The sequence below is a fragment of the Bos javanicus genome, chromosome 10, assembly GCF_032452875.1.
Source record: "Bos javanicus breed banteng chromosome 10, ARS-OSU_banteng_1.0, whole genome shotgun sequence".
In the NCBI taxonomy this organism is placed as follows: Eukaryota; Metazoa; Chordata; class Mammalia; order Artiodactyla; family Bovidae; genus Bos; species Bos javanicus.
Genome location: NC_083877.1, coordinates 25,715,984 through 25,784,899, shown reverse-complemented (window position 1 = coordinate 25,784,899; position 68,916 = coordinate 25,715,984). Strand labels below are relative to the sequence as shown.

Below are 68,916 nucleotides of genomic sequence, written 5' to 3'. Positions count from 1 at the left end.
TGTGTATGGGCTTTATTGGTTTTCCACGTAGCCTGAGGGATATTGCTCTTTCTCTTTCTTTTCGTCGACTCCAGTCCCCAGGTCCCAGTCTGTAAAAGACTGCAACAAATGGCACCCGAAACGGACATGGTATTCACCCTTGGCAAACAGGACGGAGTGACTGGGACCTACGGAGGTTGGTAAGTGCGGGGTTATGGGACAAACAGCTGGAAAGCCTCACCATTTTTCTACTTTACTTCATCATTTAAAGTTCAAGGACTTCTGGGTTTGTGTCAACTTATAATTTGGCACCGGGTCAAAGAGAATGTTGGAACGAGCCACTAAATGGGGGAAAAATATTCCAATAGATTTCTGGCCCCTATGGACTCTCATTAAAGCTATGATTCTGCCATTTCAAGATAATTCTAGCCCTCCTGATATTCGACAATAAGCGGAACGCTTGTTACATGAATATGAATTAGATGATGAAACTTTTCAAAAGGCCCAATTAGAACATAAAATATTTCAGAATTTTCCTACTAGCCCTGTTCCGGCGGCCCCAAGTGCTCCTCCTCTCGCAATAGACACAAAACCGAAAGTCCCTTCAATTCAAGGACAAAATGACTCTGACAATGACTCTTCTGAGGCTCTCTTTGACACTAAAGCTGATAATGGTTTTTTGGATAACAACGATAAGCCTTTAGCACGCACTCGTATTTATGAGAAAAAACTATCTACTCATTCTCCTTCACGACGGAGGCTCTCTGAGTTGCTGGCTTTGCAATCTTGAGTCTCTGAGGCCAATACAGGCTTTTCCTATATTAAGAAATGTTAATGCCCAGGGGCAAATAATACCTCAATATGAAGGCTTTGATTTTTCTCACAGGCAACAAATGAAAAAGGCTGTAATTATGTATGGCCCTCATTCACCTTTTACTAAAGAACTTTTAAACACTATGGCATCTTCTATTGGAAATTTTGTTCCTTATGATTGGCAACTTTTGATAAGGGCTGTTCTTAAACCAGGAGAATATTTTCAGTGGACAATGTGGTTTCAGGATATGGCCCAAGATGGTGCCAATTCTAATGCTCAAGCTGGCACTCTCCAAAACCAAATTACTCTTGAAATGTTAACCAATACAAGGCAATATGATTCTATAGAAGCTCAGATACAAAGCCCTCCTTGGTGGAAAACTATCTTGACTATAATAATTGTAGTCATCTTATTCTTGCTGTTTGCTTTTTATATCAGTAACTGTATAATGAACTTTGTATCTAAGTGGCTTAGGCATTTAAGTTACAAATGATTGTTCATGCTCCTGCAGTTTCCACTGCCTCAGGGCCCCTGGATCAGAGACCCTCAATATGAGGATAAGGAGACTGTATTGCCTCAACAATTTAGGGTCTACACCCCTTCCCAGCAGGAAGAAGTTACAGAACAATTTCTTCACCCCTTTCCCTGGCAACCATATTCTCCTAAAAGCAGGACGAAATGAAAGAATTAAAGTTTAGGCAAGCAATCCAGGGCCTTTTAAGGAAGAGACAAGCATTCTCACTCATGTTTTCCTTAAGCCTTGTGCAACAATGTATGTTGCCAGAGAACTGACCTTTCTTTAGGTCCAGAGCTAATGATTACACAGCACAATGTCTTACTCATGGAAATGCTTTTCCTAGGCCCTATGTTAATGATTTGAATTATAACAAATCTTTCCTGGGAACCTATATCTCAAGACTTGTACCCCTGATTACACAGCAACAATATATCTTGCCCAGAGACTTTGTCTGGAATCTGTTCTCCCTGGCTAATCTTGTGCCAAAGTTATCTCAGGATATATGTCTTGCTGCTGCTGCTGCTGCTGCTGCTAAGTCACTTCAGTCGTGTCCGACTCTGTGCGACCCCAGAGACAGGAGCCCACCAGGCTCCTCCGTCCCTGGGATTCTCCAGGCGAGAACACTGGAGTGGGTTGCCATTTCCTTCTCCAGTGCATGAAAGTGAAAAGAGTGAAGTCGCTCAGTCGTGTCCGACTCTTAGCGACCCCATGGACTGCAGCCTACCAGGCTCCTCCGTCCTTGGGATTTTCCAGGCAAGAGTACTGGAGTGGGGTGCCACTGGGAAAGAGCCTAATAGAACTCTTACAATGTTGAGGTATTCTTTTCATCTATTATCAGCAGCTAGTTGAGAAATATACAAGGTCCCACTTAAACTAATGAGGCAGATACCCTTTCTACCCCCACAAACCTTCGACCTTTTACTTGGCCAATCTAGTTTGACTTCTAAAAGAATTACTGTTCACCCTAGAATAATTGATTTAGATTATAAGGGAGAAATTCAAATTATGATGTCATCTCAGATACTATGGCAATTCAAAAAGGGGGACAAAATTGCCCAGCTGCTTCTTTTACCTTGACAGATGGACTTGGCAATACAGATCAAAAATAATCCTTATGGACATCAATAATATCTGAATATGCACAACCAAATATAAAAATCAAAATTAATGGCAAAAGATTTTCTGGTCTTGATACTAGATCCAATATTACTGTTATTTTCAAATATTTATGGCCCAAATCTTGGCTGATGCAGAGAATTTCTTGCCAAATTACAGGAATTTCTCAAACCAAAATAACAAGAACTCTATCAAAATACTAAAATTTATCCTTGTGAGGGACTAGAAGGCCAACCGGCAACATTACAACCTTATGTGATAGATGCAACCCTTAATTTAATACAGATTTACTTATACAATGGCAAGCACAAATATATATTCCACATTTTTCCTAGGGGCCACTGCTCATTTAACAAACAATGCAATTATTAAAATAATTTGGAAGAATGATGACCCTATATGGACAGATTGAAATTAAAACATATTGAGGAATCTTATTCCCCTTGGAACTCTCTCACTTTTGTTATAAGAAAGAAATCTAACAAATGGCATATCTTAACAGACCTTAGAAAAGTTAATGCAATATGAAACCTATGGATGCATTACAACCAGGAATTGTATCACCTACCACTATTCCTCAAAACAGGCATATTATTATTACAGATTTATCAGATCAGATCAGTCGCTCAGTCATGTCCGACTCTTTGCGACCCCATGAATCGCAGCACGCCAGGCCTCCCTGTCCATCACCAACTCCCGGAGTTCACTCAGACTCATTTCCATCGAGTCAGTGATGCCATCCAGCCATCTCATCCTCTGTCGTCCCCTTCTCCTCTTGCCCCCAATCCCTCCCAGCATCAGTCTTTTCCAATGAGTCAACTCTTCGCATGAGGTAGCCAAAGTACTGGAGTTTCAGCTTTAGCATCATTCCTTCCAAAGAAATCCCAGGGCTGATCTCCTTCAGAATGGACTGGTTGGATCTCCTTTGCAGTCCAAGTGACTCTCAAGAGTCTCCTCCAACACCACAGTTCAAAAGCATCAATTCTATGGCACTCAGCCTTCACAGTCCAACTCACATCCATACGTGACCACAGGAAAAACCATAGCCTTGACTAGACGAACCTTTGTTGTCAAAGTAATGTCTCTGCTTTTGAATATGCTATCTAGGTTGGTCATAACTTTCCTTCCAAGGAGTAAGCGTCTTTTAATATCATGGCTGCAGTCACCATCTGCAGTGATTTTGGAGCCCAGAAAAATAAAGTCTGACACTGTTTCCACTGTTTCCCCATCTATTTCCCATGAAGTGATGGAACCGGATGCCATGATCTTCGTTTTCTGAATGTTGAGCTTTAAGCCACTTTTTCACTCTCCACTTTCACCTTCATCAAGAGGCTTTTGAGTTCCTCTTCACTTTCTGCCATAAGGGTGGTGTCATCTGCATATCTGAGGTTATTGATATTTCTCCCGGCAATCTTGATTCCAGCTTGTGTTCCTTCCAGTCCAGTTCAGCGTTTCTCATGATGTACTCTGCATATAAGTTAAATAAACAGGGTGACAATATACAGCCTTGACGTCCTCCTTTTCCTATTTGGAACCAGTCTGTTGTTCCATGTCCAGTTCTAACGGTTGCTTCCTGACCTGCATACAAATTTCTCAAGAGGCAGATCAGGTGGTCTGGTATTCCCATCTCTTGAAGAATTTTCCACAGTTTATTGTGATCCACACAGTCAAAGGCTTTGGCATAGTCAATAAAGCAGAAATAGATGTTTTTCTGGAACTCTCTTGCTTTTTCCATGATCCAGCGGATGTTGGCAATTTGATCTCTGGTTCCTCTGCCTTTTCTAAAACCAGCTTGAACATCAGGAAGTTCACAGTTCACATATTGCTGAAGCCTGGCTTGGAGAATTTGGAGCACTACTTTACTAGCGTGTGAGATGAGTGCAATCGTGTGGTAGTTTGAGCATTCTTTGGCATTGCCTTTCTTTGGGATTGGAATGAAAACTGACCTTTTCCGATCCTGTGGCCACTGCTGAGTTTTCCTAATTTGCTGGCATATTGAGTGCAGCACTTTGACAGCATCATCTTTCAGGATTTGAAATAGCTCAACTGGAATTCCATCACCTCCACTAGCTTTGTTCATAGTGATGCTTTCTAAGGCCCACTTGACTTCACATTCCAGGATGTCTGGCTCTAGGTCAGTGATCACACCATCGTGATTTTCTGGGTCGTGAAGCTCTTTTTTGTACAGTTCTTCTGTGTATTCTTGCCATCTCTTCTTAATATCTTCTGCTTCTGTTCAGTCCATACCATTTCTGTCCTTTATCGAGCCCATCTTTGCATGAAATGTTCCTTTGGTATCTCTGATTTTCTTGAGGAGATCTCTAGTCTTTCCCATTCTGTTGTTTTCCTCTATTTCTTTGCATTGATCACTGAAGAAGGCTTTCTTATCTCTTCTTGCTATTCTTTGGAACTCTGCATTCGGATTGCTTTTTTACTATACCTTAAACCCTCTAGACCAAGAGAGATGTACTTTCTCTCTTCCTTATCCTAATCACACCAGGCCTCATAAACGATACCAATGGACTGTATTGCCTTAGGAATGATGAATTCTCCCACCATGTGCCAATACTATGTAGCCAAAGCCCTTGAACCTACAAGAAAACAATTTCCTAACTTTCTTGTTATTCATTATATGGATGATGTATTGTTTTCAGCTCCATCTGTTTTAGAAACTCAACACATGTTCTATACAGCTCAACAATGCTTGAAAGACTGGATTAATCATTGCCCCTGAAAAAACAAACCTCTACACATTACCATTACTTAAGATTTGATATTAATACACAACATATTACTCCCCAACTAAAACAGATTCGTACTGATAAATTATCAACCTTGAGATTTTCAAAAACTTTTAGGTGATATAAATTGGATTAGACCCTCTTTCAGTTCAGTTCAGTTCAGTTCAATCACTCAGTCGTCTCCAACTCTTTGTGACCCCATGAATCGCAGCACGCCAGGCCTTCCTGTCCATCACCAACTCCCGGAGTTCACTCAGACTCACGTCCATCGAGTCAGTGATGCCATCCAGCCATCTCATCCTCTGTCGTCCCCTTCTCCTCTTGCCCCCAATCCCTCCCAGCATCAGAGTCTTTTCCAATGAGTCAACTCTTCGCATGAGGTGGCCAAAGTACTGGAGTTTCAGCTTTAGCATCATTCCTTCCAAAGAAATCCCAGGGCTGATCTCCTTCAGAATGGACTGGTTGGATCTCCTTGCAGTCCAAGGGACTCTCTAGAGTCTTCTCCAACACCACAGTTCATAAGCATCAATTCTTCGGTGCTCAGCCTTCTTCACAGTCCAACTCTCACATCCATACATGATCACGGGAAAAACCATAGCCTTGACTAGATGGACCTTTGTTGTCAAAGTAATGTCTCTGCTTTTGAATATGCTATCTAGGTTGGTCATAACTTTCCTTCCAAAGAGTAAGCGTCTTTTAATTTCATGGCTGCAGTCACCATCTGCAGTGATTTTGGAGCCCAGAAAAATAAAGTCTGACACTGTTTCCACTGTTTCCCCATCTATTTCCCATGAAGTGATGGAACCGGATGCCATGATCTTCGTTTTCTGAATGTTGAGCTTTAAGCCACTTTTTCACTCTCCACTTTCACCTTCATCAAGAGGCTTTTGAGTTCCTCTTCACTTTCTGCCATAAGGGTGGTGTCATCTGCATATCTGAGGTTATTGATATTTCTCCTGGCAATCTTGATTCCAGCTTGTGTTCCTTCCAGTCCAGTTCAGCGTTTCTCATGATGTACTCTGCATATAAGTTAAATAAACAGGGTGACAATATACAGCCTTGACGTCCTCCTTTTCCTATTTGGAACCAGTCTGTTGTTCCATGTCCAGTTCTAACGGTTGCTTCCTGACCTGCATACAAATTTCTCAAGAGGCAGATCAGGTGGTCTGGTATTCCCATCTCTTTCAGAATTTTCCACAGTTTATTGTGATCCACACAGCCAAACGCTTTGGCATAGTCAATAAAGCAGAAATAGATGTTTTTCTGGAACTCTCTTGCTTTTTCCATGATCCAGCGGATGTTGGCAATTTGACCTCTGGTTCCTCTGCCTTTTCTAAAACCAGCTTGAACATCAGGAAGTTCACAGTTCACATATTGCTGAAGCCTGGCTTGGAGAATTTGGAGCATTACTTTACTAGAGTGTGAGATGAGTGCAATCGTGTGGTAGTTTGAGCATTCTTTGGCATTGCCTTTCTTTGGGATTGGAATGAAAACTGACCTTTTCCGATCCTGTGGCCACTGCTGAGTTTTCCTAATTTGCTGGCATATTGAGTGCAGCACTTTGACAGCATCATCTTTCAGGATTTGAAATAGCTCAACTGGAATTCTATCACCTCCACTAGCTTTGTTCGTAGTGATGCTTTCTAAGGCCCACTTGACTTCCCATTCCAGGGTGTCTGGCTCTAGGTCAGTGATCACACCATCATGATTATCTGGGTCGTGAAGCTCTTTTTGGTACAGTTCTTCTGTGTATTCTTGCCATCTCTTCTTAATATCTTCTGCTTCTGTTCAGTCCATACCATTTCTGTCCTTTATTGAGCCCATCTTTGCATGAAATGTTCCTTTGGTATCTCTGATTTTCTTGAAGAGATCTCTAGTCTTTCCCATTCTGTTGTTTTCCTCTATTTCTTTGCATTGATCGCTGAAGAAGGCTTTCTTTTCTCTTCTTGCTATTTTTTGGAACTTTGCATTCAGATGTTTATATCTTTCCTTTTCTCCTTTGCTTTTCACTTCTCTTCTTTTCACAGCTATTTGTAAGCCCTCCCCAGACAGCTATTTTGCTTTTTTGCATTTCTTTTCCATGGGGATGGTCTTGATCCCTGTCTCCTGTACAATGTCACGAACCTCATTCCATAGCTCAGTAATGCTGAGGAAGCTGAACGGTTCTATGAAGACCTACAAGACCTTTTAGAACTAACACCCCAAAAATATGTCCTTTTCGTTATAGGGGACTGGAATGCAAAAGTAGGAAGTCTAGAAACACCTGGAGTAACAGGCAAATTTGGCCTTGGAATACAGAATGAAGCAGGGCAAAGACTAACAGAGTTTTACCAAGAAAATGCACTGGTCATAGCAAACACCCTCTTCCAACAACACAAGAGGAGACTGTACACATGGACATCACCATATGGTCAACACCGAAATCAGATTGATTATATTCTTTGCAGCCAAAGATGGAGAAGCTCTATACAGTCAGCAAAAACAAGACCAGGAGCTGACTGTGGCTCAGACCATGAACTCCTTATTGCCAAATTCAGACTGAAATTGAAGAAGGTAGGGAAAACCACTAGACCATTCAGGTATGACCTAAATCAAATCCCTTATGATTATACAGTGGAAGTGAGAAATAGATTTAAGGGCCTAGATCTGATAGATAGAGTGCCTGATGAACTATGGAATGAGAATTATTTATACTCCCCTCTTTTCATCCTCCCATGGGACTTCTTGCCCAACAAGAACACCCAATAGAATGAATCTATACCCATTTTAGAGGAATAAAGTCACTTACACCCTACCTTGATTTAATTGCTCTAATTATCAATGGAAGAAATAGACCTAAAACTCTAATTGGCTCTGATCCTCTTAAAATTATAATACCTATTAATAAATCTCAGTTTGAGAATGCATTACAAACCTACTGATTTCCAAATAGCTTTTCTGCAATATTTTGGAGAATTTTCATTTCATTATCCTTCTAACAAGCTCTGGAATTTCTTCAAAAATACTGAATTTATTATCTCTCACATTATCAGCTTGCAGCCTATACCTCAAGCTGATATTTTCTATATAGATGGGACTAAAAACTCCAAAGCTTCATTCTGGTCTCTCAAAGAACATAAAATTTTTTATACTAAATTTCATTCTGCTCAACAAAATGAATTATATGCTCTTATTCAAGTTATTCACCTTATCCCATTAATATAGTCTCTGACTCCTTATATTCAGCTTTTTTATTAAAAAATATAGAAACCTCCACTATAAACTCCAGTCAACCTATTATTCAACAACTTTTTTTCGAACTACAATCTATTATTAGAAACTGCACTTCTCCTATTTATATTTCCCATATTCAAACACATTCCTACCTTCCTGGCCCTATGACTCATGGTAATGAACAAGGTGATAAACTTATTTGTTTTGCTACTCCCGAGGAACAACGTGCTCTATTACACAATAATGCTGGCTCCTGGCACCAAATTTGGAAAATTCCATACCGACAAGCTAAAGAAATCATTAGTAATTGCTCTACTTGTAAACCCTTACATCTTCGACCCATTACACAGGGTGATAATCCTCGAGGATTACAACCCAAAGAATTATGGCAAATGGATGTAACTCATTGCCCTGAACTTTCTCCATCTTCTTTCCTATATATCTGTATCAACACAAATTCTTCTTTTATATAGGCCATACCTCTTCAAGGTCAGGCTACACAGCACGTTGTAACTCACCTTTTTTAGCTTGTTTTGCAGTAACGGGAACTCCTATAAAAACAGACAATGGCCCTGCCTATATTTCTAGGCAATTCAAACAATTTTTTACAATCATTTTCTATTAAGCACGTTACAGGTATTCCTTATAATCCACAAGCACAAGGCATAGTTGAACGAGCACATCACACACTGAAACTACAAATAAAAAAGTTTAAAAAGGGGGAATACACAAGAACACTTCTATCTTCCTTATCCAAAGCAGACTTTACTAGATTTCAATGTAAGATGTTATTTAAACCTATAACTATTGTTAATACAGCTTTATTTGTTTTAAATTTTTTATTTTTTTAATTTAAATTTATTTATTTTAATTGGAGGCTAACAACTTTACAATATTTTGTTGGTTTTGCCATACATCAACAGGCACGGGTGTACACATGTTCCCCATCCTGAAGCCCCTTCCCACCTCCCTCCCCGTACCATCCCTCTGGGTCATCCCAGTGCACCAGCCCCAAGGATCCTGTATCCTGCATCAAACCTGGACTGGAGATTCATTTCTTATATGATATTATACATGTTTCAATGCCATTCTCCCAAATCACCCCACCCTTTCCCTCTCCCACAGAGTCCAAAAGACTGTTCTATACATCTGTATCTCTTTTGCTGTCTCACATACAGGGTTATTGTTACCATCTTTCTAAATTCCATATATATGCATTAGTATACTGTATTGGTGTTTTTCTTTCTAGCTTACTTCACTCCGTATAATAGGCTCCAGTTTCATCCACCTCATTAGAACTGATTCAAATGTATTCTTTTTAATGGCTGAGTAATACTCCATTGTGTATATGTACCACAGCTTTCTTATCCATTATCCATTCATCTGCTGATGGACATCTAGGTTGCTTCCATGTCCTGGCTATTATAAACAGTGCTGCGATGAACGTTGGGGTACACGTGTCCCTTTCCCTTCTGGTTTCCTCAGTGTGTATGCCCAGCAGTGGGATTGCTGGGTCATAAGGCAGTTCTATTTCCAGTTTTTAAGGAATCTCCACACTGTTCTCCATAGTGGCTGTACTAGTTTGCATTCCCACCAACAGTGTAAGAGGGTTCCCTTTTCTCCACATCCTCTCCAGCATTTATTGCTTGTAGACTTTTGGATTGTAGCCATTCTTCACGCCATGTGAGACTGGCATGAAATGGTACCTCACTGTGGTTTTGATTTGCTTTTCTCTGATAATGAGTGATGTTGAGCATCTTTTCATGTGTTTGTTAGCCATCTGTATGTCTTCTTTGGAGAAATGTCTGTTTAGTTCTTTGACCCATTTTTTGATTGGGTCATTTATTTTTCTGGAATTGAGCTGCAGGAGTTCCTTGTATATTATTGAGATTAGTTCTTTGCCAGTTGCTTCATTTGCTATTATTTTCTCCCATTCTGAAGGCTGTCTTTTCACCTTGCTTATAGTTTCCCTTGTTGTGCAGAAGCTTTTAATTTTAATTAGGTCCCATTTGTTTATTTTTGCTTTTATTTCCAATATTCTGGGAGATGGGTCATAGAGGATCCTGCTATGATTTATGTCGGAGAGTGTTTTGCCTATGTTCTCCTCTAAGAGTTTTATAGTTTCTGGTCTTAAATTTAGATCTTTAATCCATTTTGAGTTTATTTTTGTGTATGGTGTTAGAAAGTGTTCTAGTTTCATTCTTTTACAAGTGGTTGACCAGTTTTCCCAGCACCACTTGTTAAAGAGATTGTCTTTTCTCCATTGTATATTCTTGCTTCCTAGTCAAAGATAAGGTGTCCATAGGTGCATGGATTTATCTCTGGGCTTTCTATTTTGTTCCATTGATCTATATTTCTGTTGTTGTGCCAGTACCATACTGTCTTCATGACTGTGGCTTTGTAGTAGAGCCTGAAGTCAGGCAGGTTGATTCCTCCAGTTCCATTCTTCTTTCTCAAGATTGCTTTGGCTATTCGAGGTTTTTTGTATTTCCATACAAATTGTGAAATTATTTGTTTTAGCTCTGTGAAAAATACCGTTGGTAGCTTGCTAGGGATTGCATTGAATCTATAGATGCTTTGAGTAGTATACACATTTTCACTATATTGATTCTTCCAATCCATGAACATGGTATATTTCTCCATCTATTAGTGTCCTCTTTGATTTCTTTCACCAGTGTTTTATAGTTTTATATATATAGGTCTTTAGTTTCTTTAGGTAAATATATTCCTAAGTAAGATGTCCTTTTCATTATAGGGGACTGGAATGCAAAAGTAGGAAGTCAAGAAACACCTGGAGTAACAGGCAAATTTGGCCTTGGAATACGGAATGAAGCAGGGCAAAGACTAACAGAGTTTTGCCAAGAAAATGCACTGGTCATAGCAAACACCCTCTTCCAACAACACAAGAGAAGACTGTACACATGGACATCACCAGATGGTCAACACTGAAATCAGATTGATTATATTCTTTGCAACCAAAGATGGAGAAGCTCTATACAGTCAGCAAAAACAAGACCAGGAGCTGACTGTGGCTCAGACCATGAACTCGTTATTGCCAAATTCAGACTGAAATTGAAGAAAGTAGGGAAAACCACTAGACCATTCAGGTATGACCTAAATCAAATCCCTTATGATTATACAGTGGAAGTGAGAAATAGATTTAAGGGACTAGATCTGATAGAATGCCTGATGAGCTATGGACGGAGGTTCGTGACATTGCACAGGAGACAGGGATCAAGACCATCCCCATGGAAAAGAAATGCAAAAAAGCAAAATGGCTGTCTGGGGAAGCCTTACAAATAGCTGTGAAAAGAAAAGAAGCGAAAAGCAAAGGAGAAAAGGAAAGATATAAACATCTGAATGCAGAGTTCCAAAGAATAGGAAGAAGAGATAAGAAAGCCTTCCTCAGCGATCAATGCAAAGAAATAGAGGAAAACAACAGAATGGGAAAGACTAGAGACCTCTTCAAGAAAATCAGAGATACTAAAGGAACATTTCATGCAAAGATGGGCTCAATAAAGGACAGAAATAGTATGGACTGAACAGAAGCAGAAGATATTAAGAAGAGATGGCGAGAATACACAGAAGAACTGTACAAAAAAGAGCTTCACGACCCAGATAATCACGATGGTGTGATCACTGACCTAGAGCCAGACATCCTGGAATGGAAAGTCAAGTGGGCCTTAGAAAGCATCACTACAAACAAAGCTAGTGGAGGTGATGGAATTCCAGTTGAGCTATTCCAAATCCTGAAAGATGATGCTGTGAAAGTGCTGCACTCAATATGCCAGCAAATTAGGAAAACTCAGCAGTGGCCACAGGACTGGAAAAGGTCAGTTTTCATTCCAATCCCAAAGAAAGGCAATGCCAAAGAATGCTCAAACTACCGCACAATTGCACTCATCTCATATGCTAGTAAAGTAATGCTCAAAATTCTCCAAGCCAGGCTTCAGCAATATGTGAACTGTGAACTTCCTGATGTTCAAGCTGGTTTTAGAAAAGGCAGAGGAACCAGAGGTCAAATTGCCAACATCCGAGGAAAAAGCAAGAGAGTTCCAGAAAAACATCTATTTCTGCCTTATTGACTATGCCAAAGCCTTTGACTGTGTGGATCACAATAAACTGTGGAAAATTCTTCAAGAGATGGGAATACCAGACCACCTGATCTGCCTCTTGAGAAATTTGTATGCAGGTCAGGAAGCAACCGTTAGAACTGGACATGGAACAACAGACTGGTTCCAAATAGGAAAAGGAGGACGTCAAGGTTGTATATTGTCACCCTGTTTATTTAACTTATATGCAGAGTACGTCATGAGAAACGCTGGACTGGACTGGAAGGAACACAAGCTGGAATCAGGATTGCTGGGAGAAATATCAATAACCTCAGATATGCAGATGACACCACCCTTATGGCAGAAAGTGAAGAGGAACTCAAAAGCCTCTTGATGAAGGTGAAAGTGGAGAGTGAAAAAATTGGCTTAAAGCTCAACATTCAGAAAATGAAGATTATGGCATCCGGTCCCATCACTTCATGGGAAATAGATGGGGAAACAGTGGAAACAGTGTCAGACTTTATTTTTCTGGGCTCCAAAATCACTGCAGATGATGACTGCAGCCATGAAATTAAAAGACGCTTACTCCTTGGAAGGAAAGTTATGACCAACCTAAATAGCATATTCAAAAGCAGAGACATTACTTTGACAACAAAGGTTCGTCTAGTCAAGGCTATGGTTTTTCCTGTGGTCATGTATGGATGTGAGAGTTGGACTGTGAAGAAGGCTGAGCGCCGAAGAATTGATGTTTTTGAACTGTGGTGTTGGAGAAGACTCTTGAGAGTCCCTTGGACTGCAAGGAGATCCAACCAGTCCATTCTAAAGGACATCAGCCCTGGGATTTCTTTGGAAGGAATGATGCTAAAGCTGAAACTCCAGTACTTTGGCCACCTCATGCGAAGAGTTGACTCATTGGAAAAGACTCTGATGCTGGGAGGGATTGGGGGCAAGAGGAGAAGGGGACGACAGAGGATGAGACGGCTGGATGGCATCACTGACTCGACGGACATGAGTCTGAGTGAACTCCGGGAGTTGGTGATGGACAGGGAGGCCTGGCTTGCTGTGATTCATGCGGTGGCAAAGAGTCGGACATGACTGAGTGACTGATCTGATCTGATCTGATCTGATTCCTAAGTATTTTATTCTTTTCATTGCATTGGTGAATGGAATTGTTTCTTTAATTTCTCTTTCTATTTTCTCATTATTAGTGTATAGGAATGCAAGGGATTTCTGTGTATTGATTTTATATCCTGCAACTTTACTATATTCATTGATTAGCTCTAGTAAATTTTTTAAACTTACCACAGGGAGATATCTTAACAAGAGCAGAAAAACATTTTGAAGGATTACAGGATACCTCTCCTCCTCTGCCCATTTGGTATCAAGACGGGCTGACTAAACAATGGAAATCTGGGAAATCTTACAGGGAAAGGGATATGCTTGTATTTCTCCAGATGGATCCAACAAACTCAATTGGCTTCCTCTTCGGAAAATCCGCCCCAGGGGAGCCTCCAGTATTCAAAATAAAGACAAAAAGACAAAACCCCCAGGAGGAAGAAATTCCAATACAGGCCATGGCTGCTCTAAAACTCTCCAAGAAGCACCGCCCTCGATGTCATCAACCTCATGATCTCCTGTCACTGCTCCTGCTAAGTCACTTCAGTCGTTTCCGACTCTGTGCTACCCCAGAAACGGCAGCCCACCAGGCTCCCCGTCCCTGGGATTCTCCAGGCAAGAACACTGGAGTGGGTTGCCATTTCCTTCTCCAATGCATGAAAGTGAAAAGTGAAAGTGAAGTTGTTCATTCGTGTCCAACTCTTAGTGATCCCATGGACTACGGCCCACCAGGCTCCTCCATCCATGGGATTTTCCAGGCATGATCTCCCTACTTGGGGACAAATAAAAACCCTTACTAATCAAGCTGAGAATCTGGTTTCTCAACAGGAAATGCCTCAGAATCCAGAAAATATTTTTATTGCTATGCTTGCTTTGCTTGCTTTTGCTTTCCCTGCTCACGCTGAATTAATTAATCATACTTACTGGGCCTATATACCCAACCCCCCTTTACTGCAGGTTATAAAATGGACAGATAAAGGACCAATCATATCCACTGATGACTCAGTACATATGCCTCCTCCTTGGAGCTTGGAGGGGCCTTCTCATCCTGAGAAAAAAGGAAGACTAATTAATATTTCTCTAGGGTATGAAGTCCTTCGTCTATGCATGGGTCCAAAAGAATTATGCATTAACCTTAGCCGACAAACATGGGCTTTCATTCTGCCTCCAAAGAAGAACTTTTGGACATTGCTTGGACAGTTTACTGCCCTTTCTTTCTATGAGAACCATGTCAACACTACTGAAACTCTAGGGAAAAAACAAAAATCATTATGTAAAGGATTTACATATAAAAACTTTAAATATACTCCTATTCATTGGGACAGATGTCAGGCTAAATCAGGAAAATTAATGTTTGTGGCCAATTACACCATTGATTGGATGCAATCTCAAAAATGACAGAATGATCTCTGTTCATTTCCAAGGCAAACCATTCAATATCACAGTAATCCAAGTCTATGCCCCAACCAGTAACGCTGAAGAAGATGAAGTTGAACTGTCCTATGAAGACCTACAAGACCTTCTAGAACTAACACCCAAAAAAGATATCCTTTTCATTATAGGGGACTGGAATGCAAAAGTAGGAAGTCAAGAAACACCTGAAGTAACAGGCAAATTTGGCCTTGGAATACGGAATGAAGCAGGGCAAACACTAATAGAGTTTTGCCAAGAAAATTCACTGGTCATAGCAAACACCCTCTTCCAACAACACAAGAGAAGACTGTACACATGGACATCACCAGATGGTCAACACCAAAATCAGATTGATTATATTCTTTGCAGCCAAAAATGGAGAAGCTCTATACAGTCAGCAAAAACAAGACCAGGAGCTGACTGTGGCTCAGACCATGAACTCGTTATTGCCAAATTCAGACTGAAATTGAAGAAAGTAGGGAAAACCACTAGACCATTCAGGTATGACCTAAATCAAATCCCTTATGATTATACAGTGGAAGTGAGAAATAGATTTAAGGGACTAGATATGATAGAGTGCCTGATGAACTATGGACAGAGGTTCGTGACATTGCACAGGAGACAGGGATCAAGACCATCCCCATGGAAAAGAAATGCAAAAAAGCAAAATGGCTGTCTGGGGAGGCCTTACAAATAGCTGTGAAAAGAAGAGAAGTGAAAAGCAAAGGAGAAAAGGAAAGATATAAGCATCTGAATGCAGAGTTCCAAAGAATAGCAAGAAGAGATAAGAAAGCCTTCCTCAGTGATCAATGCAAAGAAATAGAGGAAAACAACAGAATGGGAAAGACTAGAGATCTCTTCAAGAAAATTAGATATACCAAGGGACATTTCATGCAAAGATGGGCTCAATAAAGGACAGAAATGGTATGGACCTAACAGAAGCAGAAGATATTAAAAAGAGGTGGCAGGTATACACAGAACTATACAAAAAAGATCTTCATGACCCAGATAATCACGATGGTGTGATCACTCACCTAGGGCCAGACATCCTGGAATGGAAAGTCAAGTGGGCCTTAGAAAGCATCACTACAAACAAAGCTAGTGGAGATGATGGAATTCCAGTTGAGCTCTTTCAAATCCTGAAAGATGATGCTGTGAAAGTGCTGCACTCAATATACCAGCAAATTAGGAAAACTCAGCAGTGGCCACAGGACTGGAAAAGGTCAGTTTTCATTCCAATCCCAAAGAAAGGCAATGCCAAAGAATGCTCAAACTACCGCACAATTGCACTCATCTCACACGCTAGTAAAGTAATGCTCCAAATTCTCCAAGCCAGGCTTCAGCAATACGTGAACCGTGAACTTCCGGATGTTCAAGCTGGTTTTAGAAAAGGCAGAGGAACCAGAGGTCAAATTGCCAACATCCGCTGGATCATGGAAAAAGCAAGAAAGTTCCAGAAAAACATCTATTTCTGCCTTATTGACTATGCCAAAGCCTTTGACTGTGTGGATCACAATAAACTGTGGAAAATTCTTCAAGAGATGGGAATACCAGACCACCTGATCTGCCTCTTGAGAAATTTGTATGCAGGTCAGGAAGCAACCGTTAGAACTGGACATGGAACAACAGACTAGTTCCAAATAGGAAAAGGAGTACATCAAGGCTGTACATTGTCACCCTGCCTATTTAAATTATATGCAGAGTACATCATGAGAAACACTGGTCTGGAAGAAGCACAAGCTGGAATCAAGATTGCCAGGAGAATATCAATAACCTCAGATATGCAGATGACACCACCCTTATGGCAGAAAGTGAAGAGGAACTAAAAAGCCTCTTGATGAAAGTGAAAGAGGAGAGTGAAAAAGTTGGCTTAAAGCTCAACATTCAGAAAATGATCATGGCATCTGGTCCCATCACTTCATGGGAAATAGATGGGATAACAGTGAAAACAGTGTCAGACTTTATTTTTTGGGCTCCAAAATCACTACAGATGGTGACTGCAGCCATGAAATTAAAAGACGCTTACTGCTTGGAAGGAAAGTTATGACCAAATAGATAGCATAAAAGCAGAGACATTACTTTGCTAACAAAGGTCCGTCTAGTCAAGGCTATGGTTTTTCCAGTGGTCATGTATGGATGTGAGAGTTGGACTGTGAAGAAAGCTGAGCACCGAAGAATTGATGCTTTTGAACTGTGGTGTTGGAGAAGACTCTTGAGAGTCCCTTGGACTGCAAGGAGATCCAACCAGTCCATTCTAAAGGACATCAGCCCTGGGTGTTCTTTGGAAGGAATGATGCTAAAGCTGAAACTCCAGTACTTTGGCTACCTCATGCGAAGAGTTGACTCATTGGAAAAGACTCTGATGCTGGGAGGGACAGGGGGCAAGAGGAGAAGGGGACGACAGAGGATGAGACGGCTGTATGGCATCACTGACTCGATGGACGTGAGTCTGAGTGAACTCCGGGAGTTGGTGATGGACAGGGAGGCCTGGCATGCTGTGATTCATAGGGTTGCAAAGAGTCAGACATGACTGAGTAACTAAACTGAACTGAACTGAACACCATTGATTATTGGGGACCCCATGGTATGTAGTTGTCTAACTGCTCAGATGATATTAACACCACTGTATATGATTATACTACTCAAGTAGCATAAAAGGTTACTAATACTACAATGGACTTCATTGTATTAACAAAGGACCCTTGGGTGGCTTGACGGTGGAATGGCACCCCCTCAACCTCGAATCATCCTCAATAAACGGATTGGGCCTGAACAATGGGACATCTGGAAACTTGCCACAAGCACCAAAGAACTTGGAACTTGGACTGGATATTTTATGGGGACCAGTCATAGTCATAGTAACTATTCCTTTCATTATAATCATTCATATTTCATACAAGCTTGTGTTCCCCTTCCTTTTGTTATAGCTATAGGGAACTTGCAGTTTAATAAGACTTTATGTTTTGTGCCTTGTATAGATTGCAAATTATATGCTTGTTTTAATTCCTCTGTCTCTTTGAAAAATGAATCCCTTTTGATTCTTCATTTGTGACGTAATCTATGGTTGCCAATAGATCTCCAATGACCCTGGGAAGAGGGTCCCATGGCAGGATTTGCCTCCCAGCTACTTACTAAATCACTTCGATGATCTAAACAATTCATTGGATGGTTAATTCTTGGCATTTGGGGATTAATGGCCATTTGCACTACTGCCGCTGTTGCAGGCATTGCTTTACAAACCTCAATTCAAACACACAACTTTATTCAAAATTGGACCAAAGATGCTCATACTATGTGGACCATTCAGACTCAGGTAAATGAGGAAATTCAAGATGAAATACAAGAAATAAAAATAGCCATCCAATAGGTTGAAGATCAATTAATAGATTTGCAAAAACAAGCTATACTAAAATATAACTGAAATTCTACTCAATTTTGTATGACCCCTGTTCAGTTCAACTATAGTGCCTACAATTGGGAACAAATCAAATTTCATTTGCAAGACTTACATGATAATGCTTCCTTAAATGTACAATTATTACCAAAAGAAATCTTTGAAACTTTCTCTAACAGTCTACCCGCTTTCAAAAATCTGGAAACCTTAGCTGAACAGCTAGCTGATTAATTATCTGGGCTAGACCCTTGAGGATGATTTCAAAGCATTATACATAGTATTGGATCTGGAGCTATGACACTGATAATTATCCTGATGGTTATATTTGTAGTATACCAATGCCTTTCAACTAAAATTGTTCAAACTAAACAAACTCATTTCGTCAGGGTCTTTTTCACAAAAGTATCTACAGTCACCCCGAATTATGAAAAAATTTAAAAAGGAATTGTCAGGGGACGGTCAACTTTAAGGGATCCAATATGTTGCATTTTCTTCCTTTGTGTGCCGTTTCTCAAGGACTGTCTGTTCCTTATCAGTTCCTGGGATACAGGAACGAGTAGAGCTGCATGCAGTTCTCAGGACTGAGATCATGGGAAAGAGCACCTGCTTGGATTCCCTTCAAGTGACTCCCTTCAGTGACTCTCTTCAGCGACCTTGTACTTATTAGACTATCCTTCCAACTGGTGGAATTTCATTCTTTTTAATGGCTGAGTAATCATTTTACTGAAGATATATAAGCATGCATTTCTTATAAGCATGCTAATAAAATACCCTTGTTTCACTAGAGACTTGGGTCCCCTGCGTCCTTCTTTCTATCTCCGGCTACTTCTTCAGAGCATGGAAACCTACTGAGCTCACTTTCTCACCCGGGCTTTCTGACCTCCTTGAGAGGACGCCCTGTGCCTTCGTGAGTGGTACAAGTCCTGTGTATGGGCTTTATTGGTTTTCCACGTAACCCAAGGGATATTGCTCTTTCTCTCTTTTTCTCTCTTTCTTTTCGTCGACTCCAGTCCCCAGGTCCCGGTCTGTAAAAGACTGCAACACTCTCACAGCTGCTTTTCTTTCTTAATTGCACTTCTCAAATGATTGCCTTCTAGCCAGAATTGTGCTGTGCACCTGGTGTTTACTTCTCCAAGAAAACACTCCCTAAAACTCCCTTCCCTTGTGAGCATCATTCATTCCAGAAAGAAAGGTCATGCGTGGTGTGATCATCTCAAGGACCACCAGAATCAGTCCCAGGAGCACCTAACACCAACTGTGACAATTTTGAAAATTTCTGAAGTGAAGAATGCAAGCTTGATCTACCCTGATCCTTATCTATGGTCCTGGTTTCCACCCTCAAACTATAAGACCCCTTGCTGTTCTCTTTCGAGGGAAGGCACAGTCTGTAGGACATTAACCTGCAGTGGCCTCCTTTGCCTGGCACAATAAAAAAAACTACTCTTTTATACTTCACCCAAAACTGTCTTTATGTTTCTGTTCACTCTGGTGAACAGAGATGAGTTTCAGCAACAGTACCCCTATATACCTGTGTTCACTTGAAGCTTTAATAATAATAAAAAGTTTTCAAAGAATGGAAAGGAATCTTGCGATTTCTTAAAAGGTAGAGAGGTCTGTTGTCATGGCCTATCCTATAATGAAGAGAATCCTCAGATTTTCAGTGGTCCCCACATAAGTCTCCAGCTCATCCTGTCCTGGAAGAATCCTGCTGCTTCCACCAGATAATGGGGGGAGGGGGGATGGGGAAAGTCACCCCCAGCTTCCTGAGAACTGGCTTAACAGGTCTCAGGATTGTTAGGCAGTCCACCTGAACAGGGTAATCAACAGCTGCTTGGCTTCTATTTTTTTCTGCCTTCTCCCCTTTCAACTTTCTCAACTCACTCATAGTTAACCCCATACACATTTGCCTCAAGAGTCGGTTCCCCTCAGGCCTCAATGTTCCATCTCCATCTTTACATGTCCAGGCAGGAGCCTTCAGTATACCTGGTTCGTTTCTGTTTTCCTCTAAGCCTTGCTGTTTCAGAACTAGAGCAACTTTCTTCATCTTAAAACTCTCGTTCCCTTTTCTATAATTTATATCAGGAAAAAGGCATAGTCAAAAGTTGTAACAGTATCACTGTTGTAATACTAGAAATCTCAACTTCCTTCTAGACATTTCCATGCCTGGAGCTATTTCTCTAGAGTGACAGGATAGGGAAGTCCCCTCCTCTACTAGTTCTCACAGAGTGGTGGCAGCTCTACTTGCCAGCCCCACCTCTTTATTCCTGCTGCTGCTGCTGCTGCTAAGTCACTTCAGTCGTGTCCAACTCTGTGTGACCCCATAGACGGCAGCCCACCAGGCTCCTCCATCCCTGGGATTCTCCAAGCAAGAACACTGGAGTGGGTTGCCATTTCCTTCTCCAATGCATGAAAGTAAAAAGAGAAAGTGAAGTCGCTCAGTCGTGTCTGACTCTCAGCGACCCCATGGACTGTAGCCCACCAGGTTTCTCTCTCCATGGGATTTTCCAGGCAAGAGTACTGGAGTGGAGTGCCGTTTCCTTCTCTCCTTCTTATCCCAAGTGGCCCCAAATCCCCTTTGAAAGGATGCAGTTCAGGTATCAACAGAGCAACCTAAAGGACTTGAGGCGGAGTAGACAGGGTATGAAAGGCTTAGATCAAATGTCCTGAGTGAGGCAAGATCAGATTGTCCCCAGGACAAAACAGCTGGGGAGAGCTACTATACACACTCTGGATTAGAACAGCCCCAAGCCAGAACTAAGACTCGACAGCCCCTGGATTAGTCACAGCATTGAAGAGGAGGAGAAGACACTGCACCAGGCCATGCCTGGCAGAGAGTCTGGAGTTTCTGGTTTCTAAATTCAGGAAGGCGTCAGCCAGGGGAGGGGCCTGCATGTAGGGGAAGAGCGAGAAACCGGGGTTGGGCAAGCTTCCTATGTAAGGCTACACAAGAAGAGGCAACATAGACCAGAAAGAGGATTCCTGATAGCCTCCTGAAACTCAGGAGGGTGAACACTCCAGCTCTGACCACCCGAGACACCCCTCCTGCTCCAAAGACTATAACTCCACTTGTCTTTCTGAGCCTCTACTAACGCTGTACCACAAGGATGGAACCACTACTAGGAACAAAAATTGGCTGCCTATTTGCCCTGCTGGTGCTCACTCTGGTCTGTGGCCTTATTCCCATCTGCTTCAAGTGGTTCCAGACTACTACAGCCACAGGTACAGCCCTATCACATCTTTGTCCCCACAACCTAAGTCTGACTTCAGCCTTGTCACCCTGTCCTGATATCTTGCTCTGATTCTCTCATCATCCCCAGTCTTCGGACACTGAGTGCTGCCTGTGGCTCCTTAGTCACCTTCTTCTTATCTCCTCTTTGCCAACTGGATTGTAACTCCTGCTTTTAATTAGGTTGTCACCGCCGGGTTCTCAGTTTCCTGGGCTGCACGTCTGCTGGTGTTTTCCTGGGAGCAGGGTTCATGCACATGACTGCTGAAGCCTTGGAGGGGATTAAATCAGAGATCCAGAACTTGGTGATACAGGTGAGTGGCAGACCTCCAAGGCTGCGAGGCCAGAATGATGAACAGAACGAGGGGAAGAAAGAGGGGGAAGTGACAAGGTCAAGGACAGAAGGAACCACGAGGAAGATGATGACTATTGTGTGGAGTGATGGAAACAGGTCAGATTGGCCTTGAAGGAAAGTGGTAGAGCCAACGGCATAGAACAGGAAGCTGAGCTGCTTTCCCTCATCTAATTTGTGCTTTTTTCTCCCTAGAACAGGACAAAGAGTGAGGGGCATTCTGATGATGATGCTGATTCAGCTTATGTGAGTGTCTCCCACCAGCCCTTACCTGGACAGTAAGGAGAACCAGAGATTGCTTTCATGCCCAGACCTTTTTGAGAGGATTTGTGTGTGGAATTCTAAGAATTCCTCCTGCCCCTCAGCTCTAACATTGTTGTTGGCAAGGAAAGGTGGAGCCACTCAATCCTTCTGGGCTTATGAAACCCAGAGAGAACTCTTGTTTAACCTTCCATTCTTTCTCTGGACCCTTTGATACATGCTTCTTATCATTTCCCTGTATTTCTAACCCTATTGATATTCTTTCCCTTATTTCCTCAGGTTTTCTTGTGGTCAAACGTCCATGTCTCCTCTTGGCTTCATTCCCCTTTTTATGTTCTGTTACCACACTTCCCATTCTCTTCAGCCCAGTCCCTGCTGCTGCTGCTGCTGCTAAGTCGCTTCAGTCGTGTCCGACTCTGTGCGACCCCATAGACGGCAGCCCACCAGGCTCCCCCATCCCTGGGATTCTCCAGGCAAGAACACTGGAGTGGGTTGCCATTTCCTTCTCCAATGCATGAAAGTGAAAAGTGAAAGTGAAGTCGCTCAGTCGTGTCTGACTCTTCGTGACCCCATGGACTGCAGCCTACCAGGCTCCTCCATCCATGGGATTTTCCAGGCAAGAGTGCTGGAGTGGGTTGCCATTGCCTTCTCTGTCAGCCCAGTCCCAATCCTGTGCAATTTCTTCCCTTCCTTACTTCCCCCAGGGCTTAGCAGTAAAGAAACCACCATCAACGCAGGAGACTCGAATTCGATCCCTGGGTGGGGAAGAACCCCTGGAAAAGGAAATGGCAACCCACTCCAGTATCTTTGCCTGGAAAATCCCATGGAACCTGGCGGGCTACAATCCAGAGGATCACAAACAGTTGGATATGACTGAGCACAAGCACAGCACACTTTGCCATCTCACAACACCTCTTTCTGTTCCCACCAGATGGAGTATCCCTACGGAGAGCTCATCATCTCCCTGGGCTTCTTCCTTGTCTTCCTTTTGGAGTCGCTGGCATTGCAGTGCTGTCCTGGGACTGCTGAAACACCCAAAGTGCAGGAGCAGGAATTGGGTACAGCTCATGAGCTTGCACCTCACAGCCATGGACCTCTACCCTCACCCTCAGGGGGTCCCTTTCGAGCCCTCATCCTTTTGCTCTCGCTCTCCTTTCACTCCGTGTTTGAAGGTCTGGCTGTGGGGCTGCAGCTCACAGTCGCATCTACTGTGCAGCTCTGTCTTGCTGTCCTGGCTCACAAGGGGATCGTGGTGTTTGGTGTAGGACTGCGGCTGGTGCAGGTAGGCACTAAATCACATTGGGCCGTGCTCTCCATCCTGTCTTTAGCTCTCATGTCCCCCCTGGGCCTAGCCATAGGGCTGGCCGTGCCTCAAGGAGACTCTAAAGCTGGGCAAGGTTTGGCGCAGTCTGTGTTAGAAGGCATGGCAGCTGGTACATTCCTGTATGTCACCTTCCTGGAAATTCTGCCCCGGGAACTTGCAAGTCCTGAAGCCCCTCTGGCCAAGTGGAGCTGTGTAGCTGCTGGTTTTGCTTTTATGGCTGTCATTGCCTTGTGGGCATGAGAGATTCCTGACGTTTCTGGTGGACCCAAGATGACCTCCCTACCCCCAGGAAAAGCTGCTCAAATGACTTCGCCCTCTGACATTTCTTCCCTGAGACACAGTGACATTTACTAGGCATTGTGCCGTAACCTGGACCCCAACTTTTCACCACGTGAGATGCCATTTCTCATACAGGACTGAGAAAAAGTTGTTTTGGTTGAGTGCTTATAAATGAGAGTATTTGACTCTTGTCCCATTTGTGCTGTTATGTGTAATAAAATGTCATTTTGTCCTTCCTCTTCAGCTGTGCTGTGCTTCATTTCTCTGGGTTGCCTAGGAGGGTCAGGAGGTGGTGGAGTGGCGAGCGGGAAGGGTGAGTGTGGGATACAGTCTTGCTTTCTGGAATTGGGCCCCCAGTCATTCATTCTGTCAGTTGCAGGCCCAGCCCCTCCAATTACAGGAGCATTGCTGAAATTCCAACAACTCACTACCACCTTATGCACGTATGTGTGTCTGTGTGTAAGTCGCTTCAGTCATGTCCGACTCTTTGCAATGCTATGGACCATAGCCCACAAGGCTCCTCTGTCCATGGAGTTTCTCCAGGCAAGAATACAGGAGTAGTTTACCATGCCCTCCTCCAGGGGATCTTCCCAACCCAAGGATTGAACCTGCATCTCTTACATCTCCTGCATTGGCAGGAGTGTGGTTTACCACTGGCGCCACCTAGGAATCCTCCTTACACACAAATTTGAGAAACTGAGCCAGAGCTCCCACATTCAGAGGGAAGAGGTTTAGGGATCTAGATTTTTCTCCTATGCTATCCACACCCACCCTACTCCCTGTGCCTGTTATCAGCCTCCCACAAAGTATCCAACAGACTCTTGAGATAAAGCTAAATGGAAGCTATTTCCATATGCTTCCTCTGTTTCATGCTGAGCCCCATGTGGCTTCAGGGACATTCTTGCTCTTCTTGGAGTCTCTGTCTCCTCCCAGCAGCCTCGTGCTGAGGGATTAAGAAACAGTGTTTGGAGAGAGAGAGAGAGAGATGCCAGATAGATGTCCTGGGTGATTACTGGGCTCACCCCATGACTTAATGACTTTCTTTCTGCCTGTCTTACCTGCCACTATGGCTGCAGCCCCCCCCCCCCCTTTCTAGACCATTTGCCTTTCAGTTTGAGTAACTCTTACAGTGTATTGCTTCTCTTAAGAGCTGCTGAGGACATATACATTATCTAAAACCGAGGGGGAGCAGATGACCATTGCCCAGCCACTGACCCATGGGATGGAGGAATATATCAGACTTAGTGGAGAAATAGGGAAAGAGAAGGTGTGCCCTGTGCGCTCAACTGCTCACCAGCTTGCTCCTTCTCATATTTTTGGTATTTAACTGGCCTTAACACTGACAAGGTCTCCTGAGTTTCATTCTTGTCTCAGTCTATCTCCTGTCCATCCCATTACCCTTCCCGTAAATTAAGATACATAAACCTCCCCACCAACCCAGCTTACACTCATAGGGATCAGTGAGAAGGCAAGCCTCGGGCAAAGCTGAATAAAAATGTCTGACAAGGGAAATAATTTCCCTGAAGCATCATCCAATTTTGTCTTCCCTTTGGTACTAATTGCACTCACATGGAATACACTCTAATGTAGTAATGATAGAATTTCTATGCTGAGCATCTGGCACAGTTCTATTGCTTTCACGTATATTATCTCACCTTCCCAACTCTACCAGGTAAATATTATCCCTATGGTAAGTCAAGGGAAGTACTAGAAAAGTTAAATAACTTGGTAGCTAAGTGGGCTTCAAACCCATGTTTCTTCAAACCCATATAAGAAAAACTCAAGATGTAGCTTTTCTTCTCCTACCTTACCTTTCCCTCCCCATCTTCCACATTAGGGTTTCATAAGAAAGCAGAGAGCACATTGGATAAGTGAGGCAAGCTTAATAAAGGGAGTATATAGAAGGGTATTGGAGAAGACTCTTGAGAGTCCCTTAGACTGCAAGGAGATCCAAACAGTCCATTCTGAAGGAGATCAGCCCTGGGATTTCTTTGGAAGGAATGATGCTAAAGCTGAAACTCCAGTACTTTGGTCACCTCATGCAAAGAGTTGACTCATTGGAAAAGACTCTGATGCTGGGAGGAATTGGGGGCAGGAGGAGAAGGGTACGACAGAGGATGAGATGGCTGGATGACATCACTGACTGACTGGATGGACGTGAGTCTGAGTGAACTCCGGGAGTTGGTGATGGACAGGGAGGCCTGGCATGCTGCGATTCGTGGGGTCGCAAAGAGTCTGACACGACTGAGCGACTGAACTGAACTGAACTGATAGAAAGGTGTGGGCAGGGTTTAGACAGAACAACAAGGGATGGTGCAATTCCTTGGGGCTGAGTAATAACAATGCTGTTACCTGGGCTGAACAGAGGGAGTAGCAACCAGAAACTAGAGGGCTGTCCAATAAGAGCTGTGGCCTTGGTTCAAGGATACAACCAACCTGCAGGGACCAGGAGGAAGTCAGAGGAATATCCTCACTCTCCTTCTCCTCTGTGGTCTGCTGCCAGTGTCTCCTGTCGGCCATACACAAACAGGAACCAAGGACAAAAATGTCTACGGGTGATTGCGCATAGGTCAGCCTTGTGAGGCACAGGTCCTAAAGAACTCTGGAAGGGCAAATAGAAGACATTCCACACACCATCGATTCTCTGCTTCCTTCAACTCCAATGATCTTGCCAGGACTTTGGAAGGGACACGATTATATGGAAGTTAGCTATTTCTGGTACTGAGGATTTGTATGCCTATAGAAAGGAGGCTTGAGGAGTACATTAGAATACAGGGCTCTCCATATGTTTCTGGGTCACTGATGCTATCAGCATTTGACGACAATGAGCAGAGGCTGGAGATTTCAAGCGTGAGTGGTTCGTGCATTTTTTTGCTTCCTCCCAACCCACGGGCCTTTAGATTTCCCTTCTCCTCCTCTGCTTTCAGCCATCCTTCCAAAGTCCATTTCCTTTTCCTTTCTCAAGATTCTTATCAACCAGGAACCATCTTTGGTTTGAACCATATTGTATCAAGAGCTGGAATAGAGCTAGGGAATGCCACATGGAGAGAACACTGGGATGAAGAAAAGGAACAATCTTGATCATTTTCAAAAGTTCTGAATCCCCAGCCAGGAGCCAGAAAGGGCTCTAAGGGAGCAGAAGATGAGTGTGATTTCTGAATGAGCTAGAAATGAGGAAGAATGGAATAAGAACCATAGGACAGAAGGGAGAGCTCAGTTAACTGGGGCCTGGTGACTAGAAGCCAGATTCAGGAGTGAACCCTGATTCACACAGCCTTGAAAGATAGATTGTAACTGAAGAAAATTAGAATAATGAGAGTTGAAATATAAAAATCAGAGGGAAGATATACAGGTTGGAAGAGTGAATAATAGGAGAAACTAGTTGGAATAATCACAAGAGAATTTATACAAATAGTTTTTCAAATCTTCTCAAGTTTTCTTTCTGTGTCTCTTCCTCACCCGTCTTCTCCACGCCATCTATTTTTTACATATTTAAACAGGAAAAAAAAATCTGAAACAAAAGAATGAAACCTCCAACTTCCTTCCCACTTTGAGCCAGCTTTCCATTTTTGCACCAATAAATGATTCTCTGGGAGAGTTCCTTGGTGATCTAGTGGTTACTTGCACTGCCAAAGCCTGGGTTCAATCTCTGCTCAGGGAACAGATTCCACAAGTCTCGTGGAGTGACCAAAAAATAAATTAATTACAAATAAGAAAAACAAATAATTCTTTGAAGTAAAACTTGGGAGCTCCCCACCTTTCCTTTGCTTATGAGCTAAGGGTTGGGTTTGGATATTGCTGTTGTATGAAAAAAGGGAGATGGGGAACAGCATACTGAACAGTATTCAGTGAATACCTCAGAGTCAGGTGGGAGGCCAGGCAGAGAACAACACATGTGAACAAGATACACCCAGGACAAAAACCAAAGTGCTCTGAACTAATTCTTATGAGGCAATTCATGCCATTTCACCCCTCCCCTAAAGGACAGTTTTCCAATGTCTTGCCAGAGGAAATGGTCCCTTGCTCCTGGCTCTGGATGATAGAGTAAGAAACAGCTAATTGGGGTGGGTTGGTAACGTGAGTGTGCCAATCGGCCAGATACCCTCCCATTTCAACCCCCACACCCCAGCCCCGAACCTGAGGGAGAAGCCCATGGTTACTAAGCAAAGGTGAAGTAAAAAGGGGTACAGACAGGGGTGACACCCACCCCCACCCTCAGTCTGTGAAGATGCTAAAAACACCAGTTGTCAATTATTTCCTTTTTTATTTCAGTTTTGGTTGTGAGTTACTTTTTTATATAACTTTATTTAAATAAATAATTAATGTTTAAATAAATAAAATTATATTTAAAAAGTAACAACAAAAACTGAAATAAAAAAGGAAATAATTGACAACTGGTGTATTTAATAATCTCCACAGACTGGAAGTGGAGGTGGTAACTTTATTTATTTGGCCTTCCCTGGTGGCTCAGATGGTAAAGAGTCTGCCTGCAGTGCAGGAGGTCCAGGTTCAGTCCCTGGGTCGGGAAGATCCCCTGGAGAAGGAAATGGCAACCCACTCCAGTATCCTTGCCTAGGAAATCCCATGGACACAGGAGCCTGGAGGGCTGCAGTGTATGGGGTCTCAGAGTCGGACACAACTGAGCAGCTAACAGATTGATTTATTTGGCTGTGCAGGGTCTTCACTGCTGTGTGAAGGCTTTCTCTAACTCTATAACGGAGACTGCGGGGGGCTACTCTCTAGTTGCGGCGCATGGGCTTCTCATTGCGGTGGCTTCTCTTGTTTCGGAGCACAGGCTCTAGACTCGTGGGCTTCAGCAGTTGCAGCACAGAGGTTTATCAGTTGTGGCTCTCAGGCCGTAGAGCTCACTGGCTGCAAGAGTTGTGGTGCGTGGGCTTCAGCGGTTTCAGCTCCTGGGCTCTACGGACTCAGTACTTGTGGCGCACAGGCTTAGTTGCTTCACAGCAAGTAGGATCTTCCCAGACCAGGGATTGAACCCATGTTTCCCTGCATTGGCAGGCAGACTTTTATCCACTGTACCACCAGGAAAGTCCCTGAGTTACTTTCTTTAGATTCATTGAAAGTGAAAAAAACAGGAAGGAAGCATTCTATTTTTACTGTATTTATCCAGCTGGAGGAAAATTCTAATGTTGGTGAGAAGAGAAGGTTATGTGGTGTCTCTGGGCACTGTTTACCCTGACCACGCCCCTGGCCTGTGGTCAGAATTGACTCACACTTTCCACTTTAGTCCTAAAATCTCTGTAGAAAGGTGCTGTTCCCTGTTAGAGGAGTGCTCTCTAAAGCTTAACACCTATCCTCCCGCTGCAGTTTCACTGTTTTGTGTGTTCCTTCAGAGAATCAACCTTTCATCTCTTTAGTAGTTCCAGAATTTTTAAGGGCTCTCATCACTGTGTTCTAGTTTTAATCTCCTTCCCGTGGCACCCTTGCTTAGCTGTCTTGGGCTTCTGTCCCTAAAGTCAGGGAAACATTCCTTGAGAACAAGAGAAAGAGAGAAACAAGAGTCCTAAGCCTGAAGCCAAGACAAAAGAGAGGTAGTTTGTGGTTTGACATCTGTAAAGTCCCTTCACCTCTCCTCTAAGCTCTGATCTTGAGAATGGGCAAGAGCCACAGACCACTGCTGACCATGGTATCAGGCCTTCCCTCCAGAGCTACCACTAGAATCACAAAGAGCTATGGGAGACTTTGGAAGGGACCTGGGAGCTGGGAAAAGTTAGGAAGAACCATGCCAACCACAGGGGGGCACTGCATCCCTGGAGTGTGCAAGACCAACAAAGCAGAGAGGTCAGTCAAGGACAGCAAAGCCCCACTCCCTTGCTCCCAGCAGACAGCATCTCTCCCTCTACTTAATTCTTGGGTTTCCTAAAGATGCAGACACATCTGTAGGAGAGAGAGAGAGACAGTCAACACCCATTCACACCCACCTCCATGGCAGATACACTGTCTGATATGTATACACAAATGTAATTTACTCCCTCTTCTGAGGAGTACCCTGATAACAGTGTTATCTTTTCAGGTAAATGTACTGAGAAGACTGGCCTTCCCTTCCATAATGAACAACAGCAGGTATTGCTGGTCAAGGCTGTAAGTTCTCTGCCTTTTCTGCATGTTTATCTAGGAGCTGGTTGGTCCAATGTTCCAATTATGCTGTTTTGTTTCTTTAGCATGGCATTTAAGCCCTGCTTGCTGTCTACCCTGTGTGTGGTTGGTCAACACCCTCACCATCCATAGCCAGCTCTGTAACTTCTGTATTTCTGTGTGTGTGCACGCGTGCTGTCACTTCCGTCATGTCCAACTCTTTGCGACCCAATGGACTGCAGCCTGCCAGGCTTCTCTGTCCATGGGATTCTCCAGGCAAGAATACTGGAGTGGGTTGCCATTCCTTTCTCCAGGGTCTGTATCTCTGCTAGTCACCTAATACTGCCCCCTTCTGATCCTGGCCTACTGCATTTAAGATACAGTTCATCCTGTGTTAGACAGTGAGGAAATGCTCAAGATTCAAGCATACATTCCACACTCCACTTTGATGCCAACGTGTCAGCACCAGATCTCAAGCTACATTAGTCCTTAGCTCAGTTCCAGAGGAAAGTGCAATTGCCTATGGCGTTTCTATTATATGAAGTAATCTAACAAATGACCTTGTAACAATCCATCTACAATCCTCTTGCCAGTAACACTATATGGTGCCTTCTCATTTTCACTTCTTGTGTCCCAAGAGCATAAGAATCAGCCTGCAACAGCCACAGACTATCTGAAGTCCTCTTGATCATTGTTCTTACTTGAAAAGCTTCTCAGAGAACCACACGCATAGTCTAATTAACTCCCTGATTCACAGAAGAGGAGAAATTCCTGAGAGGAAGTCCTCTCTTTTGCTGTAACTCTCCTGAAGGAGTCTTCAGATTGGGATCGACTATGAGCAATCCAACCTTTCTAGCAACTGCATGAGGCCTTGTCTACTGACTGTATTGATCAATCGAAAATGAAATCTACAGAACCTTAGGGAGGATCCCCCCAGAAAATGAGTCAAAAGATGTCCTTGGACTCTTGCGTCAGTTTTCTATGCTTCCTTCTTTAAATCACGATCTTGGTGATGTCTCTAAAATCCTATGGCATTTCTCAGTGGGCCAGTCTCTTAAGATCTGAGTTCCTCCTCTGGTCCCCAACTGGGATACCCTATCAATATCAAGGGCAATACCATGCTATTGGAGTAGGGACCAGTGACCATGAGGTCACATTTTATAGTGTGTCTACGCTATACAGGGGCTTCCCTGGTGGCTTAGACAGTAAAGAATCTGCCTCAAGAGTCCGGGGTTCAATCCCTGTGTCAGGAAGATCCCCTGGAAGAGGGCATGGCAACCCACTCCAGTATCCTTGCCTGGAGAATTTCATGGACAGAGGAGCCTGGCGGGCTACACACAGTCCATGAGGTCCACAAAGAGTTGAACACGACTGCGCGACTAACACTTTTGCTATACAAGCCCTGTCCTGTGGTTTTGTCACCTTGAGAAGGGAAATGTAAGGGCTGAGCAGGGAGAGACAGAAAAGGGGCACGAGGCAGGCATATTCAGACCCAGAAGAATAATGGAGCTCAGATTCCTCTATAGTTTATTGTTACAGCAGAAGTTGTGGGAGACAGGAGGGCACCCCCCACATATAACACACTGTGGTCAGAGCCCCAAGGCAGCCCTTCCCACCCCCATGCCAAGCCCCAAGCAGCCATGCCCAGCTTGGCTCCCCCCCCACCCCCCTCTAGACACACGCTGTCTAGATAGCTACCAAAGTTAGAGCAGCCGGTGGCCCCAGTCCCCTTCCTACTGCCCAGCTCCAGCCCTTCCGTCACATTTGTTCACCGCCCACCACCTCCCATTCCAACTTCCATTTCCACACTGAACGTTTCTGGCATGTCCTGAGGACCACTAACCCACCAGCAGCTCTCCCCTGTCACACGTTCATTGAGGCCCATGCCCTTCAGAGGCACGAAGGATTAATGCGACACCATGCCAGCTTTGGTGAGAGGAGCCCCAGCCCAGAGCCCCTTACCCTTGCAATCTGGGATAAGGAGGGAGAGTCTGGGGGAGTCACCACGGACAACTTCCACAACCTCTTGTCCCTTAGCTACAGACACCCAGATTAGGGAGCAGGGATACATGCCTTCTCCGCCTAACACCAAGATGAAGGAGAGGGATCATTTAGGGGTCTGGGTCCCTAAGAGATATTAGGACATCTCTCCCAGGAGCTGAGGGAAATCACAGGTTAGAGGTCAAGGTTAGGGTAGCAATCAAAGATCAAGGTCATCTCCCCACATGATCTGCCCAGCTTCCTGTGCTCACTTGGGCCCAGTGCCCTGGGCACCTCCCAGGTTAGTACTGGGGGAGGTGAGGGCTGGGTCCCACACCAGGACAACAAGGATCATTCAACAGGAGACCTCCATGGTGTGCCCTGGGGGCCCTGAAGAGAGAGTCCCAGACTCGCTGCTCTGGGACAGGGTGCGAGAGCGGGACCGGTTGCCATCAATGGATGCTGCGCTGGTCAGGGAGGCCGTGCGAGATCGGGACAGGCGAGTCATGCAGGATGAAGCCACTGTGGAGACGGAAGGGAAAGCCAGCAGTCAGAGCGGAGGTGGGGAGAGAAGCAGGCAACTCAGAGTGGGGTGCTTGGGTGGAGACGAGAGTTACAAATGGGGCCAGGGGTCAATGAGCTTGATTTGACAGACGGCGGTAAATCCAGGAACTAGCCTGAAGTGGTTCCTGCCCCCCGTGGCCCTCCCTCCTCCTATGCCACAACCTCTTGTCTTCATGACAGCCTCTGACCCCCATACTCACTATAGCCCATGCCCTGCAGGAAGTACTTGAAGGCCTCGGTCAGCTTGCCTGGCTGTGAAAGTAAAATGAGGAAAGGGAGACAGCAAAGTGAGGTTAGAAACTGAGCTGGAGCCCATAGCCATGGCAGGTTAGAGATGGGGTGTGTAGCAAAGGGTATAGTTCAGGGCCACTAATATCCCACCCCACGAATGGCAGGGGCGCTCACCTGAGTCAGCTGGGGCTGCCCCCCAGAGTCAGCCATCTGTTCAGGAGAGAGTCATCCAGAAAAAGTGATATACATATACACCAATGAGCCATGCCGAGAGGTACGAGAGGGCTCTCTTCCCTAGGCTTCCCACTCCAGGCCGTTGGGGTGTTTTCTGTTTCTTTTACTCCACCCACCCACTTGCTCCCATGTAGGACCCTGGAAGCCAGCCTAGCAGCTGAATCTGGAGAAGATCTATGGCTCTGGACCGGGGGCCAAGAGTCAGGCTGAATGTGGAATAGGGTTACTGACCTTGAGGAAAGAAGTCTGGGTGGGGTCCAGTTTTGAGTTACATTCCACCTGGAGTAGGGAGAAGGTTGAATGAATGAAGTCACACTCCCAGTGGCCCCTCCCAACCAAAGAACCCAGAGGCCCAGACCCAATTCTTTTTTTTTTTTTTTTTTAATTTTATTTTGCCCATACCCACAACATATGGAATCTTAGTTCCCCGACCAGGGATCAAACCCATGCCCCCCGCATTGGGAGCATGCAGTCTTAACCACTGGACCACCAGAAGAGTCCTCCAAATTCCTTTCTTATCAAGCCTCTGCCCATTTCCTTCTTGTCAGGAATCAACCTCTTATGCCCCAAAGTTACTCTCCCCGTCCCCAAACAGAGCTTGCTTCTTGGCAAGATAGCCCTCTGACTGCCACCCTCCTTCACCCACCCCAAGACTCCCTACTGACCACTGCGTCTTCATGGGGTGCTTGGTCTCCTACCACCAGCATCACAGGGCACCTAGAGGCATAGTGTTGGGGAGCAGGTGGTGAGCCCCTGGCACTCCCTCCTCCGCCTCCTCCCAGAAGAACAGTTGGCTCCAAAGAGAAAATAACCTTCTGAACCCTGCTGACCCCTCCAACAGAGTTCAAAGGGGTAGGACCTAGAGGGTGGTGGTTTGCTAAACAGGATAGGGGAAGAGGTGACAAGAAAATTCCCTGGCAAAAGACTCTCCTTCTAAAGGGTATAAGCGTCTACTAGGGGAAGATCCAGGGAGAGAGGCAAAGCTTTATCCCTTAAAGTCTTACTTGAGGGTGGTATCGCCTCCACGCACAAAGTTCAGGTCTCGGCGACTAAAGAGGGTTTAAAAGAAGAGTAGAAATTTTAGGCAAGCAGTGCTACCCACCCAGATGTAAGCCAGCTTCCCCATGAGGAAGCAATCTTCCTCCCCTAAATTAGAGTTGAATATTGGTGATTACAAGTGAGAACCGAAGGAGAAGGTGGCAGACAGGCCTCAAGCACGAGCCCTATGGTCACTTGTGCCCAAGTCCCTGGTCAGAGGGCAGTGAAGGGGATGAAGGGCATGAGGACCAGAGATCACCTTACTTCAGGGAATCCAAAAATCCAAGGAGGTAACAAGAGAGAGATGGCCGGCTTCTCACAATTCTACCCCCCAAACCCCCGTCTGTCCTGCAGCTGCCCCCTACTGCCCAACAATCCCTGCCCACCTCGCACAGCCTGCTTCCCCTCCCCTTGGCCCCTCTGTGCCTCCCATGACCCCCATTCCCGCTTCTACATTTCTCATCCATGCCCACTTACTTGTTGTAGCTGTTCCAGTACAGTTCAATGTTATCCAGGTTGGGGGCATGTGCAATGATATTTCTATACTTTTGTATCAACTCAGAATTTCCGGACAGCTCTTCCTGAAGGAAAATAGAGGGAGAATAAATAGGGCTGGGAAGAGAACTCAAAAACAGTTACTAGATGCAAACTTCCCTCCCCAAATCAGTCCCAAGTAAGGAAATCACCCCACACATTCCAGTCCTTGCTGGTTCCCTCTACTTCTTCCATCTTCCACAACCACTTACCTGGCTGAAAAGATGTCCAAGGATCATCTCCGAAATGGAAGAGGTGAGACCTGTTAGCTATGAGGACAGGGCAGGTGAAAAAGCTCAGGACATTATGAGGAGTAGAGACCCAAGTTTCTTTCCTGCTCCTTCCCCCCTTCCTGCTCCTTCCCCCCTCCCTGAAGCTCACAGGCCAGCCAGTTATGTTGTTAGAGCCTAAATGGACCCACACAAGGGGAAGCCCCCTCAGATCTCAGTGCACAGGCCCCCCAAACCTTGTGGGCTGCCCAATCCATCCAGCCTTTGGCGTTGGGATCAATGTTGATGAGGACAAGACCCTCGACGGTATCAGGGTGGGTAAGCTGAGGGGCAGCAGAGGGAAGTTAGAGGCAGGCATGGACTTATCCCCTCCCCACTGAGCTCTGCCCACCCCAGGCTCCATGGGGCCTGCTTCCCACCCTCGTACGCACAGCCTCCCCCCAAGCACACACTGTTAACACTGCCTGGGCCTTGGACCCGCCTTTTGCTTATCTGGGATTTTTTTTAATTTCTTACAGCGTATCGCGACAGGACGTAGGCCCCAGCTCCAACACCAATTCCAATTATTGTGGAGAAACTGTGAAAGGTAAATGTAGGTCTAATGGGTCCGGGTATCCAAAACTTTGACTCTCCAAACTCCTCACCCTCCTTCCTAAGGCCATGGGCATAAAGGACAGAAAGGGACCTTCCTTTGGGGGGATGCTGAAAAAGAAGGTGCTAAGGAGCTAAAAAATGGACACTGTAGTCTTTTACCAGCTCCCTCCAGGGAGAGTGAGTGTCTTGAAACACCCACATGCCAACCAACCAGACACTGTTTCCTGTGTAGCTCTTTGTCCATTCTCAATTTTCAGGAGCTAGTTCAACTAGTTCTGTTTTCCTTCCTGGTTCCTCTAGAGGAACTGGGAAGGGGGGCACTTAAAGCAAGATATTAAAAAAGATACAACTTTGGTGAACAACAGGAAGTATCAGGAGAAAGAGCCCAAGAGGTGAACCACAGCTGCCCAGGGCCCTGATGCCCAGGAAAAGCCAAGTCAAGGACAGAGCCCAGGTGTCATCAGCACTAAGTATGCACCGAAGAGGCCACACCCGGCTTTCTTTTCCTTCTCTCACCCACTCTGCCTCGGTCTGGAGGAGGCACAGGGAGTGGGAGGGAAAGACAGGCTTGTCTGGTTCCTCAGGGACTGTGTCGCCCACTCCTCTTCTTCTCTAGCTTTCAGATCAGAGCAGACCCTCCTCAGCCTGAGGCAAGGCCAGGCACACAGCTCCCTTTTCTTCTCCTCCTCCCTTAGGGCTACTCTGCTGACTCAAGTCAGCTTTCCAAAGCCACCCACTTCCTCTCAACTGGAATAGACAACATCTAGTCCAGACAGAACTCGCTCAGGAGTTCTACGGGCCGCCTTGTACTGGAAAGAGAACTCTGGCTCGGAGAGGTCCCCAGGCCTCTCACTTTAAGTACTGCAGGATGCAAGGGATCATGTCCGCAAGCTGGTCCAGAGATGGGTACTGATACCTGGGGAAGAAAAGAACGTTAAGGAAAACACCAACCTGCCCCCATGGCCCCCACCTCCATGTCCTACTCATTCTCTCCCAGGGTCACCATTTGCCCTCCCCTTCCTCCTCCCTGATCCAATCTGCTCCATACCTGCCATGTGCCTCACAGCCTGATGAGGAGGGAAGGAGCTAATTCTCACCCCAAAGGGAACACGGGAGCCCCCTCTTCCATGCCAGGGGCATCCACATGAACCCGCACGAAGTTCTGAATGATTTCCTGCATATCCGCAAATTGAAACAGCGGCTGGAAGCAGGATTTATCTAAAGAGAATCCCCATCACCCCAACAGTAGAGTCAGACGGGGAAAATGTCCCCAGGTCAGAATCCACCCTCTTTCTTTCATGCCACATTCAGACGAGGAGAGAACTTCCCCTTGACATGCCACATGGCTCCTTTCCCATACTGGCCCTTCCCCTCACACTGGAGTCTTGCCCTTCCCTTCACAATGGAGTCTTACCCTCCCCCTGCCCCACCAGCCTCTTCCCAGAAAAAAATGGGAGAGGAAGTGAAGGTCCTTACAGTTGAGTCCCACATCATGGTAGGTGAGTATCGCTGGCCGTTTGGGTTTGGGGGTGCCATAGACAGTAAAAGTGACAGAGCCATAAGGTGTCTCCACAGAGTGAGTCTGCAGGAAAACAGGTCACCATCAGGCAGGAGTCAGGCTGAGAGGAAAAGAGGCACGAGAGGAGCCTCCATGAAAGTCAGGGCGTTGAAGGGGTAGGGGCAAAAGAGAGGAAACTGGAGCCAAAAAGTAGAAGTAGGATCAGCAAGAATTTAGGTAAAAATGACACTGGAAGATGATTTAGAGGGTGGGAAAGAATAATGAAAGATCGAAGAGCATCAGGGAACTCAGAAAAGAGGGAGGAGAAGGCAGGAAAGCAGGGAGATGGGGACAGGAAAGGACTGGAATAGAAGGAGAAAAAGCAGAGAGAAGAAAACCAGGCAGGGGCCCCTCCTTCCTGGGGCGAGAAGAGCCCCTCCTCCCACCTGGGGCTGCCCCAAACTGTTACCTGTCCCTGGTCCAGGAGGATTCGGGCAGCTAACTCAGCCTCCTGGAGAGATACACACAGACAGATACACACAGAAACACACAGTAGAGTCACAGAGAGAGAGACAGACACAGATAAAAGAAAGGTAGGCAAAGAGGCCAACGGAGACCAATGACAGAAAGAGATTGACGAAAAAGAGACACGGAGAGGATGAAGGTTAGCATAGTGACAGGAAAAAAGCCTGGACTCTGAGCCGTGGTGTTTGGGGAGAGATAACATGGGGAGACGTGGAGAGCGTAGTGGGGTGTGAGTGACAATGAGATCATGAGTCTAGGAGGGGAAGAAGTGAGGGCTATGCTTCGAGGTCTGGGATTCCGGACTGGGAGTCAGGGGTCTCTGATAACCTTGGCCACCTCGGGTGTCTGCCCTGGCAACAGCGGCTTCTCCTCCGTGATCTGCACTTCCCGCAGCTCTGCCATGGTGACCTGGCAGGGTGAGGAAACACAGAGACTGGGGAGGCTGCCCCTACACCGCACGCCTCCCCCAACCCCTGGCTTCCTCTCAATACTGGACATTGCTGAGTGCGGAGGGCCCCAGGAGCTGAAGACTACTCCAGGACACAGAGAGAGGTGGTCCGGCACCCCCAGCTGTAGGGCCAGGCCGCTAGGAAAGAGGGCTTGGGGAAGAGGACTCAGGACACCACTTCCTTTCAGCCTGGCCATCCCAACACCCCTCACAACCGACACCTTCCGTACCCCCTCCCCTATCCTGGATGGAAATATCAGGGTGGGGCAGCAGGGCAGCTCAGGTTTCCCAGGCTATATTTAGGGGCCACCCCACACTCCTAGTTAGGTAGGGGGTGAAACTCGTGGCTCAGCGACTGGGTGCTCTAAAGATACCAAGGGATGGGTATCGAGAGTTCACCACTGACTGTGACCTTCGACTAAAGCGCCAAGGTCAGCAGCGCAAAGAGAAAGGGGCTAAAAATGACCTGAGTAACATGACCAAGGGGGGGAGGGGGAAACCAGAAAAGAAGGACAAGGGACATCTGTGTCCAACAGACCCAATGCCTCCCTTCCTCCCAAGACTCCTGACTTGGAATAAAGTAGCATGTATTCAACCTTTGGGGCCAGTGAGGAGCAGAGCACCTGTGCAGACCAGCAGAGTAAAAGACCAGCAGCCCGGAGGTGGGGTCACTTACTTGGCTCCTATTGGCTGGATGAAGTAGGGTTAGGGGTCAGGGTTCTCACTCCTCCTGGCTCTGGGGTCTGAGAAAACAAGGCAATGAGGTCAATGACATGGGAGACAAATCCTGGATCTTTTAGAGACAAAAAACCTAAGCCAAGACCTGGACTATCTGGGTCACCAATCCCTGCCAGGTCACTAACCCTCCCAATCTGTACCCACGAGTCCAGTGAACAAGTCTTCTCCAGGCTTCAGCTAGAATCAATACAGGCTGGCGTGGTCTGCCGGGCAACACAGCAGGTATCAGTCCAGGCTTGGGAAGCGGGGCGGGGGGCCGGGGGCGGGGCGGGGAGAGGAGAGAAGGAAGTGCTGATGTGGAGGAAAGAGCGTGTCTTATGTCAGAACCTCTGGATTCTACCCCAGGCTCTGCTGCTCCCACTGTGACCTTGGCTCTGTCTGTCACTACTCTTGCGCTCAATTTCTTATTTGCAAATTAAAGTGGGGACTAAGGGATCCCCAAGATTTTTGACAGCTCTCGAGTGAGATGGGGTGGCAGAGCACGACTGTTTCCACCATTAAAAAAAAATTTTTTTAAGCCTCGTGCTTTCGCTTCTCTCCTCCACCCAGTTTCGGTGTGGGTCCCGAAAGTGGAGAAGGGGTGTGTAGGGGGCGTTTCCACAGTCTCTCCCCAGCGTGCCCGGACGACCCGCAAGGGCCGAGAGCCAGCTGGGAAGGGATGGGGAGGACAGATGGAACTGACTGGGCCCAGCCCCCGGAACCTGTCCCTCCGAGTCCCCTCGCTGCCATCCGCGTGGGGACTGACAATTCGCGCGGCTGGCGCGGAGAGCCCTGGACCCCGAACTCAACTTCGTGCACGCCCTAAACACGCCCTGCAGCCCGCGGAGCCTCCGCCTCTGTGCGCCGCGGCCTCGCGGCCCTGTGGGCCGGCTCCTGCCCACAAGCCGTACTCTCCGAGGCGTTGGGATCCAAGCGCCTCCCGGCACCCCCAGGTGCCAGCCTGGCCCCGCGGCCCCACTCCCGCCCTTCCCCCTACCTGCTGCCGCCGCCGCCGCTTCCACCTTCACTTGCCTTTGACTCCCCGGCCCGCCCCGGCTCGGGCTCCCCACAGACCCGCCCCCGGCCCGCCCCAGCCCGCCCACCGGCCGCCAGCTCCCCGCAGATCCGCCCCAGACCCCTGGTAAACACGCCCCCCTTCACCCCGCCCGGAGCCTCCCACTGCTCCGGGAGGGGCAGCGCTGGGGGCCCGAGGGGAACTCTAAAGAAAGCCAACTGCTGGGTGCTTCCAGACTCCGGCCCGCGCTCCCCACAACATTCACTACCCGCCCCCGCCCCGACCCCGGCAACCCGGCGGCTGTGGGTGTGGGGGATCCCTTAGTCCCGTGGGGGATCCCCACGCCCGCTCTCAGCACCGCCCCCACCCGTGATCTGGCCCTGCCTGTAGCACTCAGGCTCCTTCCTGCGCCCCGACTCCGAGGTGGGAACGGGTAAAAGGGAGACGAAGCCAGGGTGCTGGCACCCCACGATTTTGACTCCACCCGCCTGGAAACAGAGGGCTAGGCCAAAGAAGGATCGCTGCTGAGGAGGCGAGGGTCTCGACCGCGGAGAGGGGAGGTGTGCCTGCACCGACTAGGGAGTGGGGGCGTCGAGGGCGCGGGAGTTACAATTTCTGGGCGCCCAGGGTCCTGGTACCTCCTGTCTCTGCAGTGTCCCGGCGACTGCTCTCCGGGTTGCTCCCTGAGAAGTTGGAAAACAAGGCGGGGAGGGAGGGGGGGGGATGCGGGGGGCCGCTATAAATAGAGGGAGATCGCGGGAGGGGGGGGAAAGGATGGCCAACGGGGACTCCCGGGTCAAGGCCCCAAGGAGGGGCGGAGGAGGGGCCAGGACCCCCAGGGGTGCTGACTCTTGGGTAAACAGGCACAGGGGTGGAGTTAACTCTGTGGAAGTGGGGTGGGGGTTTAGGGAGGACGCAGTGTCCCGGGCTGGGACCCAAGAGACCCTGTGGCTTCAGTGCTAACCCCTTCTATTCTGGCCCAGAGAAGGAGGCCGGCTAGGGCCAGCCAAGGCAATGGTTTCTCAGGGACTGCGGCGTCTCTTAGGGCCTGGGTGGGTGTGACGGCCTGGATCCCTCACTCACCCTGCTCCCTCCCCACCTATATGCACCCTCCCTGTGCCCCTCGGGGAAAAGTCACCCAGAATGAGATAGTTATGAGGCTAAAGGGATTCAAAGTTGTCTTACACAAAAGGACACAGACTGGATTTCTCCCCACCTGCGCCCTGTCCAGGTTCCCTTCCCCCAGAGGTCCCCACCCCATCCTCCTTCAGCCTGGTTCCTGAGTTGCCATTTCGGGGGCTGGGCGCCAGGCCAGTTGGGAACAATGGCCAATGGAACTGGAGCTGCCAACTGCAACACCAGCTCAGACTGCCCCCCCAAGACCCCTAAATTGCTTTCCCCCTCCTGCCTGGGAACCACCCCCCACAACCACCCTCACCACCCCCTCCCATCCAAGGAACATCAATGCCCCTTTCATCCCCACTTGGCAGGGTCTATTGGAAAGGAGGGGCCAAGAGGGAGGAGGTGACCCAGAGTAGATCCCGACTAATCAAATCCAGCTTTTAACAACCCCAAACCTAAAGGATTCCCTCTAGACTCCCCAATTTGGGGCACCCAAGTTTTCCTCCATTCCCTTCCCCACTCCCTTCATAACCATTTACCCAGAAACTGACACAGAAGCTGGGCACCCCTGGCTCCTTGCCTAGTCCCCTCTCCCCTCTGGATGCCAGTTTAACACTCTCCTGGACAAGGAAAAGCCTGCTGGAATTGGGACTGTAGATAAAAATGCATAGGACAGAAGAGAGCTCTCCCAGCCCAGCTGGAACTGGGGGAGAAAAGAGAGCCTACAGTGAGAAATTCTGCCTGCTGCCTCCTCTGATGTATCTAAAGTAGGTCTTACTTGGAGTGGGGGAGGGAAGGACCTGGAGGTTCCAGCATCTAAATCCGTCTCTGGGTCAGGATGACTCAGGGGGAACCTGATAAGGGGCCTACGCAGGGGCGTAGGGCAGGCAGGAGTCAGGAAATTTCCACTGGGATCTGTTTGCTTCCTAGGCTAGGGGTCTCAGCCTGCCACAGGCAGTAAGAGGCTGCTTCTGCTCTAAGATGGGGTCCCTCCTTATCAGGGCAGATCTCAGCCTGGTCCAGTGTCAGTGGCCCAACAAGAACAATTTCCCTAACTTCCTTCTCTTGGACCAAGAAGCAGCTTCAAACTATACCTTCCAGTTGGCAACAATAAGGACCTGCTCTGCGCAAGCCACTGTATAGATGGAATTCAAAGAAGTGTGAGTCTAGTCATACCTCTCTAGAGCTTAGGATCCAGTAGTTGAGAGAAGATACAAAGATAGAAAACGTTCAGAATGACGTAATAATATAAGATTAATTGTTTACACAATAAGTGCTATAGGAAGAGTTTCCCATCCTTTTCAAGTGGGAGATCAGAGACTTCCATTCCCAAATGATGATTTTAAAATCCCCTGATGGAGACCAACTGTGAATTCAGCAAATACTTTCAGGTAAGTTTGTTCAGTCTTCTGGTAATTGTAACATCTATGCATGTATGCACTTACATGTGCAAAGTTTATTATTTACTCAATGACCAGTCTTCTGTGTGTGTATATATATATATATATATTTATATATATATATATATATATATATATATATAGGTTCCACAGGCCCTCAATAACTCAGAAACCCTTGCCCAAAGAGGCTTCAGCCCACAGGCTAAGAACCATTATCTTAGTATAATTCAGAGAAGGAAAGGGTTTTGTTCTTAGGGTAAAGCATCCTATGAGAAGTACAGTACAGTACTTGCGTGAGAAGGAGGGGCATTCTATTAAGGCAGAGAGACCATAAAGGAAAGTTTAGGGACAGAAATACACAAGTTAATTTGATGAACTGCATAGTAGCTACTACGTGGAAGATAATTCCTACATAGTATCCCCCGCAATACTATAAGATAAATATTATTGTCCTCACTGTACAGATGAAGAAATTAAAGCTCAGAGGTGTTTAGTCTCTTGCTCAAGGCCACTCACTAGTAAATGACTTATCTAGGACTTAAATCCCTGGATTCAATCCTCTCCAAAGTTATTCTGTCTCTACCAGGCTTCAGGTAGCCTCTGCAGCATAGAGTGATTAGGTCATTATGGCCACAAATGCAGAGTAATACTGATGAAATGTGACATCTGGTAAGGTGGATTGGAGCCAAGTGTGAAGGTCCTTGAATGACAGGTGAAAAGGGTTGACTCTTCAAAAAATTTTGAAGATCCAGAGTGTTCTTGATCAGGAACAATGGATAAGTAATTGTTTTGTGAAAATAATCTGATTGGGAGCGGAGGGTTAAGAAGAGATGGATTATGGAGTGGTTGAAGGTAAGGCATTTGACTTAGGAAAGAGGTCATTTAGAAGCCAGAATAATCAACTAGATATGAGATGACAGGGACTTGAATAAAGAGTGGGAGTAACAGGAATGGAAAGGAAGGAGTGGATTTATAAGACAAGGGAATTACAGAAATTGGTGACTGATTAGATGGGATGGGGAGGGAAGTCACCGACCTAGTGGCTCTATTTTAGGAGCCATGAAGTTCATTCCTCTAGATGGTTTCCAGCAAGAGAAAAGGCCAAAGAGAAACTCCTTCTGAAAGAAGAAACAACACATGTAGTAAAAACTGAGTAAAATTACAGCATTACTTTAAAAAGAGAGGGGAGGGCATTCCCTAGTGGTCCAGTAGTTACTCAGAGCCTTCACTGCCGAGAGCCTAGGTTCAGTCTCTGGTCAGTGAACTAAGATTCCAGAAGCCATGTGGCATGGGAAGAAAAAAATATCCCTGACCTGCATAGAAAATTAAAATTATCTGGAAGATTTTGAGAGTCTGAGGCTCACCCTCACCCTAACCCAGCCAGGTGTGTGACCCTACAAGGCCCACACTCTTTCCGTGTGGGGCCCAAACTGGAAGCCATTTCAAGTTCCTATTGAGCCTGGTCTGCCAAAGCCAGTGGGATTCTCCATGTGGGTCATTAACCCGGCCAGGAGATGAAAAAAGGACAGTGCTAGACTGATGTCAACCTGTTTCCCTTAACTCCTTCCCTGAGCTCTCCTCAACTTTTGTTGAGGGACAGAGCATAAGACAGTTTAACTAGGACCAGAGGACTGGTTCAAGCAGGGCTGAACCAATGAGGGAAGCTTGGTCACTTGCAGAGATCAGGAGTTTGGTAACATGCTCAATGCAGCATGCAAGGTAGGGACCCAAGACCCCCTCCCCCAAGATTAGAGCTGTAACAGGGGCTGAAAATGATGTCACATAAACACTGCTGAGGTCACAGAAACTTCCCTCTCCTCCCCTGTCTCCCTCCCCACTGCCCCCCAGTCTCCTCAGCCAGCCGGCTCCCACGGATCTGCACACACTTACCTACAGAGGCTGGTTAGGGTCAGACACCATCCGGGCACTCTCAGGTACACAGAAGTGGTGGGGAAGTGGTTGGCAGTGGTGATTATTCAGTATGTAGGATCCACACTAGTATCGCTCGTACTGGGAACAGTAGGTCGGACGGGTGTGTTTGTTCCTGTTGCTGATTCTGATTTTACTGTAACCTTCATCATTCTTACTCCTCAGTCCTCCCCCCTCCCTCACCCCCAAGCCTCCCCCCCTTACTGTCCTCCCCTACCTCCCGTTGACCATGGCATCAGAAGCAGAAAGAACGTTCCAGCGGTTTGCTGTCTTTGGAGAATCGTCAAGCAGTGGCACTGAAATGAACAACAAGAACTTCTCCAAGCTGTGCAAAGACTGTGGCATCATGGATGGCAAGACGGTCACCTCCACTGACGTGGACATCGTTTTCAGCAAAGTCAAGTAAGGGACCACAGACGGGTGTGGGGGTGGTGAGTAAAACAAGCAAGGTCATGGGATGTGGCAGGGTTTCTGCAGTAGAACATTTGTAACAGGTCTCCTGAGCACCTACTGGGTGCCTGGCTCTGCTAGGCCCTGACCTCAAGACATTCAGTATATAGAGGCCCCATCTGAGTAAGAGGAGGGCTGGACCTTGGAAAGCAATGACTTCATGTTCCCCAGTTCCTGGATTTCTGTCTTACTGACCAGGGCCAAGAATGCCCGAACCATCACATTCCAACAGTTCCAGGAAGCAATGAAGGAACTGGGCCAGAAGCGATTCAAGGGTAAAAGCCCGGATGAAGCCCTGGAGAACATTTATAAGCTCATGGAGGGCAAGGACCCAGCTACCACTGGTGTTACTGTGAGTGACAGACTTCATTCCTAACCCTGACTCTGCTTCCCTGAGTCCCTGCTGCTCTCATCTCCCCTCCTCTGCACCAATGTCCCCAACCCTTTTCAATAGCAGAAGGGAGACGGGGCAGAAGGCCTTTGGGCACTTTTAGAGATCATCGAGTCATTTCAGAAGTGAGGAAACCGTGAGAAGTGACTTACCCAAGGTCCACAGCGATTTTATTTATTTACTTATTTTTCTTTTCACACCTATTTTAATAGTAAAACTTAGACTCATTCCCAAGTATCCAGGATCTGGGCCAAGCCACCAGGGCCAGGTGGCTTTGGGGAAACACTGAGCACAGAGCACATGCTACCTGCTCCCTACTCCTCTTTGCGCTCTTATGTAATGTCTAATATCTGACCTCTTGCCTCGACCCACCTTTCTGTTCCCTATTTATCCCCTCTCTACTAAAAGCTCTTTCTACTGTGGGTTTCAAATAGGGCCTTCCCAGCAGGACAGAGGGGCTTCCCTGATGGCTCAGATGGTAAAGAATTTGCTTGCAATGCTGGAGACCTGGGTTTGATCCCTGGGTTGGAAAGATCCCATAGAGGAGGGCATGGCAACCCACTCCAGTATTCTTGCCTGGAGAATCCCCATGGATAGAGGAGCCTGGAGGGCTACAGTCCATGGGGTCACCAAGAGCTGGACAAGACTGAGCGACTAAGCACAGCACAGCAGGACAGAACTTGTGTTTTAGGTCTGCGGTTGAAGTCCTCTGGCTGCAGCCTAGTCAAAATAGCTTCTCTGGAAGCAGAAAAATCCACACACACCTCCCTACTCATTCCCATGCCCCGGATTCCTTTCTCACGAGTGGATGGCTTTTATCATAGTTCCTCCTCTTGTCTGCACCTGAGCCCTAAGCAGGCAGCACCATGCCAGGGGTTGAACATGGGCTCAGACAACTAATAAAACTACTCGAAGGCCATTTCTAGAGAAGGGCTGTGACAGTGGAGGGGAAGGAAGGGAGAAGGCTCAGGCTCCTCACCCTCTGGCCCACAGAAAGCGACAACAGTGGGCGGGGTGAGCCGGCTGACGGACACCAGCAAGTACACCGGTACCCACAAGGAGCGCTTTGACGAGAGTGGCAAGGGGAAAGGCATCGCGGGACGGGAAGACGTGACTGACAACTCAGGCTACGTGAGTGGCTACAAGGGTGCTGGCACGTATGATAAGAAGGGCAGCAACTAGGGAGTAGCCTCATCTTCGCCTGTTGGCCCTTGACCCTGCATCTTGAACACCAGGGAGCTTGGAGGGGACAATAAACATCTGTGTGTGCAGCAGTTCATGAGCTCCGTCTTCCACCCGGGGAAGGATGAGGGACCCTTGGTGCAGAAACAGAGAGAAGAGCCGAGAAACCCAAGGGTAGGCCTTCCCAGAAGCACGTCCTTCATTCTACTTGGCTTCCTCATCACTGGGTAGCATCCCCCTCAACAGCTCCTTCTAAGAACATGGCTGAGGAATATACTTGGAGATAAGCGATAAACTAGCTGTGGAGGCAAAAGTATTTGCTAGTTGTGCTCACACATTACCAGTATCCATCACCCCCAGCATCCTAAAGGGGAGTAGCAGTTCCCGATTTGACATAGCACGGCCCAAATACTAGCAATGAGACCGTTCCCTGTCCCTCCACCTTCCTCATCTGCTGCAGTCCATGTTCTGTTGGGGAAGAAATAGACACCAGAGATCTGGTGGCCAAGGATCAAGGATCTACTTAGCCTAACTCCTGTTATGAGCTTATTCTAGAGCTAAGGGTTTCCCTGGTGGCTCGAGAATGTGCCTGCATTGCTGGAGATGTGCAGGAGACATGGGTTCTATCCTTGGGTCAGGAAGATCCCCTGGAGTAGGAAATGACAATCCACTCCAATATACTTGCCTGGAAAATTCCAGACAGAGGAGCCTGGTGGGCTACAGTCCATGGGGTCGCAAGAGTCAAATACGACTGAGCACACAACACAACAAGGGTAAGGAGACTTCATTTTCAACCCAGTCCAGAGCTGAGTCTTACCCCACCCACCTCCATCGTGGTAGATGTGGGACAGAAGATCCTACTGACCCTACTGCCAAAGGGTGGCCCAGGAAGATGGCCAGAGGTGGGTGACTTCCAGGACTCTAAGAGTAGGAGTTCTGATGCATTGCAGGAAAAGTAATGAAATCAGAACTAATTCAGATGTGCTTTTTATCTTTTTATTTTGCAACGATTAGACTCACAGGCAGATGTAAAAAAAAAAATACAGAGAGATCCCATGTACCCTTCTCCCAATTTCATCCAATGGTTGTATCTTACATAATTCAAATATGGTTTTAAAACCTTCTGTGATCACAGCTGAGCCCACTTCGTCCCTGCCTTGTCAGAGGCAGATCCTGGATTTGGGGGGATATCAGAAGGAGCTTCAGGAAGGAAAAGGATGCAGGAATCTCTGGGAGAACAGGTCAGAGAAGATAACTTAAAACTCCAGTGGTCCAAGGCGAGAAGGATGGAAGGAAAAGAGGTCAGAGAAAGAATACAGGATGACTAAAGAGGTTGGAGGTGTTGGGGAGAGACTGAGAGCTGAGGGGGATGTCCTGGAGAAATGAAGCTGATATGAGTCTAAGACTCTTAGGGAGGGTCCTACAGCTAGAAATAGCCACCATACGGGTGAGCGAGTGGAGGGAATCGTAAGGGAGATGGGGAAGACCGAGAAGGGAAAGGTGGCAGGGAGAGGATTTGAGACTCGGAACCGGTGCCATGGTGTGAGCTGAGGCTCTGGGACTCCGGCCAGGATTCAGGATCTGGCCCAGTAGATGGACAGTCGCTGCCAACTGGACACAGTCAGCTTCTTGGGTGGGTAAAACGGTCTGTGGGAGAGCGAGAACGGTGGCGGGGGTGGTGGGGGGAGGGAAACAAGACAGAAAAGGCCTAGAAGACAGTACAACGTTGCATGGTGACCAAAAGTCTGGACATACTTCCTGCCTCCCTGGTCTCTTGGGAGGGGACTCTGCCTGCCTGTGAAGCCAGAAAGGAAGCCTTGTACCAGGAATCTGAGCTTCAGGAGTGGGGACAGGCTAGTGTGTAGCAGTGGCCATGCACGGGGAGTTTTGCGGGGGTGGTTTTAGACCGAAGGCTTCCCTTCCTAGTAGAGGCCAATGATATCTATGGGTTCACCATCATGCTTTTCAGAGCAGAGCAGATACAGCCTTTGGTTGGTCAGGGTGCTGTTGTAACGGCAGCTGGTTGGCGGCTGTCTGGGGTACAGGGAGCAAATTGTGAGCGGGATGGAGTCCTTGGTGAGCGTGCAGTATTCATTGTAATTCTCACAGAAGCTCTCACTGTATTTGCAGAACTTCCAGATGACTGTCCAAGGGGCATGTAAGACATAATGGATCCTTGGGCAATACCAGCTTTCTTGCCTGCCCCGAACATAGGACATCAGACCATTGCAGTAACCTTGGAAACCTTGGGCGTAGGTAACCTTGGGATAGTCAACGTGTAAGGTACGGAAGTTCTTGATGGCAAGCTGAGTCTTGATGTTTTCAAGCAAAGCTGTCCCTAGAACAACCTGGAGGAAGAGGAGCTGGGCCACAAGTGGTGCCATTCTTCCTGCTGGCAGAGTTAAGGTGGTTGGAGACAGAGGTGGCTGGCTGTCCCTGCCCAGAGCCTCCAGTGTGCCCCCAGCCTCCCCAGTGCGCCCTCCCCTATGCCCTCAAGGCCCAACTGTCCCTCAGAGATCATGCAGCCCAAGTCCTCATGCATCAGAGAGAGGAGACATTTGCCCAAGGTCACCCCGCTGGTCGGCCACCTCTAACCATTCCCCATGTCCCTGGGTCTACCTTAGAATCTCAGCTTCACCCCATCCATCTGGGAGCTGTGACACTTACGAAATAAGAGGTCCAACTGGTCCTTGGGTAAGAGGCTCTTCCTGGTTACCCTGGCCTGGTTAGTCCTTCTGGTAAAAATGCAGAGGGTCCAGAAGTGACAGGCTCAGCAGCACTTCCCTGACTGCAGCTTAGGAGGGATGGGAGCTGGAAGGCAACAGGACAGAGGTGGAGTCTTCCTGCCTGAGGCCAAGGACAGCCAACAGGTGAGAGAAGAGGCTAGAAAGGTTGGTGGATAAAGACTGGTGTGGGAGGAGGGCCTGTCCCCTGGGATTGAGGAGCCCCTTGGGCTGAGGGGGCTGGATGAGGAGGAGGAAAGAGCCATTTACCTTCTGCTCTCCTCCTCTCTGGTGTCATCAGAACACTAAGTTCCAGTCTCCTTGCCAGAAATCCCCCGGTTCTTAGGCTTCCTTTGATGTCTTCTCTGGTTCACAGGCCCTGCTCCCGTGGAAAGGTGATAAGGAAAGCACTGTCATGTTTCTGAGAAACAAGGTGCTGCTTATTCCTGACCCTCAGAGAACAGCGGGTCTCCCACTCTCTCATCCCACTCCTGGGGGCCCCAGGGCCACATATACAAGGGAGCCTCCCTGCCGCCTGAGTGCTGGGCTAAGAACCAAAGACCATTCTGTGGACCCCTCACCATCTCCGTCACCGACTGCACTCCAGTGGTGATCACGCTGACCTTGTAACCTCAGGCCCTTTAGCGTCAGGGCACTCCTGGAAACTTATGAGTGCTGACCCCAAAGGCTCAAACTTGTCAGGTGGAAGTAGACAGCGTCGCCTGGGCTGGAGGCGGTGTGGGCCGGTGCCCAGTAGATCAGATTCTTGCTGTTTAAAAAAAAAAAAAAAAAGGGCCAGGCTACTAAATCGTTTTCATCAACCCCTGCCCCTTCACAGTCCTGGACTTCCACGGGCTTCTCGGCCTTGCCTCCAGCACCTGTTGTCCAGGTTGTGTCTTAGGACAGCTTACCATTCTCTCCCTGGAGAGCAGGAAAGGGGAGTCAGAACAGAACCCTGAGTGTTCCAAGGCCGGTGTGTGATTCACAAGGGGTAGGGGGCATGGGGAGATCCACGGGTGTTCCTCATTCACAGCCCCCCTTAACCTTGCTCTTTGTTTTTTCTTTTAAGAAATTTTCTTTTTATTTATTTATTTATGGCTGTGCTGGGTCTTCATTGCTGTGCACAGGCTTTCCCTACTTGCAAAGAGCAGGGGTTACTCTCTGGTCATGACGCACAGGCTTCTCTTTGCAGTGGCTTCTCTCGTTGCAGAGCGTGGGCATACAGGCTTCAGTAGTTGTGAGACTTAGTTGCCCCAAGCCATGTGGAATCTTCCTGCGCCAGGGACCAAACCGGTCACTCCTGCATTGGCAGGAGGATTCTTATTCACCGCGCCACCGGCAAAGTCCAAACTTGCTCTTTCCGACAACACAAGGCAGACTCCAAAACCAAACCCATCCTCCTCCAGCTTGCTTTCCCTCCTGCCTTGTCTGTTTCCTCAGTTACCTCTGCAAGAAATCTGAGAATGATCCTCCACCTTACCCTCTCCCGAATCCCATCCATTTGGAGGCAGTACTACAAGATGGTTAAGAGCAAAGCTTTTGAGCCAAACAGACCAGGAATTGAATCCTGGCTCTGATGCTTCCAGGCTGTGCACCATGGATCTTAGTTCACTAAACCAGTATAAGTTTCAGTTTCTTCATCTGTCAGTGAGGATAATATTCCATACCTCGAAGCAGTATTAGGATTCATGAAGATGTATATCAGGAGCTCTTAGCTCAGGGCCTGGCACTGGTATGAGCTCGAGTCCATCAGTCACGCAGCCCTGACAATCTCTTAACTAAAATTTTCCTCGAACCTGTCTCTTCCATTCCTATTCCTTCTCCTGCTCAGGATCTCCTTCTCTTGGACACGACACACTCTCCAACCACAAGAGGACTCTCCATCTCATAGGGCAGAAGACCTCCGTGACGTGGCCCCCACCATGTCTCCAACTGCATCTTCATCCCTGCCTGCTTCCACCACATCTTGTTCATCTTATCTCCTCTACCCAGAATGCTGCTCTCTCCTCCCACTCTCACCCCCACCCTCAGTTCTTCTGAACCAGTTCATGTGGAGATCAACCCAGAGGTCATGTTTAAGAAGCCTCTGTTTGGAGCATCTCCTTAGGGAAGTGTGCACAGCTAGGCAGGTGAGGGGAAAGCCCACACAGGCAGGTGGTTCATCTGTATCCTTCAGGCTGGTCTATCAGCCAACACCCTGTGGGAGCCCATGCAGGGTGGTGCCAGAGCCTGGCTGACTCAAGTCTTTGTTTTGAGGAAGCTAGCATTATGTGGCCCCAGTCTCAGAGCATGCCATCTCTTCCTTATTTGCTCAAGGCTGCAACTTCCCTTGGAAGAGAAAGGGGCTTTTTGTGCCTCTTTGTCTTCCACTTCCTTCATTTGCTACTCCCCCTTCATCACTGACCTCCACTTGCACAATTACAGAAATGGAACAACACATCATAAAAAGTTTAGGATATGATCTCAGGTTAACCTACTGAGCTTCTGTTTCCTCTTCTGGAGAACGGGATTGATGCCTTCCTTTCCTCATGAGGCTGTGAGAATAAAATGAGACAGTTAGTATGGAAATGCCTTTTAGTCATTCAGTTCAGTTCAGTTCAGTTGCTCAGTTATGTCCGACTCTTTGTGACCCCATGAATCACAGCACGCCAGGCCTCCCTGTCCATCACTAACTCCTGGAGTTCACTCAGACTCACGTCCATCGAGTCAGTGATGCCATCCAGCCATCTCATCCTCTGTCGTCCCCTTCTCCTCCTGCCCCCAATCCCTCCCAGCATCAGAGTCTTTTCCAATGAGTCAACTCTTCGCATGAGGTGGCCAAAGTACTGGAGTTTCAGCTTTAGCATCATTCCTTCCAAAGAACACCCAGGACTGATCTTCAGAATGGACTGGTTGGATCTCCTTGCAGTCCAAGGGACTCTCAAGAGTCTTCTCCAACACCACAGTTTAAAAGCACCAATTCTTTGGCACTCAGCTTTCTTCACAGTCCAACTCTCACATCCATACATGACTACTGGAAAAACCATAGCCTTGACTAGATGGACCTTTGTTGGCAAAGTAATGTCTCTGCTTTTCAATACGCTATCTAGGTGGTCATAACTTTCCTTCCAAGGAGTAAGCGTCTTTTAGTCACTAAACAATATATAATTGGATATCTAGTTATGGTCCTATACCAACTTACTTTTTATTCCCAACTCACTCAACATTGGCAAGTCTTATATTCCCCAAATGAGCCAAGTGACCTCCCCACATCTCCACTGCCAATCTAGAGCCCTCTGTAATGCCTGACTTAAATTCATCTTCACCAAGCTTTCTATTAATCATGCCCCATGCTAATTGCTTGAAAATATTTTAAAATTGTTAAATACTACCTGAAAAGCACTACAACAAATATTGGGGGAAATAGAAAAGTAAATGAGACAGTTCCAGTCCAGATTAAATTTACAATTCAGTAGGAACAACACACGGATAAACATATGTTACAAAGTCATGATCATGGAACCAGAAAAAAGTGCTGAGTGTATGATTGGCCTTTGAGTTTCAATCTTCAATCCTTGTGGTTTGGTCTTTAAAATCCCATCCTGATCCATAGTATTGCTTCATCCATTCTGACATCCTTGTGATGGTTTCATCTGCACCTGAGGCCTGAGATTTGTTAAATTGTTACCCGGTTATACTGGACTTTACTTATACAACAATCATCCTAGAGATGAAGAAACTAACTTTTAGAGAGGGACAGCAGCTTGCTTGAGGAGGCCACCTGTCTAATTCAGTGGTTCTCAAGGGGGAGCAGTTAATCATGTCTGGAGACTTTTTTGGTTGTCACAACTGGGAGGTGCTACTGGCATCTAATGGGTAGAGGCCAGAGATGCTGCTCAACGTCTTCCATTGCACAAGGACAGCTCCCACAACAAAGACGAACCCAGACCAAAGTGTAGCTTGTGCTGAGGTTGAAAACTTCTGTTCTAATGACAGAATCAGATTCCCTAACAAGAGCAAACTTACTTATACCTTACATATTGAAAAGGATTGGTAAATATCTAAGACTTAGAGACTTTTTGTTTGTTTGACTTTGCTTGTGATGGTGCTGGTTCTTCTGCCAGCCAAAGGACTACTGACCATTCATCACTGGAGCACCCTTTTGTTATTTTTCCCCTGAAACTGACTCTCTGCACACAGCCATGTACACATTCTCTCCCTCCTCCCCTTCCCAATGGTAGGATTCTAGAACCACTGGCTAGACTGACAAGTGCAAAGATGATTCCCTATGATCAAGGGGGAGCCCTAAGTGAGCTCACTACAATCTTGGTGGCTTTACCTTTGCCCTTTCCAAATCAAATGGTTCCAATAGCAAACTGTCCTGGGTTGTCCTTGAACTCAAAGGATTGTTTCAGCCACTTCAACCTCCTTGTCATAATTTGACCTTCACCCCAGGGTTAGAGTTCAGCAGCTGCACTGTCAGTTCCTCAACTGGGACTGGGATCATTCAGGTGATACCACCTGGGAATGGGATCACCCAAGGCCAGGACAAATGCCTTCTAACATTGAATTTGAATCCTTTAGGGTCACTAACTGTGCTGTATCCTGTGGGAATAGTCTAACAGATGGTCCGTGTCTTCTGGGAATTGACAGTCAAAACTGGAGGAAAACAAATATATATGAAGAAATAACCAATGATTCAAGGCAGAAAATTATACATTTTGAAGACAGTAAATGTAGGAATTTAAAGATGAGAGAGATCCCTCTGAATTAGGAAGGCCAAAGAAAGCTTTTTGGAGGGAAATTGAAACCTTTGGATGGATCTCAAGGAACAATTAGGTGGAGATAAAGAGAGTTATGAGCCTACTGTATAGCACATGGAACCCTGCTCAATGTTATGTAGACACCTGGATGCAAGGGGAGTTTGGGAGAGAATGGATATAAGTATATGTATGTCTGAGTCCCTTTGCTGTTCACCTGAAAGTATCACAATGTTGTTAATTGGTTATATTCCAATACAAAATAAAAATTTTAAAAATATAAATAGCATGTATAACATATATTTTAGAAAATGTACGAATTTTTGCCCAAAAAATTTGTGACATTTTGATTCCACTTGTTTGACTTAGTATGAATAGAATACTAAATTTCTAATTAAAAGAAATAGATATGCATCAAGCAACAAAGTTTTACTGTATAGCACAGGGAACTATAGTCAGTATCTTGTAATAACCTATAATGGAAAATAATCTGAAAATAATGTATGTGTATATGTATAACTGAATCACCTTCCTGTGTACCTGAAACACTGTAAGTCAACTGTACTTCAATAAAATATACTGAAGGAGGAAGAAAAGCGAGATAGTTGCAGCCTCAAAGCTTGAAAAAAAAAAAAGAGGGGGTGGGGAAAATTATGAAAGGCATGTTTGAGGAAAGAAAAAAAACCATCCTGGCTGAGACTGAGGCACTCAGTGGGAGAAAAGTCAGAGACAAAGTTAGAAAGGTAGGTTTGCCAGATTGTGGCAGACCTTGAGTATCAAGCTAAGGAATTTCTAACTTACTCCATAGACAAATGGGGAACAGGCAATTGCTTACGGGACAGAGTGACCTGGTGAGGCCTCTCAAGCCCACACCAGGTTCCCCACCCCTACATCCTGGCTGGTCTAAAGGCACTGGTCTAGGAGCCAAGGATTCCAAACTTCCGTCACTGCTGCCTCCTACAGATCCCAGCTGTTCCAAAAGAGGTCATGAGAATTCAAAGACCCAAAGTGAATCCCACATCTGACCCCAACTTGCTATTTGTTTCACTTTTTCCTCGTCTGCAAAAATGAGTCCATTACCTTTATATATCCTAGGAGCAACACAGAATAACAGAGCTTGGATCTGCTCCTGCTTGGAGGGAAAGGCTCATGGACTTTCCATGGGTCTCCAGAGGCTGTGTAGAACTCCAGAAGAGAGAGAGCCTGGGCTCTGAAGGGTGGGCACCAATCCAAGTTCGGCCTCCTCTCTCCCAGCCCCCTTCAACCCCTCCCAGCGAGGGCTAGAGGAAGTAGCAGCTGTCGTCCTGAGGGGAAGACAGGCAGAGGTCCACCTGGCACTGTTGGGATTTTTACAACACCCACCCCAACAACTTTAAACACACACACACATGCACCATGCACCACACACACGCACAGCAGTGGCCCAGGGAAAGGTTAGGCCCAGAGCAGAGACTGTGACACTGAAGGAGGAGGTGGCTACCTTACAGCCCTGCACAGAGGCTTGCTTCCCTCTCATCTTCTCTCCCACCATTCTGTCTTCTTCTCTCCCCTCTTTAATTTTTCTCTTCTCCCTTCTGCCAGCCTTCCCGACCAGTCCTTGGCCTGATGCCTGACTCCTTTTGTTCTCCCTAACCTTATTCCCCTTCCTCCATCCTTTCTCGCCCTGTGAATGCAGTGAAGGAAACATGGCAAAGTTATCCTACCGAGTGCAAAGTGAAGCAGATCTTGGAAACTGTATGGTTTCAGTGAATAAATAAATGAAATCACCTGGCTTATCCAAATAACGGAGGCAAAGTAAGGGTTTCAGCCTGAACTGTGTAAACAGTTTTCACAGTGCAAATCTAAACGTTGACTCCCTCTTCCCTTTGACCTGAGACAGCGTGGCTGTGTTTACTTTCACAGAGCACTAAGGTAGACTTTTTTTAGAACCCCACACGATGAAGTCGAAGAGCAAACTAGATAATTATGTTAACAGGAAAACACAAGAGCAGAGGGCAAGCTGTGGTTTGGAATCATCTCACTCTAGAATAATAAGAAGTGAGGAGGAGTCCGGCAGGCGAGGAATCCAAATGAGCTCTTGGCCTTTCCACCCCCTCTCTAACCCCAGCCTCCGGTCCAGGGCAGGACTGGCCTGGGCTGATCTGCATTCTGTCCACATTCTGCTTTAACCCTTGGATTCCTACAGCAGCAGAGGCATAATTCTCTACCCAGGAGTCCAAACTACAAAGAATCAGGCACCTGAACAAAGCAGTGAATGCTGTTACCACCGCCAAGGCCTCACCAAGGGGGAGCCAGGGGAGTCAGAGGCCTGTTAACCTGCTCCTGGTTCTCTGCTGCCATCTAGTGGTGTTTCTCACTCCAACACCATTCTTTCTTCCAAAGATTCTCCATCCTGACCCACAGCTGTGTTCTCGAGCTACTAAAATGACGTCCCCAACCTCAAAACAAACACCCCACCTCCCTGACTCAAAATCCTAACTTCTGGACCAGAACACAGACTGTATGGCTCAGGTTTGTATGACCTGGATGGTTCGTGTGGCTTCTCTGCAGCCACATACACACAACAGCCAGGGAATCTTTAAACAGATAGATCTTCTACTCCTCTGGGTTTTTTTTTGTTTGTTTGTTTGTTTGTTTTTTTAACTACGCAGCTTTCAGGATCTGCTTCCTGACCAGGAATTGAACTCAGGCCATGGCAATGAAAGTCTGGACTCCTAGCCGCTATGCCACCTGGAAACTCTCTTTATTCCTCTGCTTAGCAAAACTTGTGTGTGCATGCTCAGTTGCTCAGCCATGTTCGACTCTTTGCAACCCCATGGACTGTAATCTGCCAGGTTCTTCTGTTCATGGAAACTTCCAAGCAAGAATACTAGAGCAGGTTGCCATTTCCTATTCTAGGGGATCTTCCCAGCCCAGGAATCAAATCTGTGCTTCCTGTGTTTCCTGCATTGGCAGGCGACTCTTTACCACTGAGCCACCACAGTCCTTTCTTTTTTTTCTTTTTTCAGCCCTCCACCACAGTCCTTCTAATGGTCTCTGAGGCTTCCGTGATCTGGCCTCTGGACCGCTCTGACCCTATCACTCACCCGCTCCAGCCACACTGGACTCTTTACTGTTCCTCCAACCCCTCACCCATCCATCTGCTATAGGGCCTCTGCAGTGCTGTCCCCTCTGCTTTTTCATACTGGAGAGGGGACAATATCACTATGAACAAGGCTAGTGGAGGTGGTGGAATTCCAGTTGAGCTATTTCAAATCCTAAAAGATAATGCTGTTAAAGGGCTGCGCTCAATATGCCAGCAAATTTGGAAAACTCAGCAGTGGCCACAGGACTGGAAAAGGTCAGTTTTCATTCCAATGCCAAAGAAAGGCAATGCCAAAGAATGTTCAAACTACCACACCATTGTACTCATCTTACATGCTAGCAAAGTAATGCTCAGAATTCTCCAAGCCAGGCTTCAACAGTACGTGAACCGTGAACTTCCAGTTGTTAAAGCTGGTTTTAGAAAAGGCAGAGAAAACCAGAGATCAAATTGCCAACATCCGCTGGATCATTGAAAAAGCAAGAGAGTTCCAGAAAAACATTTACTTCTGCTTTATTGATTACACCAAAGCCTTTGACTGTGTGGATCACAACAAGCTGTGGAAAATTCTACAGAGATGGGAATACCAGACCACCTGACCTGCCTCCTGAGAAATCTGTATTCACGTCAAGAAGCAACAGTTAGAACTGGACGTGGAATAACAGACTGGTTCCAAACAGGAAAAGGAGCACGTCAAGGCTGTATATTGTCACCCTGCTTATTTAACTTATATGCAGAGTACATCATGAGAAACGCTGGGCTGGAGGAAGCACAAGCTAGAATCAAGATTGCTGGGAGAAATATCAATAACTTCAGATATGCAGATAACACCATCCTTATGGCAGAAAGTGAAGAGGAACTAAAGAGCCTCTTGGTGAAAGTGAAAGAGGAGAGTGAAAAAGTTGGCTTAAAACTCAACATTCAGAAAACTAAGATCATGGCATCCAGTCTTATCACTTCATGGCAAATAGATGGAGAAACAGTGGAAACAGTGACAGACTTTATTTTCTTGGGCTCCAAAATTGCTGCAGCTGGTGACTGCAGCCATGAAATTAAAAGACGCTTGCTCCTTGGGAGAAAAGCTATGACCAACCTAGACAGCATATTCAAAAGCAGAGACATTACTTTGCCAACAAAGGCCCATCTAGTCAAAGCTATGGTTTTTCCAGTAGTCATGTATGGATGTGAGAGTTGGGCTATAAAGAAAGCTGAGCACAGAAGGATTGATGTTTTTGAACTGTGGTGTTGGAGAAGACTCTTGAGAGTCACTTGGACTGCAAGGAAATCCAACCACTTAATCCTAAAGGAAATCAGTCCTGAATATTCATTGGAAGGACTGATGCTGAAGCTGAAACTCCAATACTTTGGCCACCTGATGCAAAGAACTGACTCATGGGAAAAGATCCTGATGCTGGGAAAAATTGAAGGCGGGAGAAGGGGACGACAGAGGATAAGATGGTTGGATGGCATCACCAACTCAATGGTCATGGGTTTCAGCAACGGACAGGGAAGCCTGGCCTGCTGTAGTCCATGGGATCGCAAAGAGTTGGACACGACTGAGTGACTGAATTGAACTGAATCCCTCAGCTTGGAGCCTTCTTCCCCAAACAAGCACAAGTTCACTTTCTCACCTTCAAGTGTTTTTCCAGTCACCTACTTCAATGACACTGTTTAAAAATCACTGCCTACCAATCTCCATTTGTTCTTTTTTCCTTAGCAATGATCACTTTGAGCAAAATATGTATTTTTTAGCTGTCTTTCCTCCAATGTAATGTAAAGATTCTCTTCCCCAGTGAAACGTAAGCATTCCAAAGGTAGGGACTTTGACTCTTTTATTCACTGGTATATCCCAAGCTCCTTGGCCCATAGTAGATGCTCAATAAATACTGACTACGTGAACAAACCTGAATCCACTATTCTGAGATCACTTACTGCTTACAAGTAAATCCTGAGAAGAAGAACACTGTTCGTGTCCGTTTTCTAGGCCTTCCCATCCACCTGCAGTGATGCTTCTCTGCCTTGGTATCTCGGTTCTTCTGAGTCTCATGTACCAAGCTCATTGGAGCCACAGGAGCAGCATTGACTCCAGCTCTCCTCACAGCTGTAACTGCCACGAGGAACAGGGAACACCAGTGGAGGAAGGTCTAGTTAGCTGTGGAGCAGCATCCCCACCAGCAGCATTCTCAAATTTGGACACTAAGTGCTGAAAATTTTAACAGAGCAGTAAGGGAAAGAGTGAAGGATGAGAGGTGTTGGGCATCATCTCCAGGTAAAGCCAGGTGACCTTGCTTGACCCTGGAACAGGAGGGACCCAGAAGGATGAATCACTGTAGAATGGTTGAGTTGGAATGGTGCTGGGAATAGGGGCTGTGATGATTGGTCCACTTCCCTGTCTCCTCCAAAAGATTAGCAAAAAGTCCTGATGACAGGAAGTCACGCAAAGTAACCACCTAGGCTATTCCATCTATATAGAAAAAAAGCAACCCTTACCACCACAGCCATGGGCTTTTCCCAGAATAAGAATCAGAGGTGTATATAGGAGAGGATAAATGACAGCTCTCATTTGGGGTAGACGCCTGGGTCAAGTGTTTTATCAGAGTCATGACAACCTTGTGGCTAGAGGCCAGATCTACTCTTTGAGTATGCCGATTCAGACTTCCTCATTGCTAAATATGTTTAGGCAGGTGTACTAGCCCCATTTACTACACTTGGAATATGTAAGTGGAAAGGCATGAACCTGATTCATTTCCTGATCCAGGGCTGCTCCCCAGCCCACACCCAAATAAAGGCACCACAGGCCAGGCCAGCTCTTAAGGAGTTCGTGGTAGGAAAGGAGGCCCTCAGACATCTGAAGACCAGCGGACAGAAGCTGTGTTCACTGAGCCATCGTTGCAACAGGAAGACTCATTGACGAGGTGAGGCCACAGTAGAACGTGGGTGAGGAGAGAAGACAGGGAAGGGATGGGTTCTGGCCAGATAAGAGTACCCTCAGGTGAGTGACAAGGTGGACAAAGGAAGGACTCAATGTGGAGGGATGAGGACACAAAGGGGAGAGAGGAGAGAGATGCTAGGGGCTGGGGGCACAAACTGGGGCTTTGGAGGAGATGGGGATGGAGTCATGGAGGGTACAAAACACAGAGAAAAGGATATAAACAGGGACACAGAAGGATGGATGTGAGGGAGAAGAGACAAAGCAAGGAGTGGGAGACGTGTGGGACAGAATGAATGAAAGAAGATAGGGACACAAGATGAGGGGACAGAGCCCTAGGATCATGGGAAGGGGTCATAGCAGCTGTGGGGACACCGAGAGGAGAGGAGGTGAAAGACATGGGCAGAGGGAAGAGGAGACAGATGGGGAGGGAGACGGTGATCAGCTGGAAGGAGCAGGTTCAGGAGGGCTAATTTCCACCTCCTGCTCTCCATCCCCAGAGACCCCACTCCTCCCTTCTAACTGTGCCCCCTAAGAGAGATGGCTCCAGCCAGAGCAGGATTCTGCCCTCTGCTGCTGCTCCTGCTGTTGGGGCTGTGGGTGGCCGAGGACGCAGTCAGTGCCAGGCCCAGGAACATGACCCCAGCTCAGTGGTTTGAAACTCAGCACGTGCAGCCCAGTCCTCAAGGCTGCAACGCTGCGATGCGCAAAATCAACAAGTTCTCCAAACACTGCAAAGACCTCAACACCTTCCTGCATGAGTCCTTCTCCAGTGTGGCCACCACTTGTCAGACTCCCAACATAACCTGCAAGAATCATGAGAATAACTGCCACCAAAGCCAGAAGCCTGTATCCCTGACCGAGTGTAAGCTCACCTCAAGGAGATACCCAGACTGCAAGTACAAGGAGAAGAAACAGATCACTTCTTACATCGTGGCCTGTAAGCCTCCCAAGAAAGGGGACTCTGGGAAATTCAAGCTGGTTCCAGTCCACTTGGAAAAAGTCCTTTAGTTTTCCAGCCTTCCTTGTGCTTGAGTTAATTCCCTCTCCAGGCCTCTGGACCACTCCTCCACCCAGAAGTTTCTCTTCTGACATCTCTTGGGACCCTTCCTGGCTCAAGCTCCTCTGAAAAGATAGGGGCCTGGAGGGTTGAGGTGATACCTTAGCAGGCTAAGCTCTAGAAGAGGTGGTGATCTCTCTACTTTTTATTGCTGTTTTTTCAGAAGTTTATCTGCAAAAAGTTTAGGGGTTTGGGTTCCTTGGTCTGTGCCTCATACATCTCTCCTGTGCCCCATTTTCTTATGGCAGCATGGCACGAGGAAGAAAGGACTGGAAAGAGAGTGTATGGGATTTAGGAAAGAGTTACTCCTGTTCCTAAACTGGGCCTCTTCCCCAGCCCTGATGTGGTAGTGAGGTGGCCTGTGTGCAGGGAGGCGGCCAGAAGGGAAGAGGAGGAGGCTCATCACAATGACATGGCATTTCAGGCTCTTCACGGCGTGTCCACGTGCATCCCTTGTGAGACAGACTTGACAGGGATTACTTCCTTCTTTAGGGATGAGGAAATTGAGGTTTCAGATGGCTTTATTAATTAAAGAGCTTGTCAGGGTGGTTGGTAGCAGCATTTGGACTTGAAACTGGGTCTCCTGACTCTGCATGCAGTGCACTTCCTATTTAATCACTGGGCCAGAAATGGAGACCTCTGCAGGGACCAGAGGGCCACTGGGTGAGAGTTCACCTGTGAGGCAATGTCGGAGAGCTCTGAAGAGCCAGTTACACCATGTTGGCTGCAATAAAGGTCATTACCTCTCTAGCCAAGGGACTGTTGATGAGGTGTTCCAAGGATTGTAATCCTCTCTCTTCTCTCCACCCCACCCCCACCCCGCCTCTCTGCCCTCCCCCTTCTCCAGCCCACTACTCTTCCGTCCTGGGCCCTGGGCCTGGCTCTGGCTGGCTTGATCGCTTAGCCCTGAAGGCACAGTGTCAGGGGAGTGTCCCAGCTTCATCCCGCTGTTCCAGGATCACATTTCCCTTGACCTCAAGGGACTTCCGTGGCCCAGTGCCTGCTTGTCACAAACAAGCTAGTGGGAGCTGCCAGAGCTTCCTTCCTCCTGATAATGATCTCTCCTGCCTTGGTGCTTCCCTGGCTCTCCGCTCTGGCTGTCCGCCCAGGCCAGAGGGGTTGAGATGTGGAAATGCCGCCTCCCTGTCCCCCAAGGGCTGCAGACACCAGTTCTCCCTTCCTGGTGAGCAGAACTGGAGAAACTATGGGTTTCCGTCGGCTCAGTCCTCATAGCCTCCCACTCATAGCCCCCACCCAGCATTGCCTGCAGCCCTGACCATCACCAACCCCTTCTCTCTCCCTTAATCTCAGTCCCAAACTTCACTATGCCCATGCCTACCCTAGCTGAGCACCTAAAGACTACCTTGTTAGACCTTCCCTTCCCAGCTGCGGAGTCTACCACCTACCTGTCTCTCCCCAACACTCCAGTGTTCCTTTATGCCTTCCCAGAGTCAGGTAAGCTTTGGAGCCAGATACAATTGGGTATAAATCTTGGCTCAGTTCTTTGTGACTACATGTCCTCAAGAAAACCCACACCCCTTTGCAACTACATTTCCATATATATTGGAGTAATACCGCCTACCCAATAGGATTTCAGAAAGACTTAGAAATGACACTTTTGAAGCATCAGTCAACCCCAGGTACTGTTAGGCAGTCAATAATAATAGCTACTAGCAGGGAGTAGTAGCAGTAACCCTATTACATCCACCTTTGGTAGATAGACTGGGTGATTTGAGATGGTGAGGGAAGGGATGACAAAAAGAATGGGGAGCAAAACATTGAACACTTCAAGCCAAGTGTGGGGCCAATACATTGATGAGCCTTAAAAGTAGAGGGGCAATAAGTCTACTTTATAGCCAAATGACTGAATGTAAAGTCTACATATCTATGGTCACTGTGCTACACATTCATCACTCTAAATAGATGATTTTCAACTGAGGCATATGGATAATCAAGACTGACGGGTAGCTGATCTTTTTCTTTTCACTTTTTTCTTTTTTAACAACTCTTTTTATACTCTTTATTGATGACTTTTCTTATGGATATTATGGTTTTGGAAGACATCCTCCTCACAAACTTCTTAAGTGGCTAAAATTAATGTAGTCTCTCAAAATAAAAAGAATTTCCAAATATAATTTTTTTCTTGAAGGACTCATAATCTCAATAGTAGCTAAAAATTAAACATAATTTTAAAGCAATCTATGATGATAGTGGTCAGAATAGTGCTAGCCTTAGGGAGTACTAACTGGGAAGCTGTGGGAAGTAAGCTGGAAATGTTTGATTCCTGCTCTGGATATGCTTGCTTTGTGAAAATTTACTGAGTTGCACACTTATGATGTGTGTACTTTACTGCATGGAAATTATACCTCAATTTTAAAATCTTCCAAAAAAGTATAGTTTTTAAAGATTAGTTTATTTAACATGAGAAATGCTAATATATCAATTCACAATTATTATAATAAAATCACAGAATCATGATCTAATCCATTTCTATTGTTCCACTTTGTACTATTTGTTAAATTAAATAGTAGTTGTACTATTTACCCACATCTGGGTATGGCATAAGCTCTCTTGGAGGAGGTCATCACTGACCCCATAGAGCCACCAGAACTTACACAGGACTGGAGAAACAGACTCTTGGAGGGCACAAACAAAATTCTGTGTGCACCAGGACCCAGGAGAAAGGAGAAGTAAACCCACAAGAGACTGACTCAGATTTGCCTGTGAATGTCCAGGAGTCTCCGGCAGCAGTGTGGGTCGGCCATGGCTGCTGCAGGGTCAGGGGCACTGAGTGTGACAGTGCATGCACAGGACCTTTTGAAGGAGGTTGCCATCATCCCCAGGTCAGTAGGTGCCCAACATGCTACTGGAGAAGAGTGGAGAAATAACTCCAGAAAGAATGAAGAGACAGAGCCAAAGCAAAAACAACGCCCAGATGTGGATGTGACTGGTGATGGAAGTAAAGTCCAATGCTGTAAAGAGCAATCCTGCATAGGAACCTGGAATGTTAGGTCCATGAATCAAGGCAAATGGAAGTGGTCAAACAGGATGGCAAGAGTGAACATCAACATTTTAGGAATCAGTGAACTAAAATGGACAGGAATGGGCAAATTTAACTCAGATGACCATTATATCTACTACTGTGGGCAAGAATCCCTTAGAAGAAATGGAGTAGCCCTCATAGTCAACAAAAGAGTCCAAAATGCAGTACTTGGGTGCAATCTCAAAAATGACAATGATCTCTGTTCATTTCCAAGGCAAACCATTCAATATCACAGTAATCCAAGTCTATGCCCCAACCAGTAACACTGAAGAAGCTGAAGTTAAACGGTTCTATGAAGACCTACAAGACCTTCTAGAACTAACACCCTTTTCATTAAAGGGGACTGGAATGCAAAAGTAGGAAGTCAAGAGTTACTTGGAGTAACAGGCAAGTTTGGTCTTGGAGTACAAAATGAAGCAGGGCAAAGGCTGACAGAGTTTTGCCAAGAGAATGCACTTGGTCATAGTAAATACCCTCTTCCAACAACACAAGAGAAGACTCTACACATGGACATCACCAGGTAGTCAATACCAAAATCAGATTGATTCTATTCTTTGCAGCCAAAGATGGCTAGAAGCTCTATACAGTCAGCAAAAACAAGACAGGGAGCTGACTGTGGCTCAGATCATGAACTCCTTATTGCCAAATTCAGACTTAAATTGAAGAAAGTAGGGGAAACCACTAGACCACTCATGTATGACCTAAATCAAATCCCTTACAATTATACAGTGGAAGTGACAAATAGATTCAAGGGATTAGATCTGATAGAGTGCCTGAAGAACTATGGATGGAGGTTCATGACACTGTACAGGAAGCAGTGATCAAGACCATCCCCAAGAAAAAGAAATGCAAAAAGGCAAAATGGTTGTCTGAGGAAGCCTTCAAATAGCTGAGAATAGAAGATAAGCAAAAGGGAAAGGAGAAAAGGAAAGATATACCCATTTGAATGCAGAGTTCCAAAGAATAGCAAGGAGAGATAAGAAAGCCTTCCTCAAAGATCAATGCAAAGAAATAGAGAAAAATAGAATAGGAAAGACTAGAGATCGCTTCAAGAAAATTAGAGATACAAAAGGAACATTTCATGCAAAGACGGGCACAATAAAGGACAGAAATGCTATACACCTAACAGAAGCAGAAGATATTAAGAAGAGGTGGTAAGAATACACAGAACTGTACAAAAAAGATCTTCACTACCCAGATAACCACAATGGTGTGATTACTCACCTAGAGTCAGACATTCTGGAATGCGAAGTCAAGTGGGCCTTAGGAAACATCGTTACAAACAAAGCAAGTGGAAGTGATGGAATTCCAGTTGAGCTATTTCAAATCCTAAAAGATAATGCTATTAAAGTGCTGCACTCAGTATGCCAGCAAATTTGGAAAACTCAGCAGTGGGCACAGGACTGGAAAAGGTCAGTTTTCATTTCAATGCTAAAGAAAGGCAATGCCAAAGAATGTTCAAACTACCGCACAATTGCATTCATCTCAAACGCTAGCAAAGTAATGCTTAAAATTATCCAAGCAGGCTTCAACAGTTCGTGAACTGTGATCTTCCAGATGTTCAAGCTGGATTTAGAAGAGCCAGAGGAACCAGGGATCAAACTGCCAACATCTGTTGGATCATCAAAAAAGCAAAAGAGTTCCAGAAAAACATTTACTTCCGCTTTATTGATTACACCAATGCCTTTGACTGGGTGGATCACAACAAACTGTTGAAAATTCTTGAAAAGATGGGAATACCAGACCACCTGACCTGCCTCCTGACAAATCTGTATGCAGGTCAAGAAGCAATAGTTAGAACTGGACATGGAACAACAAACTGATTCCAAATTGGGAAAGGAGTACATCAAGGCTGTATATTGTCACCCTGCTTATTTAACTCATATGCAGAGTACATCATGTGAAATACCAGACTGGATGAAGCACAAACTGCAATCAAGATTGCCAGGAGAAATATCAATAACCTCAGATATGCAGATGACACCACCCTTATTGCATAAAATGAAGAACTAAAAAGCCCCTTGATGAAAGTGAAAGAGGAGAGTGGAAAAAGTAGGCTTAAAACTCAACATCCCCAAAACTAAGATCATGGCATCCTGTCCCATCACTTCATGGCAAATAGATGGGGAAACAATGGGAATAGTGACAGACTTTATTTTGGGGAGCTCCAAAATCACTGCAGATGGTCACTGCATCTATGAAATTAAAAGATACTCCTTGGAAGAAAAGCTATGACCAACCTAGACAGCATATTAAAAAGCAGAGACATTGCTTTGCCAACAAAGGTCCATCTGGTCAAAGCTATGGTTTTCCAGTAGTCATGTATGGATGTGAGAGTTGGACTACAAAGAAAGCTGAGCACCGAAGGATTGATGTTTTTGAACTGTGGTGTTGGAGAGGACTCTTGAGAGTCCCTTGAACTGCAAGGAGATCAAACCAGTCAATCATAAAGGAAATCAGTCCTGAATGTTCATTGGATGGACTGATTCTGAAGCTGAAACTCCAATATTTGGGCCACCTGATGAGAACTGACTCATTTGAAAAGACCTTGATGCTGGGAAAGATTGAAGGTGGGAAGAGAAGGGGCCGACATAGGATGAGATGGTTGGATGGCATCACTGACTCAATGGACATGAGTTTGAGCAAGCTCTGGGATTTGGTGATGAACAGGAAAGCCTGGCGTGCTGCAGTCCATAGGATCACAAAGAGTTGGACACGACTGAGCGGCTGAACTGAACTGTACTATTTATTGAAATATTGTAAATATTTTTGGCTCAAAAAGTATATAAGGTTTTTTTCCAAAGTTATCCAGGTAATCCATTCTCTTCTACTACTTATCCAACTACTTATTACAACTAATGAAAATAAAAAAATAAAATGTAAATATAAATAAGAAACTATTTTTAACTGAAAATTCTTAATGAATTTTATATGTAGTATAAGCTTTTGTGCTTGTACAAAAGCTCATGCTCAGTTGCTCAATTGTGTTCAACTCTTTGTGATCCTTTGGACTGTAGCCCGCCAGGCTCCTCTGTGCGTAGGATTCTTCAGGCAAGAATGCTGGAGTGGGTTGTCTGCCTTCTCCACGGGGTCATCCCTACCCAGGGATCAAACCATCGTCTCCTGCATCTCCTGCATTGCAGGCATTCTTTACCTCTGAGCTATAGGGGAAGCCAAGTATAAGCTTTTACAATCAATTATTACATTTTTTTAAAAATAATAATCATGTATTTGTATTTCCACCGACTAACAGAATTTCAACTTTTAAAGTTCATAAGGAAAATTTCACTTCCAGTTACATTCAGAGTGCTCACCAATACTTGAAAGAGATTATTCTATTAACAATGAACCCAAATGACCTGACTTGTTTTCATACTAAAGCATTAACTGATTAGATTTGACAGTCACCCATTCCTTCACATGATCTTGATCACAGCCAAGTTCAGGGATGCCAGGAATTATGTTGAAATAAGCATTGGGCTATTCAGACTTTCAAAGGCCAAAGCTGAGGTCCAAAATGAATAATAGGTTTGCACCAATTACCAAGGCTGCATCTTGACACATTCTTACTTGAAGGCTGAAAAATGGGAAAAGAAGACTGATTAGTTGTGAAATTTCTGTTCCTGGGGGTGGCAGCATGGAGAGGGGAGGAGGGTGTCCAGGGAGGTATTGCCCAGCCTTGGGTAGATGGCTTTAAAGGAAATTGTTTTGCCCTGGATCTGTCTAAGGAGCAAAAATGGCATCCCATAAAGAACATAACCCAAGAACTGGAGCTAGTGTGAGCTAACTTTCTAGGAGTGAGACTATCTGAGGTAGACTAGGTAGGAGAGTTTTTGACGTGACTCTAGTTGCTCCAAAGGCACCATGCTCTGAAGAAAATGACCCACAGACACTATGAAGAGGGCCAGCTGAGTCAAAGCAGAGAGAAGGGTCCTGATCTCAAGGGCATGGTGTAGGAAGAGGAAATGCCCTTGAGACTGGAAACTTTTTCTGCACATCCATTCGGATGGCCTTCTTCATAGTGCCTATGGCCCTAAGGGGTGACCTTAGAGCTACAGCAGCAGAAAACAAACCAATAACAATACTCAGGGAAGAGCCTTCTTGGCAAGAACCTTGCCCAATTTCACCACATTTCTCCTGTGCTACTTCACAACTGGGCCTCCAAGAGAGCTTTGAAAACTTCAGATCCTCATTCTAAAGTCCTCTTTCTATCCCCTATCCACCTGGAGAGAGATAAACAGCAATCACAGCTCTTACCAGGATGTTTTCCTGTGCAGGATTTCAAAGCCAGCAAGCATGGGAATATCCATGAAGCCACAGAGGCATGAGAAAACATTGCCAGGGAGGCTTCGAAGGAAGTTCACAAGAGGAGAGGCAAGGAAAGATGTCTACCCGTAATGGAAATATGCCCATGATGGAAAGTCCTCTTGACTTAGAGAAATTGGAATTTCCTCATCTATGTGAAGGTCATCTACTTCAGAGTATTAACGCAGATTAAATGTGATAACATACACAAAGCACTTAGTACAGTGGCTGGTGTGCAGGAAAAGTTTGAGAGATGTAATCATTTATATTTATTACTCTGATGTCAAATGTTGAGTGGCCAGATCTCTGATGGAACAGGCCCGACTTCCGTAACAGAAGAACAAAGGACTTAAACAAAGAAGGCCGAGCTCCTCCTCAGCCTCCTCTTGTCCAAAACAATTCCTAGCAAAGAGGAGATAAGGTAAGGTTCAAGATTAGACACAAAGGACAATATGCATTAATTTCTCTGCTCTCTCTGGAGTGAAGTGGGAGCAATGTTTTCAATTAGAGGGGACAGAAAGCTATTGAGCATTTCTATTAAGACTATGCAATGGGTTTTTCTCATCTCTACCATCCATGAATCCAAAGATGTGAAAACAAGGCAGAGGAAATAAGGTCACTCACTTTTGAGAGTGTCCTCCTTACAGCTCCTCTCCAAAGGGTTCAATTATCACAGCAGTTGATGGAGAGAAGTTCCTAGTTACATTTCCGTTTCCCTTCCTGAGTCATTTAAACTAGTCCTTAGGTAAGCTTACTGTCCCTTCATTCCATCATGGAAGACGTCTTGTATTTTTCCCACCGTCTGATTCAGTTTCATTTGCTAGTCTGTCTCCCATTACACAAAACTACCACCAAGGGTGGTCCACTGCTTTCCGATGGATTGTTTACAATGGGAAAATATCAGCATTGTTATTTTCTGTGATCTTCACCTGGAAACTTAGTTGAAGTTACACATTTAAAACATAAACTGTACACCTGAAATTAATACAACATTGTAAACCAACCATATTTTCATTATAAATAAATAAACTAGCAAACAAACTGACCTGGTGTGAATCAG

The 68,916-nt window shown here is 46.1% G+C and overlaps 5 protein-coding genes across 20 annotated transcripts; 3 read left to right on the top strand and 2 right to left on the bottom strand.

The window, feature by feature from the left end:
• The first annotated feature begins 14,147 nt into the window (after positions 1–14,147).
• SLC39A2 (solute carrier family 39 member 2) lies at positions 14,148–24,040 on the top strand. 4 transcript variants are annotated; one of them, XM_061430593.1, is made up of 4 exons: positions 14,148–21,574; positions 21,765–21,895; positions 22,129–22,179; positions 23,126–24,040. In XM_061430593.1, exons 1-4 carry the CDS (start codon positions 21,460–21,462, stop codon positions 23,756–23,758), a joined length of 930 nt encoding a protein of 309 aa, XP_061286577.1. In that variant the 5' UTR covers positions 14,148–21,459; the 3' UTR covers positions 23,759–24,040. The 4 variants fall into 4 exon arrangements, with proteins under 4 accessions (XP_061286577.1, XP_061286579.1, XP_061286578.1 ...); XM_061430595.1 differs by having other exon boundaries at positions 22,134–22,179; positions 23,126–23,216; XM_061430594.1 differs by having other exon boundaries at positions 22,474–23,214.
• Positions 24,041–31,403: 7,363 nt separating this feature from the next.
• NDRG2 (NDRG family member 2) lies at positions 31,404–40,221 on the bottom strand. Of its 10 annotated transcripts, none has more exons than XM_061430575.1 (17): positions 40,140–40,221; positions 38,446–38,512; positions 37,649–37,729; positions 37,266–37,307; positions 36,775–36,880; positions 36,396–36,516; positions 36,152–36,214; positions 35,221–35,281; positions 34,941–35,027; positions 34,687–34,743; positions 34,418–34,521; positions 33,907–33,951; positions 33,568–33,619; positions 33,134–33,181; positions 32,843–32,878; positions 32,638–32,689; positions 31,404–32,395 (listed from the first exon to the last, which is right to left on the bottom strand). In XM_061430575.1, exons 3-17 carry the CDS (start codon positions 37,721–37,723, stop codon positions 32,229–32,231), a joined length of 1,116 nt encoding a protein of 371 aa, XP_061286559.1. In that variant the 5' UTR covers positions 37,724–37,729; positions 38,446–38,512; positions 40,140–40,221; the 3' UTR covers positions 31,404–32,228. The 10 variants fall into 10 exon arrangements, with proteins under 10 accessions (XP_061286559.1, XP_061286558.1, XP_061286560.1 ...); XM_061430574.1 differs by lacking the exon at positions 40,140–40,221 and adding an exon at positions 39,484–39,580; XM_061430576.1 differs by lacking the exon at positions 40,140–40,221 and adding an exon at positions 38,648–38,752.
• Positions 40,222–40,339: 118 nt separating this feature from the next.
• TPPP2 (tubulin polymerization promoting protein family member 2) lies at positions 40,340–46,067 on the top strand. 4 transcript variants are annotated; one of them, XM_061430587.1, is made up of 4 exons: positions 40,340–42,014; positions 44,118–44,354; positions 44,601–44,754; positions 45,787–46,067. In XM_061430587.1, the coding sequence occupies exons 2-4, from the start codon at positions 44,182–44,184 to the stop codon at positions 45,973–45,975; spliced, it is 516 nt and encodes a 171-aa protein (XP_061286571.1). In that variant the 5' UTR covers positions 40,340–42,014; positions 44,118–44,181; the 3' UTR covers positions 45,976–46,067. The 4 variants fall into 4 exon arrangements, with proteins under 4 accessions (XP_061286571.1, XP_061286569.1, XP_061286572.1 ...); XM_061430585.1 differs by having other exon boundaries at positions 44,574–44,754; XM_061430588.1 differs by lacking the exon at positions 40,340–42,014 and adding an exon at positions 43,884–43,957.
• Positions 46,068–46,955: 888 nt separating this feature from the next.
• Positions 46,956–48,911, bottom strand: RNASE13 (ribonuclease A family member 13 (inactive)). The gene is made up of 2 exons (XM_061430590.1): positions 48,643–48,911; positions 46,956–48,367 (listed from the first exon to the last, which is right to left on the bottom strand). The coding sequence occupies exon 2, from the start codon at positions 48,357–48,359 to the stop codon at positions 47,898–47,900; it is 462 nt and encodes a 153-aa protein (XP_061286574.1). The 5' UTR covers positions 48,360–48,367; positions 48,643–48,911; the 3' UTR covers positions 46,956–47,897.
• Positions 48,912–54,496: 5,585 nt separating this feature from the next.
• LOC133255941 (ribonuclease 7-like) lies at positions 54,497–61,258 on the top strand. Its single transcript, XM_061430589.1, has 2 exons — positions 54,497–59,434; positions 59,949–61,258. The coding sequence occupies exon 2, from the start codon at positions 59,989–59,991 to the stop codon at positions 60,457–60,459; it is 471 nt and encodes a 156-aa protein (XP_061286573.1). The 5' UTR covers positions 54,497–59,434; positions 59,949–59,988; the 3' UTR covers positions 60,460–61,258.
• Positions 61,259–68,916: the final 7,658 nt, after the last annotated feature.

What these genes read in the sequence shown, in the direction of transcription:
- SLC39A2 (XM_061430593.1), top strand. Translation starts at nt 21,460, where the DNA reads ATGGAACCACTACTAGGAACAAAAATTGGCTGCCTATTTGCCCTGCTG. An exon ending in CCAGACTACTACAGCCACAG is followed by an intron (nt 21,575 to 21,764) that starts GTACAGCCCTAT and finishes GCTTTTAATTAG; the next exon opens with GTTGTCACCGCCGGGTTCTC. An exon ending in ATGATGCTGATTCAGCTTAT is followed by an intron (nt 22,180 to 23,125) that starts GTGAGTGTCTCC and finishes TGTTCCCACCAG; the next exon opens with ATGGAGTATCCCTACGGAGA.
- NDRG2 (XM_061430575.1), bottom strand. Translation starts at nt 37,723, where the DNA reads ATGGCAGAGCTGCGGGAAGTGCAGATCACGGAGGAGAAGCCGCTGTTG. An exon ending in AGACACCCGAGGTGGCCAAG is followed by an intron (nt 37,308 to 37,648) that starts GTTATCAGAGAC and finishes GTATCTCTCCAG; the next exon opens with GAGGCTGAGTTAGCTGCCCG. An exon ending in TCCTCCTGGACCAGGGACAG is followed by an intron (nt 36,881 to 37,265) that starts GTAACAGTTTGG and finishes GTTTTCCTGCAG; the next exon opens with ACTCACTCTGTGGAGACACC.
- TPPP2 (XM_061430585.1), top strand. Translation starts at nt 44,182, where the DNA reads ATGGCATCAGAAGCAGAAAGAACGTTCCAGCGGTTTGCTGTCTTTGGA. An exon ending in ATCGTTTTCAGCAAAGTCAA is followed by an intron (nt 44,355 to 44,573) that starts GTAAGGGACCAC and finishes CATGTTCCCCAG; the next exon opens with TTCCTGGATTTCTGTCTTAC. An exon ending in CAGCTACCACTGGTGTTACT is followed by an intron (nt 44,755 to 45,786) that starts GTGAGTGACAGA and finishes TCTGGCCCACAG; the next exon opens with AAAGCGACAACAGTGGGCGG.
- RNASE13 (XM_061430590.1), bottom strand. Translation starts at nt 48,359, where the DNA reads ATGGCACCACTTGTGGCCCAGCTCCTCTTCCTCCAGGTTGTTCTAGGG.
- LOC133255941 (XM_061430589.1), top strand. Translation starts at nt 59,989, where the DNA reads ATGGCTCCAGCCAGAGCAGGATTCTGCCCTCTGCTGCTGCTCCTGCTG.